General features: G+C 36.1%; 1 protein-coding gene across 1 annotated transcript; it reads right to left on the bottom strand.

Moving 5' to 3' along the window:
- Positions 1 to 450: 450 nt before the first annotated feature.
- LOC149805475 (26S proteasome non-ATPase regulatory subunit 8-like) lies at positions 451 to 59,157 on the bottom strand. Its single transcript, XM_089950065.1, has 8 exons — positions 59,005 to 59,157; positions 46,586 to 46,658; positions 31,049 to 31,151; positions 28,036 to 28,129; positions 21,595 to 21,693; positions 13,830 to 13,903; positions 6,265 to 6,376; positions 451 to 1,249 (listed from the first exon to the last, which is right to left on the bottom strand). The coding sequence occupies exons 1-8, from the start codon at positions 59,110 to 59,112 to the stop codon at positions 1,115 to 1,117; spliced, it is 798 nt and encodes a 265-aa protein (XP_089806191.1). The 5' UTR covers positions 59,113 to 59,157; the 3' UTR covers positions 451 to 1,114.
- Positions 59,158 to 60,948: the final 1,791 nt, after the last annotated feature.

The following is a 60,948-nucleotide window of genomic DNA, read 5'->3' as shown; positions in this document are numbered from 1 at the left end:
AGTTCAATGTATACTACTAAGTAGTTTCCTCAAAGTTCTCAAACTTCCTTCCTCTCAGCAACAACTACAAGTTACCAGCAGAGTTGCACAGCAACTCTATTATAAATTTCAAACTCAATCAACCTAAAATAAAGTTTTAGCAACTTTTCTTTCAACCAAAATAATTTAAGCCAACCTACAAGTTAAAAAAGGTGCAAGCATTACAGGTGGTTGTCAGTTTTTTCTCAATGGTATGTTTTAGTAATCCAGATTCTTAAACCGAATGGGAAATTAATGCCACATTACACACAATAGTGTTATGTACAATGAGCATCCACTTACATGCATGTCATTACCAGATTAAGAGCGCACGAAATCCCAAATTGCTGTGTGATGCAAATTTTTCTGGCTCTACTGAAAATGCTCAATTGATATTAGATATGCTGTTTCACATAGAATGGAAAAGAATGATACATTTTGAAATGGTTTATTAATAAGATTTGTCACAGTTAGCTGCTTCAATTAAAACATGTGAGTCCCAGTATATAAGATATTTGGGCCACAAACTGGATGACATGAAATTTTTACACAGTACATTTTACATGTCATTGTGATAAACCATAACAATGCACACACCTGCTTCAGGATTTATGAACAAAAAAAAATCAATGATATTTACCATGCTTCGTTTTCTCAATTAAAAAGCTTGTGAGGTATCTGTAATATTTAAATTATCCAGAATCCATATGATGAGAAGACTGACATTTTAAAATGTTACAACAAATTAGGATGGCTGTATAATTTCTATAACTGTCCTGGCATTTAGTACTTTACTCCCACTTAAATAGCCAAAGTGATATTAACTGTCATCAGCAACCCTGACAATTGCTTGTTTTCAAGACTCGATGCCAGTGCAACTTTAGAAGTACACTGAAGTTACTTTCTGAACGAGTGAAAGCTGTATGCAAAGGCATAGAATTGTACAAAAAACAAGTCCAACTGTCAGCATTAAGATTATTTTTTTTATTTTGAATAATATGAATTTTCACTCATGCATGGCTGCCTGTTAATAATTCCTTTACTGCTCTTGTGAATGAAATTGTGACTAAATGTACACTGAATGTTGAAGAGCTGCCTAAACAATCATTTCTAGTTCCCTTGCATATGTTATAGCATGTTCTGCTAGCATCTTGGCTGGTATCACCTCTTCTGTATTCTTCTCCTCCCGCTCAAAGTAAAAGAAGCTATCGGACCTAAGCTCCCAACCTTGCTGTGAAAGACAAATATGACACATTATGTGACCTGAATTTACACAACTCTTAATTCACTACCTCTGACTCCTACCTTCATCAGAACTTGTTAACTGCTGTCCTATTTTTAACGTAAAAAAAGCTTTCAACACTTTAAAAAGAAAACTGCATGCAGAGTAAGGGTGACAATTATGCATCTTGAACTGTATAATCAAGTAACTAAAAACACATAAAGTCAGCATTAATTCAAGATCCAGGGCTGCCAACCCTCCAGACTCACAATTAGTAAAAAATGGGATAAAAATTTGTGAAACTTGAAAGCAATTAGTGAAAAATTATATCATGACACTAACTCCATCCACTTCAATGGTCAGTACTGCATTATATGAAAATCCCAAAATAAAAATAAAACATATTATTTACACTGATTACATGTACTACTTCATTTGCAGCCATATTTACTGATATACACAAACTTCATGCTATTTGTCATTATATGATGCTGTGGCAGTCTTGATCTTCCTCAATCAGGCTATGGTAAATCTGTTTTCAAAACAGTTCAGGCTTCTTGCCTGCTGGTTAATCTTGGTGACTAAAATTGTTGCAAATTTTCAGCACCTAAGGAGGCACTACGTTTGGCTTATTTTTCCTCACAATAGGAAACAATCTTTCACTGTCACTGTTCTCTAACTGAGAAAGACAAGTTATGTTAAAAAAAGAAAGCTCACAAACAATGCTTCAGCATTGGTAGCATGCAGGAATTGAGTAGGTGGCTTCAAGTACTCCAAAACTGAAATGTGCTGGGAGTACTATAGCAGTGTGCTTTTTCACATCATTCTGCAACATGCCCACAGGGGCTAGTATCGTTGCCTACAATTTATCTGTTAAACATGTACTATATAATAATATTACTACATGTTACATGTATGACAGGTAAATTGTAAGAAACAATACCATCCCTTGTGCACATTCCCAATTGTAAAATTTGCAGCACACTACTGTGTGATGTTTGATGGCTGAATGCTAGGCCAAATTTTGGTGTACTCCAATCTATACTTCAATTTTTGTGGAATACAATTCTTTTTACTTGGAGGTGAAAACATTTTAACTACATTGTAGCTTAATTATGAAATGGTATTAATCCAGAAGAAACATCAAACATTGAATGATAAGTGTTGTCAGCGCATGCGAGGAAAACTGTGAACTCAAGCAAACTACAATATATGCTAATCTTTTAATCTAAACAATTCCAACACTCGAAAAGCTGTCTTCATGTAATTTCCCAACCTCTCTGTGCTTTTTACTACCAATGTGCTTCCTCACATCCTCCCTGCCACCATGACCACTGCTAAAATTTGTGACACACTGTGCAAAAAGTATGATGTATATCAGTATTTGATGGCTGAATGCATGGCCAATTTTTGGTATATTCCAAACTAAACTTCCCTTTCTTTGCAATACATTTCTTTTTCCTTGGTGGTAAAGATGTTTTCAAGATGTAATACCAAATGATAGTTCAAATCAGTGTTGGCGGTGCATAAGCGGAGAAAACTTCCAGTAAGGCCCTGGCTTCTTTCAAAAGCATTTGTAAAACTACTCTTACATATATAAATTTAAATACGCTAAAATGCTTGCTAACAGGCCAACCATACGAACTGGCTCTAGTTCTATTAATATAGCGACTAGGAGTACCAGACCGTTTTGGCAACTGCCGATATCACGACTAGCACTTAACTCATTAACCCTTGCGGCCACTATAACTTGCTGTACTTTACCTTCCTCATCCATTGAGTGCTGCAATAACATGGTGCAGTTTGCCTAGCTTGTTTCTCAAGCGCAGAGTCTGAGTGCAGTATTAGTCTAGGCCTATATCCTGCACGACAAGTTAAATCATCACACACCATTGGTTGATTTCAAGCCATTTCCTAATTATGCAGACATTTTAACCAATATAATTTTAGCTTACATAGAGTGAACATTGCTGAACAAAGGGGAATTGTTTTTACTTCAATAGCAGCAAAAATAGTGGAAATATTTAGATTAGAAAATGATGAAAATTACAAGACTCAGCGGCTGGGAGTAGACTTTTACTAAACAGACTCTGATGGAGTATTCACATGAGATTAAGTTTGCAAGAAAGATGACAAGTGGAATTTTTGTGTACATAAAATGGAATGAATTTCATGTGGTGATAGTGTTAATTATTCAGTGTGAATTCATCATGGATTTTATGGATTATTCATGGCAAGAGAAACAAAATGGAAAGAAAATCATCTGTTTCATCTTTATGCAGGAGTTTTATTTCAGCATGTAGCATGAAATTTATACCATTATGTAAGTAATTTTATTGAGAACTGCTGTGCCAAAATTTAGCTTAAATAAAGGAACATAAATAACAAAATAACATTTACTGCAAGTAGCTCTGTCTGAAAAAATATGCAAGCCAAGTACTCTCAGCACGTCTCAGGGATACAGGCACTGGTAAGGCTAACAATGCTCTAGGTGATCTCTGCATATATGTTACAGGGGAATACCTAGCGGTTTGGCTCAGGGATTAATGAGTTAAGGGGAAAATTTAAAATAATTGAGAATTGGCAAATTCATGATTTTTTTGCATGCAGCAGGAATCCATGAATCAATCACTGTAGAATGTTGTAAAATTCACACCAAAATCGTTCGGGTTGGCAGCTATGAAGGTCGTTAAACTGCATCAAAACAGTTACTGATTACAAATTACTTGAGTCCTTTTGCCATAATTATTTAAAAACTTCTTACACTGGATCACACTCAATTTTTTCCATCAAAACTGCCCTTTCCCAATCTTCAAGGATGCTGTTGTTGTACTATGTTTGCCTACTGACATCACATTACAGCCTCAATAATTAAAGCACTGACAGACACTATTACTTAGTTTAGATAGACTCCTTCCCAAACGTAACATTTATAAATGTCTCTATCTAAGCTTAAAACTCATTAGGGGAAGATAAACATTTGCTTCCACCACACAAGTTAGTAAACAAGAGGCCAATGCAGGCCTGATTTAACTGACCACAGTAGTTGTGTCAGGCTATGAATGCAAATTAACATGTGTATCAGGAATGTTATGGGGAAAGAAAAACTTGAGTGCATAGTTGCTCAGTCTATTAATGATGGTATGATTTAACTTCTTTTCTAGACTTTATGTGTACATAAGATCAATTTCTTTACATAAAAAGAACAAATAATTTATACAACCAGCAATGTCCCCTGGATCTCTCCAAGCTCCTGGGGACGTGGCCTTAGTTAAAAATTAGAAACTCTTTTTAACACCACCCTTAAAGTATACACAATTATTGACATTACAAGTGGAGTTATTCTTTGCAGTCAACATGGATTCCTGATCTGTCCATAAGCACTTGTGGGTCTTGACCTTGGGGTCACAACTTGGATACCACTGAGGTCTGCACCCAAGACAGCTGTAATGGCCAAGTGGTTAAGGCACTGGACCCATATATCCCATTTGTACAAACTTAAGTGCCTGCCAGATTGCTTGCTGTAAAATTTAGTTGAATTCTCTACAAACTCTTTTTGAACAATTGTTTAAAAGACTTTTAGTAACAGTGACCATATTCTGATGGCAAATTGGCATCATTTATACAAACCTGAAATCTCTTAATTTGGTCAATTTCTACAGAGTGCTGTTCCAGTAAAATATATTTGGGAGCCAGGAAAGGCATTTTAATGTGGAGTAGTCACCCACAGATGCAATTTAAAATTTTTTAAAATTATTTTTATATAAACTCTTTAATCTGAGTACCCTGGCATATATTTTTAAAAAAAAATACCTTCCCTGGGTACCATGATTGTTTAAATGGAAGAGCCCTGAGCAGTTTCTGAGAAGTTTAAAGAATTGTCTTTTTTTTTAAGTAATGGCATATTTGAAGGTTGATCAACTTCATTTGCACCAATCTGAAAGCCCTTTATGCTTTCTGTAAAATGTGGCCAACTTTTCTTAACATAGATTTTTCTATATTTAGCAATGGTGGCCAGATCTGATTACAGATCAGCATCATATAAATAAAACTGATATCCATCTGCACCAGGATGCTTTCTGTTGTGTAGGTTTTGAGAACTGTTTAAATGTTTTACTATTTTTGTAATGGTGGTCATATTTGGTGATAGATCAGTACCATTTGAAAAAAATTCTTCATGCCAAGATGCTTTCCATCAAATCTGCTCAAATTCTGTAAAGTGATGTTTTGAAGTTGTTTCAAGGTTTTTCTATTTTAGTAACGGTGGCAGATCATCATCACTGAAACAAATATGGATGAGCTTCATACTTGGATGCTTTTTTTGTCACTTTTGGTCAAATTCTGTCTAGCAGTTTTTGTGAAGAGGTCATTTGAATATTTTTCAATTTTTAGTAACTGTGGCCATATTTGACAGCAGACTGACATCGTTTGATCAAATACTGTTCAGCGGGGGGTTTAAAAGAAAAAATTGTAAACTGTAATTATGAATGGACTATACATAATGGACAATGGATGATACATGACAGACCATACCATAATCTCACTTGTCCTTATGGTCAGGTGGGCTAACAAAGTTTTTTAATTACTTGTGAAATGGTACTACTTTATCTTGAATGAATGCTACACTGCTGTACAGTGATTTTTTTTCTATTTTAAATGCAACCATTGTGCTATCCGAGGTCATTTGTCACAGAAATGCCTTTCTGACTGAGATTTACATGAATATTCAAGGTAGATCTGAATACTCAAATTTCATTCCCTTTTTTGCATCCAACATTTGGGTGTTGGCACATGTTACACTGTGGACCTACATTGACTTTCATGTTAGTTATTTTCCCTGACTTATTACCAACTCCATTTGCAGCATTAAATTATTAAAAGCCATGAAGGTCTTTAAACAAATTAAAAAAGTCATAAAATGTAATAGCTGCCAAATAGTTTACATCTTTTAAGCTGCAAAAAGAATAGCCACAAACAATTAATGACTGACAATAATATTGTATGAGAAAATACAAGATTACTACCTGCTGGGCATATTCCTTCATTGGTTTTACAGATTCATAAAACAACATTCTGGCTGCTTCACCAAGTGCAATTCTGTCATAAGCTTTTTTAATACACCCGGCTATCTCATTCCTATAAAAAGAGAGAACAATCTATTAAGCAACATAGTACACTGGGTTTTGTATACTATTCTAAGATTTTCCAACCTGATTTGCTAGAAATAAGGGCATTACTTAACATAATTTTCAGTCTCAAAATTCACAATTTTTAATGACAAGAAGTTATAGATTACAAAATTCTATAAAATGAAAGACTTTTATTTCTCTTCTTTATTATTGAGATCTTTATTTTTAAATTATATTGAAGATTTTTTTCTCAAAGGTAAACACGACTGGCTACATTCACTACAAAATTTAGACTTAGATATTTCAAAACCTGTTGATGGCACAAGCAAAACTCCACTAGTATAACAATTTAAATATTTTAAAAACAGTGGTCATTTTGCCAGGTTGGTCTTAGTAGCGAAGTGGCTGAATCCAACATACACTATAAGGGTCTCATATATATATATATATATATATATATATATATATATATATATATATATATATATATATATATATATATATATATATATATATATATAGATAGATAGATATGTTGACACACACACGTTTGTCTTGGTTCACAGTGGGATTTGAAACAGCCCTGGGCCCAAACTTGGAAAAGTTGTAGTTCCTGCTCTTAAAACAGGAATCCAACTCATACAAATAAGGAGCTCCAAGAATAAATATCCAAAGTTGTAGTACATTGTAGCTATGGTGTTATTTTCTTACATAAAAGCAAACAATACCTAATTTCAATTTATCCTTCTCATCATTAAAAGCAGCATACAGACACATGTGAAAAATAAAATTTTCTCAATTTATATTATGCACAATACTGTGATAACATCAGGCATGAAGAATAAAATGATGTAATAACATTACATATATTACATATCAGACTACAGTCTGACTCAAATTTTCCAAAAAGTGAATGAATTAATGGCAAATGTTACACTTGACAAGAATCTTATTTCATTTCAACATCAATTTAGTGCACTAATAATATTCTGGTTTGATTTGATGCTTTAAGGCACAGCAATACAAAATGGTTATTTAGTTCTGAGGCGATTGGAGTAAAGTGCCTTGTCCAAGGACACACCATGATAGCTGACTCAGGCTGATCTGATGGTAGGATTTGAACTCACACCTTTTGGGTCACGAGTCCAGAATGCTTACCACTGAGCCACTGTGGCTCCCAGAGGCATGAGGAATGAAATCATATGATAACAAAAGCACATGTACATTTAATGGCATTCAAATGCTACAAAAGTCACAGCTGTCGATCACATTAAACATTCTGAAGCTGGTTGGTTTTCAGCATTGCTTTATTTGGTTGTATCTCGCAGAAAAAGTGGGAGCTATGTGCCTTTGCAAAGGACACACTGAAGCAACTGATCAAGCCATGGAAATGTTGAACTCCACAAAGAATACCAACTGCTTCTAACTTTCTTGGTACAGTACTTTCTTTCCATCTTGCTTTTCTGTTGCCTTGTTTTTAACACCCAAAAATGAATGCAGTCAGAATGGTCATTTTAAGACGGAGATTTGAAGAACATTTAACTTTCATTTCACTGTATAGCTATGAATTATTTTGCTAAGTCAATTACCTGCAGCTTAAACTAGTTTAACCATTTGACTGTGCTGAGCAGTACAGTGCATGATTACCGGTAAATGGATTCACACTGATGAGCAGTCACTTTGTTTTGTATCAATTATTAATAACTTACCATTTATTTGACAACTGAATAGTATATTTATTAGTTAATTAGGGGAACTGCTTAGCAAATTTATGACAATAGACTAATAACTAAATAATTTAAAAACAGTCCCAGGAGATAAAAGAGCTTGTCACGCTTTAACAGCATAAAGCACCTGAATATGAGAAGGCAATTTATTTATCTCCATGTGTTGCTTATTCACTTGACAATGACTTTGATGTAGTTTAGAGGCATGGAGACTAATCCCATGCAAGCATATTAAATTACTGGACTGTAGACAATGGATGCCAATGTTTATTGATTTTTGTCAACCAACATGCCTCAATGAGTTTCATTCAATTGTGTGAAAATCCTCTCTGCTGGTGAGTTGACACAAATTTAAGTCTGGTACTGGACAAAAATCATATACCTATGCCAATCTCCCATAAAACAGTTTTAATGTTGTTCAAAGTGAAAAATTATAGGCATCCCTGAGAACCCTGGAATGTGTACTAATCTATCTGCCCATCTGGCTAATAATGAAATCTACATTTATAATGACAATTCTTCAGGTATTCTTTCAGTACATTTTCCATAGCAAAAGTGACTCATTTCTTACTTACAATCAGATGTATTATAATTATTTCCTGTACTTATTTAAACAGGCAGCACCCTCATTTACTGACATAAATTATAGAGTGCAACTCATTATTATACTTAATTACAAAAAAAAAAGAAACAAGAGACTAAGGGATTGAAGATGTACTGGCCAAAAAGAATTTCCAGGAATTCAAGATAAGACCATTTATTCCTTTTAACTACTGAGTCTTGAAATCATCGCTGATATTCTACAGCAATGATGAATGTTTTCAACTTTGCTGTGGAAGACATACCAGATTTTCATTCAGGATCAACAAGACATCATAAGAAGTCTTCTGACGAAAACATCTTGTTGATATGCAGCACTCTGAGAAAGCACTCATCTTGATGATGTAACAATTGGCTGTGCAAGAGTAGATGAAGATTCACATCTAGAGCATAAATCTGATGAACATTCTACCCTTAAGAAGGAGCCAAGTTCAACATTGCTTAACATTTAGCATCAGTCAAATATCTATTTCTTTTGCACATATTGCTTATTTGTTCCCAGTCCTGAAAATGCTGATAAAGATGCCCTCTTTGATTTGTACATAGGTACAAAATGCAAACTTGACATTATCATGAAGATATTATGTTCAGCATGTGCTGGCTCTTACAGACGTCAGAGGGCCAAACAGCAACATTTTCATTTACGACCAACTAAACATCATAAGAAGTCTTCTAGTGAAAACCTCATGTCAATCTCACTTGCCATTCAGGAGGATTAGGGACAACAAGATATTCAAGATGGCAGCTGTGGCCGTGATACTGGATGCATTTTCATCAAGGCTTAACTAAACCAAGGGATGAATGTACGGGTAAAATTGAGAGGAGTAACAATAACATCCTTGTGCTAATGGATGAACAGCTGATGGACAACATACCATCTCATGAGCTATCCTGGTCTATGAGCAGTAGAACTAAAATCTGCTATTTATAGACTATGTAATTATATTTTTGTATCAAATGTCATACATCTACAATGTCAAAGGATAATACTTTGAGCATGGAAAAACTGGCCTATGATTTCTATTGTGGTGCCTCTGTTCACTAAGCATATTCCAACTGCTGTATGGTTTCTATAGTCACTATTTTAGAAGCAAATGGAACAAAAATTCCTTAACAGGCAGTGCTTTCTAAAGGTTTTTCACACTGAGATGGAATTTCCACTCTGGCATTTTGTAACGGAGTATTTTCAGCTTTCGGTCTTGGGGTCGTGGTGGAATGGGGTGATGATAAAACCTACAATTAATTATAGTGATCATCAACACAGCAAGCAGTGATATGACAATGACGCCAAGCTTTAGGCATTAAAACTGCACAGACATTATTACCAAAAAGTACAGTTGGTAATAATGCTTTAAGAACTAGATAGTCAATGAAAGCATACAGTTGTACTATTTGCAAAATCTCACCCAGATCATCCAGGCTCTTGATTGATCCGACACAGCTATTGCACATTACTCATTAGGTTCATATCAAATCATTTTTTGCAATGTTTATTTTATGTGCTCAATAATTTTTCAGTGAGAAATGTTTCAAATGAGCACAGATTGTCAAAATTGCATGTTCTAGTGACAAGAGTCCATCTAAGGGACTGATTGTCAAAATTGTGTGTCCTACTGACAAGAGTCCATCAAAGGGACTGATTGTCAAAATTGTGTGTCCTACTGACAGGAGTCCATCACAGGGGCTTATTTGTCACATTTGTGTATTATAGTTACAGGAGTCCATCCAATGGACTGATGGTCAAAATTGTTTGTTCTAGTTACAGGAGTCCATCCAATGGACTGATGGTCAAAATTGTGTGTTCTAGTGACATGAGTCCCTCCCAGCAACTGCTTCTCTACTGACTGAAAAGAATTTCCAGGTATCCAAGATAAGATCATTTATTTTTCTTAATAGATGAATCCCGAAAACATCTCAGATATTCTTGAGTGATGACAAGATTTTCAAATTGGCCATATTGCATGTACGATCAGCACCATTTTCAATCAAAACTAATGTCATTATAAGTGTTTTGGTGAAAACATTCTTAATATGACCATCCATTCAGTAGTGACAACAAGATTTTACAGGCTGGCTGTTCCAGCAACCATAGTGAATATGTACACTGACACCGTTTTCATTTAGAAGTATGTGTAGTAAAGAATTTTACAATACCTCAATGCAGTAGTAATTATATGGTGCTAACAAAAGAGAAAGTTTGAAAAATGTATAATAAAACCAAATGAAAATTTAGGTAGCTAAAAGTCTTCCAAATAAATGTAAACATAAAGTAGAAAAAGATACAAATGTAAATGTAAAGATGTTAAAATTTTGTACACTGTATATAAAAGATGAAATAAACATGTAAAAATTCTTAAAATTCAGGATAAACTAAACGTCGTAAGAAGTCGTTTGGTGAAAAGCACATGTCAATGTGGCCATCCATTGAGGAGTAATGATAACAAGATATTCAAGATGGCCACCATGGTGGTCATACTGAACGTCAGATCGGCATTGTTTCTATTTAAGACCAGCCAGACAACATAACAAATGTTCCTGTGAAAACCCCATATGACCAACCATCTAAAAGAAGTAGTCAGAACATGATTTTCAAGATGGCCATACTGGAAGAAACATGTTTTTGTCTAGCATCTCACCTGAAAACAGCGGGATGAGACAATTTGCTGTCAGTACGTATCAGTCATATTACTAGAACAGTTGGCTATTTTCCAGGTTACCATTTCATGTTTTTAATGAAGTCATGCAGCAGTTTTTGATTCAAGACAAAATGTTTCTAATATTCTCATGAATAGTATTTTGTGCATTTTAATAGTAATGAATCTTCAAAGCTGGTAAAACAGCAGCTGTTGATATAAATTTTGCTGTTACAAAAGCTGACCACATATTCACTCCTCCATATTTTTCTATCACTCTGCCATGATTAGACAGGAGGGAGAAGTCACTTCACCCAGCATGACCCTTGTAAACCATTAGAAACTTTCAAGGAATTTTAACAGGAGATTTTTCTGTTGTTTTGGGTATTGATCTTTTGGCAATTTATATATATATATATATATATATATATATATATATATATATATATATATATATATATATATATATATATATTAGCAACCCCCGGTCTAACACAGACAAGATGACAGCTTACCTGGAAATATAATGAAACTGTTGACTAAGTGTAGAATTTTCATTGCAGCACATTTTATATATTGTAAAAGCTAAAAAATTAACTACAACGATCATGTTTTCTTTTTATATTTGATGCTATATTAACGGAATCATTGAAAATAAACGCTGATCATGCCGTGGTCCTGTGACACCTCTCTTCTTTGTTAAAAAATGCAGGTTATTAAAACTTCATGAATATTCATGAAATTTTCAATCCAGTTAGAGGAGATCAAAACTATTTGGTCAGCGGCTGTAGCACATTCCTATGATACTCTTACGCAAAGAAATAATCCCTCAAACTTTATGCAGATTTTACCAAAAGTTAGGCAATTTAAATAAATGCATCATATATCATCAAAATCAGCATATTCCAAACTTTATTTTGCAACAAAATTTATGTATCAAATAAATTTATAAACCAACCAAAACAAGCACTGAATTTGTAAAACATTTGAATCTCCCTGTGTCGACATTGTCCGCCAGATTTGAATTTTCTAACAGCTGATAACGATGTTAACTTTTCCACAACTGATGTTGCAAAACTAAATTTATTATTAATTTCATACAAATTGGTGTGCCAGAAGAACATGCTAAGATGATTTTTTAAAATAGTTTATTTATTGTATCAATGCTTGTTTACGGTTTAGACAGTATACAGTCACAAAACGAACACACATAGTATAGATTTTTGTCCACTATAAATAGGCTCAAATTGTTGATGCTGTAAATATTGGAACTGACAAATGGTCATCGGTTTTAAAATATGCTCAACCTTATATTCATTATGTTATTACATCTGTTTAAATTTTGTAATGGGACATTGTCTGATGAAATAATGACAAAAAACTGCATCACTATATGACAAATGCAAAGTTTTGGTATGAATTTTTTATTTTATTACTTTGATGAGTTTAGCAAAGTTACTATATACACACTTAAAATGGGTTCTTAAATTTCCAATGCACTGATAACATTTGATAGGATCAATAACGTTTTCAAAATACAAAACAGAAAAATACAAAGTCTGAAAGTGATAAATTATTTTGCCATTATGATAGTGAAACGTTAGTTCCAAGTGAAATATGGAAGCATTCTCTGGTTTATTCTGCAAGGAGTTAAATATAACATCACAGGATGTAGAAAATGAAACCAACTTGAATCCTATTCATGAAATTAGGTCTTGCAACATTGTTTCAATGACAATTATGAATAAACATTGCATTATTTTTGTTTCAGAAGTTGTTTTACATATATATGAACTATTGCTAATGTGATATATTAGTATTAAGTTAAATATCATAAAAGTCGTGAATGTTTATATGCTTTGCATTTATAAATGAAAATATTGAAGTCGGACAAGAGATTTAATGAGAGCAATTAATTCAGCAGGAAAAATTAAATAGAATATCAAATTTCATAATAATATCTTAACAAAAAAGAAAGTTATAACATTTTTATGGCAAGAACAATTTACTTCAGTTTCATGACTGCCACATAATCTGAATACATTTATATAAGACACAAATTCTAGAAATTTGTAAATATTTTGGAACTTAAAAGTTACATAACTTTGTTTCTAACAGAGATATTTTAAAAAATTAAAATGTTTTGGAATCTGTTAAACAGATCTATATGAAGAAGTCAAGTGTTTGCAGTTATTTCAATATCAGAAAAATGACTGGGGTTGCAGTATCTATATATACACAGTGAAACCTGACTTTGCAGAAACCTCTGTAAAAAGGACACCTACCCATGAAGGACAACATTAACAGGTTCCTTCTCTTATATTTAGGATCATTTTTAAACTCCATATTAAGTTATATCTGTCCATAAAATACAAATTTGTATGGCTTTTGAAGTGTCCTGTATGGACAAGTTTCACTCAATTTACGAAAGAAATAAATTTAAATTTTCTTCTACTTCTATTACAATAAAAATATTTAGGAGATGTAAAAATATGATTACCTTATTGTGTTCAGCAATATATCAATAAAGTAATTATAGTTGTCAGCAGGTACATTTCCTCGTGCTAGGAATACCTATAAAAAAAAATAAAAACATTACTATTAATTCACTAATTTTTACTGGCTACCACTTTCTGTGGCTTTCATAGTTGCTACAAACAATAAATGTAATGACCCCAGGAACAATAATTCTTCTGTGGAAGCAAAAGAGGTCTTTTAAAATAAATGGATTTAAGTACCAAATAAAATTTTCTTTTTGCAAAATTCATACATGTGAGAAAAATGCATTTACAGCACATATAGTTTTCACACCAGAAAAAATGCAGTGAGAACTACATGAAATTTCATGTTTCAAACAACAGACTAATGGTTTTCAATATCTTACTGCCAATATAGTCATATTATTTAGCTGTATAATTTCATTTTCATAAAATATAGTTAGGGGCCCCAAATGGCAGAGTGGTCTAAAGCACTCACCATTATGGATCACTGCCATCTCACCTTTGTATGTGTGAGCTTGAGTCTCTGACTCAGCCATTGTGGGTACACTATGTGAGAAAGCTTGCCAGTAGCTTCGCTTGGGTCAGTGGTTCTTTCCAGGGTTTTCCTGGTTTCTTCCTCTACCATTAATACTGGCTACCATATGTATAGCCTATCTTGTGCTGAAAAATGGCATTAAACCCTATAACAACAACAACAATAAAATATAGTCTTTAAAAAAGCCAATGTCTAAAATGTTTCCAAATTAGGAACAATTTTAAAAACTTGGCAAGTGATCTATATGTACATATTAGCATGCCAGGGGTAGAAAAATCTGAAAATCCATTGTTTTCCAGAGGCAACCAGCTTTGAAAAACTGTATGTTCAGCAAACTTTTCTGGTTAACCTGAAATTACTGCAATTTTGCCCCAGATCTGCACAGTAAATTACTACAAAATGTCCTAAATTGCTGTAATTATAATTATTCAGCTATTCAACAACTTTTGTCATTATACTATTATATATATATATATATATATATATATATATATATATATATATATATATACACACACACACACACACCTGTCTACAGTTCAACTCTCAAAATTGTTTCACAACAAATTCATGTACTATGCACAAACAGCATTAGCCATCAGCATTATCTGAGGTAGCAATATCACTAAAATTATTCTGCATGTATTATTATTAGCAATAGTAGTATGCTATCAAGATTCATGTATATGAAGTAGCTATTTAGCCACACAAAAAATGAGCGAAGTAATAAAACAAAAAGCTCCACACAGGATTACTGTATCATCACAATAATCCATGTACATTACACTATCACTGATTCTCCTATCATTGTCACATGTGTCAAAGTTTTGATAAATTTTTAGCAGTTCCTTTAATTTGAATCCAAACTTTAACTATGGGAGACACAGGACTGACATTTTGTTAGGCCAGCTGGGGTAATTAGGCATGAAAACAGGTGTTCACACTTCAAAGAATTCATGGAATAATCAGCTGCTCAAGCTCACCAAGATCAAATAACAGTTGGCTATTATGAGAGACCTTTAAAGATTAGGGAATGAAAAGAAGCTTCCTTTGGCTATCATTCATGTAAAATACATTTTTATATACCATGCCTTGCTCATGAAATAAAAAAAAGTTTAATTTCCATAACTGAAGCGGTCACTACTTATGCACTCCAGTGACCGCAGAAAGCAGGGGGAAACCATTGCTTGGTTAAGAAACACTTGGCCCTGGCTGCAGAAGGCAGGATAAAACCATTGCTTGGTTAAGAAACACTTGGCCTTGGCTGCAGAAGGCAGGATAAAAACCATTGCTTGGTTAAGAAACACTTGGCCCTGGCTGCAGAAGGCAGGATAAAACCATTGCTTGGTTAAGAAACACTTGGCCACTGGCTGCAGAAGGCAGAATAAAACCATTGCTTGGTTAAGAAACACTTGGCCACTGGCTGCAGAAGGCAGAATAAAACCATTGCTTGGTTAAGAAACACTTGGCCACTGGCTGCAGAAGGTAGGATAAAACCATTGCTTGGTTAAGAAACACTTGGCCACTGGCTGCAGAAGGCAGAATAATAACAATGTTTGGTTAAGAAACACTTGGCCACTGGCTGCAGAAGGCAGGATAAAACCACTGTTTGGTTAAGAAACACTTGGCCACTGGCTGCAGAAGGCAGGATAAAACCACTGTTTCGTTAAGAAACAACTTGGCCACTGGCTGCAGAAGGCAGGATAAAACCATTGCTTGGTTAAGAAATACTTGGCCACTGGCTGCAGAAGGCAGGATAAAACCATTGCTTGATTTAGAAACACTTGGCCACTGGCTGCAGAAGGCAGGATAAAACCATTGCTTGATTAAGAAACACTTGGCCACTGGCTGCAGAAGGCAGGATAAAACTACTGTTTGGTTAAGAAGCACAAGGCTGCTGACCATGGAATATAGATGACTGCTGATTTACATGACATTTATATAGGAAATTTGCTAGGGTGAAATTAGAATGGCTGCTGTGACCAGGTGACTGCTGAACTAAAATTACCATCTGACAGGTTTGTGTGTATGTGTGTATATGTAACAGAGAGAGAGAGAGAGAGAGAGAGAGAGACAGACAGACAGAGAGAGAGAGAGAGATCCTTCAATACATGTATTTTTTTCAAGGCATGTTTGTTTCATCAAAGATGCACATACTCTGAGGAAATGAACATCAGTTATAGGAGATCGGAAATATTTTTATATCAACTTGTCTTGACTTGTTTATCCATTATATTGTCAAAGGATGCCTTAGCAAAGTAAAATTCAGTGGTAACTAGGTCTAGTTAACAGCCTGTTTCTCTCTCAAACAATCAATAAAGATGTTGCAGACTAAGCTTAATTGGAACAAAACTTCATGGCTTTTTTGTTAGACAATCAATAGATGTATTGTGGACTAATGTTTTCAGTCATTTTGTTTTCACAATTGCTACACCATAAAACACATGGCAAACAAGGCTTGAAAGCTTATTTCATGGACTTAACAAAATCTCTGTAACTGAATGATTGCCTTTCAGGTCTGTACTACAGACAGACGTTATGCAAAAACCATTATAATTTAAGGACATATGCATCATACAGTAATCTGCCCACTACAATCGACTCCACTTAACTGCACATCGGTTAACTGCACATTCCGGATAACTGCACTTAGTCACACCAGTCCTGTTTTTTCCCAATGCTTTTCAATTGGAACAAACTTTGGATAACTGCACTTCGCTTAAATGCACACTCCGGATAATAGCACAATAAATTTTCTGCCTGTGGCACATTATTCAATACAATTTTACTCCGGTTAACTGCACAATGTATAGTCAGGATCAGTTATTGCCAGTCCACTGCTGTAGCGCTTCAAATAAGCTGACAATTAAGCCGGTAAATGCGACTTTGTAAATGATTGACATGTAAAGGATGCCATAGGTGGTAGATATGGTAGATACATGTATATTCCTGCCCACCAGGGAGCAATAGCATGGAAACAATCATAGTACAGCATGGGAAACATTGCTCTAAACCGTGATTTGAACTAGGGGTAATCATCGGAAGTTCAACCTTGAATTTATGAGCGTTTATTTTACAGTCTAAAATGACTAGTTGCAAGTGTAAATCCCTGACATTAGCTCAATGGTTTGAGGTCATAAAATGCGTTGAGAACAACAGAAGTCAGGCCTCTGTTGCACTCGAGTTCGGTGTTAGTCACAGTTTGATTTCGTGAATCCTCAAGAACAAGGAGAAGATCATTGAAGACTGGCAAAATAACAGCAATCCTTCTCAGAAGTGCAAACAAGGTGGCAAGTCCTAAGATGTTGAAGAAGCGCTGTTACAATGGTTCGCTCATGCTCGCAGTCGACAGATTCCGATAAGTGGACCACTGTTGCTTGAAAAAGCTAATCAACTGGCAAATGGTTTGGGTTTGCATGATTTCAAACCAACAAATGGATGGTTGGAAAGATGGAAAATGCGCAACAGAATTCAATTTAAATGACAACATGGCAAAAAACAGGATGCAGACGACTTTGGTGCTGAACAATGGCTAATTGATGTTCTACATGAAATACTTAAAGACTACCAACCAAAAGACATCTTCAATGCCGATGAAACTGGGTTGTACTGGCGGGCGTTACCTGATGGGACTTTGCCCTTCAAAGGAGCAGAAGCACTGGGATGTAAGATTGCCAAAGATCGTTTGACAATTTTGCTTGCATGCAATATGGATGGTAGCGAAAAATTGGATGCCTTGGTGATTGGCAAAAGCAAATCCCCTCGATGTTTTAAGAATTTTAAAAAGCTGCCAGTACAGTATGAGGTAAACAAAAACGCCTGGATGACGACAGAAATTTGGAACAGATGGTTGAAGCGTGTTGACAATCAAATGCGTTTGCAAAAGAGAAGCATCATTATGCTGTGTGACAATTGTGCAGCTCATGGCAATGGCAACAAACTGTCAAATGTTAAGATTGTTTTCCTTCCTCCGAACACAACTTCACTCATTCAACCAATGGATCAAGGAATTATAGCGAATTTCAAGAAGTTCTATAGATCACTTGTTATTCGAAAATTGCTGTCAGACATTGATGGATCATCTCCCAAAGAAAAAGCGTCCAACCAGACAAGGAAGTTGACAGTTTTAGATGTACTTCATATGATTAGAAATGCATATCAGCACAACCCCATTCGAAACGCCACACGGCATGAATGTAGAAGAATTCGAACAGTATGTTGCAATAGATGACGGTCTTCAGACGGAAGGTGAAATCAACAACTCAACCATCGTTGCAGCTCTTACAGAGACAAAACAAGAAGAAAATGATGAAAGAAGTGATGACGACAACACAGTAGATGACCAGGTTTCATCTAAAGTCGCTACACAGTCACTCCAGAATTTACGCAGATTCATGGAACAGAGAGAATGTGAGCTGTTGGAACCGTTTTACAAAACAGAGTCGGCAATTCACCAACTTTTTAGTAAAACTTGTGTGCAGACATCAACTGACGATTTCTTTAGGAAATCATAAATTTCACTGTGTTTGATTCAACAATATGACGTTAGTGCTGTTCATTGCAGACTCTTGTTTCATTTAAGTAAACGATGAAAGAGTGGATTCTAATCATCTTTTTACGTTATTCTTCACCTATATTCGTGCCGTGCTGATTTAAAGGTGTACTGTACCGTACTTCGGTTAACTGTACACTCCGTTTAACTGCACAGTCTTGTGACGGGCCCAAGGCTGTGCAGTTAACTGGAGTCGACTGTAATGGAAAGTGTCACATATGTTGACACTTATTTAAACAATCTGAGATCAGCAAATAAAAGATAATACATTTTTATGGTATTTTTTAATCCAATTAATCATCACCTAAAATGATAATGGTATCGATTAGTAATCAGACAGTGCTTTAAAATGATAATGGTATTAACTTGTAACCAGGCTTAGAGAATTCTAGTAGTTGGCAACTCCTGACCTGAAACCTATGGATATTTTGTGTTTGTCTGAGTTTACATCAGCACAGTTGATGTTATTGTTAATCTGATATTATTCCAATGTATAAACTGTCAGGTAAATGTAAACTTTTCATGTGAGATTATTGTTTAGTCATTACACAATAAGCCAATATAGTATGTAACAACAATTGTAATTGGTTTGATTCTTTATTCATGCTGTATTTCTTTAACTAATGTTAGCCAACAGATGCTACTGTCCCATTTGTTCCAGTGACTAATGGGGAAAACATGTTCCAAAAGCACAGGCAATCAGTGTGTCTAAAATGTAACATAATACTAACATATACTGGTGTGTTGACAAAAGACAAACAATTGCTGGTCTTGTTTGTTTAATGGTTCACCATAAAGGGGCATGTAGTATGGACTCTTGACTACTTAATCACATAATGAGTAGCTGATACATGTTGATTAGTGTAGCTTCTTACTGACTAAATCATCTAACACTCAACTGCAGAATTGTATAGAGATAATTTGGGCACCTACTACAGACAATTTCATAATCAAATGTTTGCTGATTGAAAAAAATATAAATATTTAAATATATCTCTAAATATGGCAATGTTACTATTATCTGGGCTGTCCAGCCAGGCTTTCACAATGAGAAAAATGGTTGCCCGGTGTTAATAATAGGCTGTATCAGGCTTCAGGGTAATGGAATATTTCACTCCTGCATGACAGTTTATTTATTAACCTCAAATTTTGTGCTTTATTTTGCTAATATAGTTTTTGTCAAAACATGAAAAAGTGCCAAGAGTTCAAAAATGTGCAAAAAATTTAAAAACTGCTGAAATTGAATTGTAATCTGTATATGAATTTAAAAATATGTACTAATTTAAATCAAACTTAAGTGGACTTTGCTTAATCATGCTAACAAGGCTTGGTCAACTTCAAAAATTTAAAATGGCAACAAAAAAAATTGAAAAATTGTAGGAACAGTCTTAATATCTCATCAGTTCATCTATGTAAACACAACTAAATGTAAAAAATTATATTTATCCAAGTTTTTTTTTATACATCATTTGTATCAAAATGTCTGCCAAACATAATGTGTCCACCTTCAGCAGTTTTTGCCTAATACTGCAAACAAGATTTTTGTCAAAAAATCCAAATCTAAAAAATTAAATAAAATGTGTAAAGAAATTCAGAAGTTGGTGTAATGGCATGAAAATATAATTGGAACATTTGTATGTAAATACAAATAAGTGTAAAAATCATCTGTCTACCATATCTGGCTATTGGCTTCATTGTCTTAACAAGGATTTTGTCAACAAAAAGCTAAGAAAACAAGTTTAAAAAATGTGTTAAAAATTAAAAACTGATGTAAAAACCATAAAATCTAATCAAGTTACCTGCATATGCATACAATAATGCAAGCCAATTTTCATCTATGTTAAAAAGTCTTTGTGCAATCTTGTTATTGAGCTTTCCGTGATGCATTAGTGATGGACAGAAGTCTGCACAGAACCAAATCAAGAAGCACCTGCTACAAGCAGTGGGAGGGATAAAATTTGTATCATCGATATATAGACTTAGAGTTAATTCAATTACTTCCATTGCAATCATGATACGTTTTAAACATGTCCTACCTTGAAAACCACTTCCCCCCCTTCTAGGTGGTGACCCAAAGGTCATGCACTCTCCAGATACAAAGTATGTAGCAGTTCAGTTAATAAATTGCAATTGTTTTACAACTGGCTTTTTATTCTCTCCTACAGACCCATTGGCAAAAGCCCCCCAAGATCGTACCTCTCATAGGTAATTACCATATGGGCAAGCCCATTCCACAAGTTTGGTAAATTTCCACACAGCAGTTCAAATGTACTGTTACAGATGGAATGCCATGCTTTGACACAATTTCTCGCATGTAATCTGAGGTAGTATGATATTTTCAAAATAACATGGCTATACATTTCACAAACAGACCAACCCCTTTAATTAAAAATATAGGAAATATACATTAAGGATGAAATTTCAATAAAAAGTTTTTAGAATCACCCAAAACTGTTAGAAACCCCCCCATAAGATTAGTCCAGATTAAAAATATCAGCCTGATTAGTCTTGGGTCTTCCAATTAACTATGTTAAAGCCATTGAGGTTCATCAGTGCCAACTTAAGTACATTATACTCTGACAATAAAGCATGATATTTTGTATGCAATTGTAGCCACGATTTTGTAAATTGATGACTCTCCCTCAAAATACTATACTGCCTAAAATTAGCTTCTTACCTTGTTATAGCAACCTTCCATTAAGTATTGCTCCATTGACACAGGATGTTTGATGTAGATATTATTCTGTAACTCCTTCACTGGTAATAGTTCAAGTTCCTGCAACATAAACATAAAGAAATCTTAATCTTAAACATTACCAAATCTATTTTAAAGTTCTGGCAGAATTTGGGCTCCTTAAAGTTCTTTCAAAATAAGCAATCTCTTGCCTCAGCAGGGTTCATGCGAGTTTATGTGGAAAATATTCAACGGCAATTCAAGAAAAGAACTAAGATTCTTGAGTATTACAGGATCAAGATACAAGCTAAAATACCTCTAAAATTACTAAACAAATTAAACAAAAATTACTGCACTTGAAAAGTAAACTGTCATTAATTCAGTGGAACTATAGGACATAATAAATTTACAAACATGACCTACCAGAATTAAAGTATATGTCAATGTGGTAAAGTTGGCACATTTCCTCATCTTAAATTAATTCAAATATTAATTTTTGTTCTAAAATTTGATAATGATTGTTGAGTACTTCAAATGTCACCAAAACACTTCCAGAAGAATTTTTTTGCTTGCTGTTGACTTTTAACATGGTTGCCAGGTACAAAACTGGAGCAAAAAAAGAGGACAGTAGGTTTAATCATAACAATAACAGGGTAGAACTAATTGTTTTCATGTGTAGATTTCATTGTAACCTAACAGTGATCAGCATTCCATCCGGTTTGTACTGGATCACACCTGTAGGTTTGACATCATCCAAAAATGTCCATGTATTTTAACAGTGAATTTGCCATATGTATTTCTCAGTGTGTATATAATGGCCTTCGAAGAAATATGAATATATGAGGAATGAAATATACTGAATAACTGCCCTTTAAAGGTATATGTGTAATTAAGTTCTAAAAATTGATACCCATTATTTAAATAATCGGTACTTAACACCTACATGATCTGAATGACTTGTACTATAAGAACAACGACAATGTGATGGGACTGCTAATGTTGTTGTAGCAAGTGGTGTGGCCAGATATATATGCAGAACCTTACAGGATTATCTTGTCAATGTAGCATCATTAAAAACATTAAACATAAAAATACCCGCAGCACACCTGACCACATGGTACATATAGTTTCTCCAAAATTACAGTGTGACCCAGCTATAACATGGTAGTTGGGACCCATAGAACCCACCCACGTTATACACCATACCATGTTATAAACAACCAGGTCAGGTAGCTGAAGAAAATGATGCATGTACCCAAAGAAATTTGCAAGGAGGGGGGGCACAGTTACCATCTTAAATCGATGCATATTAAATGAGAAATACATCTGTAGTGAAAACAAAGAAGGCATATATATTTTACTTTATTAAGAGAACCACGCAGCCAATAAGAATTATTTTTATAGCAATTTGCATCATTGGTGGAGCCCTACACGATCCCTGAATCATTTATGTGACAACAGATAAATTTCATTGCATTTTATATCAAGTTTGCGGCTTCTTTTCATGGGGTCTTTGAATTTCTCCACTCAAACCAATGGTTGTATATACAAGTTTAAACAGCCAACAATGTCAACAATAAAACAAAAATTCGCCAGATGGTATATTTTGCCGCCAATAAGAATATATTTTTTATAGCAATCTGCATCATTGGTGGAGCCCTACACGATCCCTGAATAAACTTTTTACACATTATTTTTTTTTAATTTTAAGAAGAAAAAAATATTTTTCGTCTACGAGAAAAATACATATAAAATTTCTGGAGCCAAACCACAATCATCTTGTATTATTCATATGTGACCTCATCCCCCAAATCACAATAAACTTTATTACTCTTTCTTGGTACTTTTAAGACAGATTTTTGTTTTCATGCACAAGAAAAATACATGTATATGAAATTTCGGGAGCCACACCACGACTGTGTTATATCCAAATTCGTGTTATAATGGAGCATGCTCTAGCAGGGTCATACTGTAACTCCAGCTGTGTAAAAAGACTTTTATTGGAACTTAAGGTGAAACTTGACTTAACTAATGCCAAATGTTTGTTTCCATTTGCATGGCTGGAAATTTCAGACTACCGTATTGCTGAAATATCATTGTGCTTTTTTTTTAAAACATGGAAAGCAGTACAGTGTGACCACACTAAAACATGGTAGTTGGGCGCCACAGAACCCAACTGTGTTATAAGCAACCAGGTCAGTTAGCTGAATAAAATGATGCATGTACCCCAATAAATTTACAGGGAGTGGGGTAGGTAATAAATGCAGGCAGTAAAATATGTGCTTCATTGTCAGTTACCATCTTAAATGAGAAATATACTTGTAGTGAAAACAGATAAGGCATATATAATATTTTACTTAATTTTGAGAACTACGCATTGGTACATATACGTGCATACTGTTTATATATATGCCTAATGTATAGCATGAATAGTATCAACACTATGTACTCACCTGTGAATCTCATCACATACATTGAATCCACAACACATCTAATTCCATCGAAAATATGCACACACACATTTAAAATAATCAATGATTTTGTCACAGGTCATATAGGTCTGAATTCAGAGGAAAAACATAGCACAATCACGTAATGAATGATGAAGCACATTTACTTTTCATTAAGTCCCAAGTTGGTAAAAGTTAGTTTGCATTTTAAGCTGCCATTGGTAGCATTCTGAAGCATAAACCTTTTCCCTGTAAAAAGGAAACTTTCATGGCACAGAAAACATGTTCCAGTCATGTTGGAAAATGAAAAAAATCCATCAGATTCCATTGCTTTTATTTAAGTTTGGTACTGACTGCCATTGAAGAAAGGTTCTTTGTTTTTATCGAAGATTGTAGTCAGCCTTCTTTGATGAAGGGTGCATGTGTTAATTAATTGAATAAGACCAACATTTTATATTGAGTTTTGCAGCTTTCTTTCATGGGGGTCTCCACTGCAAACCAATGTTTGTATATACAAGTTCAAACAGCCAACAATGTTGTCAATAATCAAAAAATTGCCAGATAGTATATTTTGCCACCAATAAGGAAAACAAATCGTAGTTTTCAACGTTGGCAAAGCTCTTACACAATCCCAGAATAAACTTTTTACATGTTATTTTTGTACTTTTAAGAAACAAATATTTTTTCATGCATGAGAAAAATACATATAATATTTCAGGAGCCACGCCACAATTGTCTTGTATTATTTATTTGCAATCTCTTCCCCAAAACAATAATAAACCTTTTATGTTTTTTTTCGTACTTTGAAAAAAGAATTTTGTTTTGGTGTACAAGAAAAATACATATACAATTTTGGGAGCCACACCATGACTGTATTATATCCGAATCTGTGTTATAACAGAGCATGCTATAGCCGAGTCACACTATATGTTTTTGTTTGCACATTTGTCACTTTTCTGAGCCAACTCTGTATTCAATTTTCAAGGCAGGTTTCATGAAAACAACAAGAACCCGCTGATAGTGATGGCTCATGGCTGATCAGTTGGTTTGTTCACGTTTTACTTGTAGACCCTTTGAAAACAAAAGTACACTTTTTATGAACTAAATAAAAAATGTACTCTCTGAATGCGTATGTTCAAGGGAGTTGTGTAAGGGAGACCAGTCACATTCTATAGCAGGTGGCATGCTCACTCTGTTTCCAACAAAATCTTTGAACACTGACTGGTTATTTTTCACCCTCTCTACTGCACCCTTCTGCAAAAGTACGGGCACTCCCCGACAGAGGAGGGTACTCTCAAAAAAGACCCATGTATGTACCACGATGCCTGCCCTAACCTCTGAAAAGAAGGAGAGTCAAGCACTCTCAGGATCATTTCTTATCTTTCCTCACTCATCTGAGGGAAGAACACCCTCCCCCCTTTAATTTGACTGTAACAAGAGAGACAATGTGGGGTCATGATCTGCAACATCAACAGTGCTTCTCTGAAAAAGATGTCCCCGCATCCAATAGGGGTTAAGAGGAACACCAGGGAAATGGAGAATGCCGATCTGATCACCTTTCCTTCTCAGATGCATATACACCAATTCCATGTCCCCAAAAGGATTGATTGGCAGCACTGACACTGGGAAGGCGGCTATGGGATCAACTCAATCCCTGTCCATATACAGATGATGGGGTTCTAATGACTGGTGACTGATACACAAAGACCATGGACCAGTCAGCTGACTGATTTGACAAAGGAATGTCCTCAGAACTTGCAGAGTGTGATGCTGCTGCTCTCTAACAGGGTGGCATGATCCCCTTAATGTCTGCACTGTGCTAAGAGCCTCAAGATGGTGCTGCACATGCACAATCCATATTGTGCATGAACTCTTCTAATGTTTTTCCTCCCTTGAGAGGGATCCTGAATCTAACCATAACTGGCAATGAATGCATCAGATTGACCATCAGGGATCCTAAAGCACTGTACTTGTTCTATGAGAACAAAGAGCCTATACCTTCCTGGGATTGAGAAGTACTCTTCTCCTGAACCCCGAAGGACCCAGAGAACAATCCCATACCCTCCTGGGATTGAAGAGATGAGAAGAAAGAAGGCCCTTTCTTTCTCTTCTGTGCACTGACCTGTGGCAAGGTCCCAAACCTTGCTGATCCATAGGAAAAAAAACCCAGACATCCATCTGTGTGCACAATTCATAGATGAAACAGGAGGGGTGCATGTCCTTTGGGACCTCCCACATTTCCTGCCCCACCTGATGCCATTTTAATATTCCTGCAAAGAAAATATTCCTGCAACAGAAGGTAATACAGTGTTTATGAAGATAGCAATGGTATGAAGTCTCCACAAAGTACTGATGTAATGCTGTGTTAAACCTTCAAAGGTCAGCTTATGTAATAGAAACCAAACTATCAAATTTGTAAAATCAACAAATAAGTGTATTTCCAAAAGTTACAAAGTGAACATCTAAGAGGAACTTAACATTATTATGAAATAAATGCCAAATAACCCTAATTGCTCTGTCACAAGTCCAAAAGTAAAGAATGATCCAAATGAATTCCAATAACCTTGAACATGCTGATGTACCAAGTTTTGATGTACCACAATGATATAATCCAGAATATCTCTGAATGAATTCGCAATAGTCCCAAGTAGTACTTAAGTCCAAAATGTCCATGAGCACTTTGTAATTCCAATGAATAATTTAAATGAATGATTCTTCTCAAATTATATCTGAACACAAGAATAAACAATTCCATAGCTCAACTTAACAGCGGAATAAATAATTTTGTTTACCTCATTCTTATATACTGTTGCTTAACCTGAGACAATAAAATTCCCAGAATGTGGGTAACAAGCTACCTTCCTATTTTAGGTTTCTAAAGAAAGATAGACCTTAACTCAAATATCAGTAAATAACTCATTTATAACTTACAAATATGACAAAAATCAGGTACACACAAAACCCTATCCTCAGTTATGAACAAAGGTCAAGAACACTCTACATTGTATGTATGTATGTATGTATGTATGTATGTATGTATGTATGTATGTATGTATGTATACACAGACTGATAGAAAGAAAGAGATGTTTATAGGAGGTCACAAAAATTCTAGGTGTGAACGGGAAGACATTACATACCATCCAAATTCCGGAAATGTGCATTTAATAAGTTATATTGACAATACAGTGGCAATATAATTGGATGCCAATAGAAACATTAACTACCCTATCACAAATGGAACAATGTACCCTAATGGATAGAAACAGCACAAAAAATACCTAAAATCTATGTTTGATCATTCAAAGAATACAGAAAAACCAATTAGAATGTCAGAAACATCTTAGGGCATGAGAAAAAAGCCATCTGGCTGCAAGGGACTTGAACAGAATCAAGGTGAACAATGGCACTTACTTGCATGGGTCTATGATGTGGAAGGGTGTGTGTGTGTGTGCAGACTTGGTCTATGTTCTTTTTGCTCTGGAACTTTCCATCTGATGTGAGGATGGAATTTTCTAGTATTTGTACAAATTTCAGAGAAATATTTTAAACAGTTATCAAGATTTTACCTGGAAACAAAGGTATGGACACTGAATAAACTGATGGACAGAAAAACAGAGAATAGCATAACAAATACTGAAACTGAAAATTTTAGATGCATATAGACCACTAATCTAAGATGTGTACCATATTTCACAGATATCATAAATGGTTTTGGAGTTATACTATGGAAAAAAGTCTTCTAAATGGATGAACAGAAACTATTTCTCAGCAACAAAGGCCCCATGTATTTCTCATATAGAAACACTGTAAATAGAGTTTAAATGCAGCTGAAGCTACTGGCATGAAGAATGGCACCAGCATAATAAACAGAAATCTGTTTCAAGTGTGAAGATAATTATACTGTATTATTTCAGATAGGAAACCATTATCTTGACATCACTGACACAACCCTTGCACTTTAGATAAAGCTTACATGAATGGTTAAGAACTTACAGTATGGAATTCTGCTACTCTGTTCTGGGCCAACAAACACAAGAGATTCAACCCAAGCAATTGGTATTTGTATGCTGACTCCGGCAAATTATCTCTGCAAAATAATAGTATAGATATACAAATAACAGTATAGACATACAAATGAAAGTATAGACATACAAATGAAAGTATAGACATACAAATGAAAGCATAGACATACAAATAACAGTATAGACATACAAATAACAGTGTAGGCATACAAATGACAGTATAGACATAAAAATGACAGTATAGACATACAAATGACAATGTAGGCATACAAATGACTGTAAGACACATATATTAAGTGAAAAATTTAGACATCAGTTCGTCCAACAGCAGTACACATATGCAAAAAAAATCCACTACATGTAACAGCTTAGAATATAAAAAAATTCTAATCATATGACAATATTACTTATGTTATAATACTTCTTCCATGTCTATGTAACATAACTGTATGTGTGATTTGGACTTTTAATGTAGCTTTAACAATTTTTCAGTCATATCTCTATGATGTCTGCAGCGTGGCAGTTTAAAGTGATGTCTTGTAATGGACATTATGTTGCATGATGTGCCACCCAGTCACATTATCCTGACACCAGGCTGACCAGTCCTAACATTAACCTCTTGATGCTGAGCACCTCGTGAGGCAGCTGTCAGTACCATTTTTATAAGTCTTTGGTATGAGTCGCTTGGGGTTTGAACCTGTGACCTCTGGTATCCAAGGTGGATGCTCTAACCACTTAGGCCACCGGAGTGGTCAACATAACTTTATTTAAATACTTATATGTGTCAACAGATTACTGCTTTGCTTTATCAGTCCTTATTCAACATAATCAAGCCAAGGTACTTAATAAGTTAATTCAGTTACACTCGCAGACTGCTAAAACACTTGATGTCAAGGTGTTCTTTTGTTGTGTCAGTTTGGAGTTGTTTATTCGAATTATTTGGATTCCAAAGGATTAATTCTTTTTTTTTCTGGAAATATATGTGTGCTCAAGCAGAATTCTTGAACAAAAACATTTCTTCAAAATTTTATTTGGATTTTCAACACAGGAGTTTATTTCTTGTGTTTCTACAAAGACAACAAAACTGTACTGGACACAGCATACATCATAGCCTTCCATCTTGGATTCTTCATTGGGACTCAAACTTGAGTTCATCAGAACATTTCATTATTAGGACTTCTAAAATTTTATTCATGGATTATTCTGGATTTGATTCTTAAAACCATATGTTCTTATTTTTCATTTTTACAGTATTTTTCCAGGGAAATAAATTATTTGTTAAATTTTTCAAAGCTTGTTGTTTTCATCCTTTCTTGTGTTACTGTTTATTCAAGCCTAAACACTAACATAAGACTACTCCATTCCTGTACATGTTGTACAGTTTGACTGGGAGTGGACATGGAATATCCTTGATGGAACCATCATTCTGCTTCAGGCTAAAAGATGTGGCCTCAGTCACAGTAATAGATATTCTTCTTGTCACACAAAACTGTAACTCTCATGTCTCCGTTCTATTTAATTATGCTTTGGCCCTGCTCCTTCAGCTTTACTTTGTGTAGTCCAGATGGAAGACCCTTTCGATTGGATCGAACTGTTCTGCAGCAATACATACCTTTTTGTTGAAGCTGAAGAAATAGGTCTGGAGATGTAAAAAACCTGTCGGTGTAGACATGGTGTCCAAGATGAAACAAAGGTTTCATCAAATCAATAACAATCATTTGTCCAAGATTCGACTCTGGATTATTGTCAGTCCTTCCAGTATAAACCTGAAAGTCCCCAACATATCCATTATGAGGATCTGCTTGAACCCATACTTTGATGCCTCTCCTGGTTGGTTTTAAAGGCACATACTGCTTCAAGTCCAGTCGTCCTGAAAATCCAATCATTGTTTTGTCAATGGACACCTTACGATGTGGGTTGTATTCTCTAGTGCAATTGTGGTTGCGAATACACTCCAATATTGGTCAAATGTGGGCCAGTTTGTCATGACCAGGTGTTCTTCAAGGTGGGTTGTTACTGGTGTCAGTCACATGAAAATATTTCTGTAGATTTTCAAATCTTGCACGACTAAATTTCAGTTCAATGCAGGAAGGATGGAAAAGTTTGTCCTTATACCAATACATATCTCAGGCTGTGCTGGAAGGACTCCCATAACAACATGAGCCCAGTCAGAGCTTTTATCTCATCCGGTGTTGTTGGATACATTTTGTTTGGTGATACCAGGATGCATTTTGGGGCATATGCATTGGTTTCATTTGCAATGTCCGAGTACAGTTCCTCTGGAAATAACAAATGAAAAAAATCAATTTCTCTTTTCACCTTTTCCATGTTTGTTGTAGGTCTGGGATTTGATCCAGTAAAATCATCGATTTGGACAGGCCAAAGATGATCGCTCCAATCTGCTAGATCTGCAAGAACTCTATCATCATCGCGATCAGCATCCTCTTCTTCTGACGATTCAATCTCAGAAACTTCCATGTCCAAATCTAAATCTCGCAAAATATCCATCTGCTGAACATATCTTTCCTCTGCTTGCTCAATATTTTCGAGATCAAACCCAGAGAATCTCATTTTCGTTCTCATCATCATCAAAAATCACTTTTATGTCTGCCATCATTTACAATTTTCATGAACAGAACATGTGTAGTGAAACTGCTCTCAATTAGTAACCCTTGGCTTCTGAACAATTCGAATTTGCACAAAGGAAAGTAAGATCATTTCTGATTGGTTTAATATTGGTCTGATTCTTGGAGAAAAAAAAAACATTTGTAACCAATCAGAAATGTTGCATGTAACACACATTCACCACGACTGGAGATGGGATCGGTCACTGTATGCCGTAAACAAACCACGACTACAGCATGATGCCCCAGTGCTTAACATCACTACAAAACTGTCACACTGCAGATATTGTTGTGATATGACTGAAAATTGTTAAAGCTGCATTAAAAATCTAAATCACACACACACAGAGTTACACTCACTTGTAGTCCATGTAATAACATTTCAGTTGTGCCATGTAGCGCTCAAAGGCAGGAATGTCTTGCTTTGCTATAGCCCACTGTGCTCCAATTTCCAAAATATCTCCTGGAAAGACACAGACAAGACAACAATGAAATATAATATTTATCGTGTATAAGAAAAATGCAAATCATACAGTCTGATGTGCTACATGTACTGAAAGTTTAACATAACGTTTACATACTTAAATAGTACTAACAACTTCCATGTCTATGGTAACAAAATGTAAATATCCTATATAAAGTCGGTTTCTATAATGTGTCTATATGAACAGCATTTTGCACTTCACATCTGGGATTACAAATGTGTTTTAATGTTGTAGTGGGTATAACACCATTTTTCAGCACATCAAGGACCATTATGCCAATACATCTGATGGAGGAAGAACCAGGAAGAATCACAGACCCAAGGAAGCTACTGCCAAACTACACCTGTATCTCACATACCTAAGCAGACCAAGCCCATGACTCAAACCTATATGGACTGAGGTGAGATGTCAGTGATCTGTAAAAGTATGTACCTTAGACCGCCTGGCCACCCAGGGCCCTGATTACACATTTGTATGCATAAACAATAACTGGTTGTACATTTTATATTGCACAACCGGGATTACACATTTGTCTACATAAACAATCTTAGGCAGTTCTGCTTGCACTGCACAACTTAGATTACACATTTCTACCCCCAGTCAGATGTAGCACCATTTACACTGTACAACTGGAATTACATGTCTGTCTAATAAACAACTGTAGGCAGTACTGTTTACACTGCACAACTTGGATTACATATCTGTATGCGTAAACATTTACACGTAGCACTTTTACACACTGCACAACTTGGATTACATATCTGTATGCATAAACAATTAGATGTAGCACCTTTTACACGGCACCACTTGGATTACACATTTGTATACATAATTAATAGGTAACACGTTTTACTCTGAAATGAATTTACAGATCCTTTATGCGAGTCAACAATTTTTTCAGGTGAACAGCCACAAAGTTGATAAAAGTAAAGAAAAAATAAGAAATAACTATGACAAAGATGTTTTCATTTTAAAACTAACATTATAAAAGACTGGTAAATGTGCATAAGAGATATAGTTAAATGATACAGGCTATTGCTTCTGCAGAAAATGTATAAATGTATTATGATTATTACTATTATCATTACAATAATCTGAATAAAGACTGGCTGTATAAAGCAATATAGCAAATGGTCATATGCAGCTCTGACTTAATGTATACTTGCACACAAGTCAGGTCCAACTGTGAACAACACTGATCCTGATCTGCCAGTTCTAGACACACCTGCAGATCAGTGTCTACATTGTTTATTCTAATTACTCCTAACCACATAGATTCAGATCTACTGACTCATTGTGCAATGGCAGATTGGGGTCTATGCAGTAAAAACCCCATGTCAATGGAACTTTCAATCAGGACAAGTAGTGATAAATGTTCTTCCAGATTGCTGCTTTGGCAGCCATTGTGGATAACAGATAGGCATTTCATTTGAGAGCAGGTAGATATAAGAATTTATCTGGTGAAAATCTCATGCTGCCCATTCGTTTAGGGAGAGTAACAAATACAAAATTTGCAAGATGGCAGCTGTGTGGTAACTTTATTGGATGTAAATTCAGCTTCATGTTCATTTAAGGCCAGCTGGAAATCATAAAAAGTCTTTAGTATAAAACCACACCTCAATACAATTTTCTGTTCAAGATGAGTTGTGACAAGATTTTCAAGATTACCAATGTGTTGGCAACATTGGACTTCAGGCTGGCACCATTTTCATTTCGGGCCATCATAAGTGTTGTATTAAAAAACCCATGATGATATGACCATCCAGGTACGAGTAGTAACAAGATTTTCAAGATTGCCACTGTGGTGACTACAGTGGACATCAGATAGCACAATTTTCATTTAGTGCCAACTGTACATCATAAACAGACCTTTTTGTGAAAGCCCTGTATTAATACGAACATCAATACAGGAGAAGGAGCCATAATAAATTTTTGTATATTGGATGTCCATGTGGAGCCATTTTCATCAATGAACAACTACACATCATAAACAGTTTTGTATTAAAAACCCCATGATGATATGACTTTCCATTCAAGAGAAGAAGTGATAAGATCATATTAACTTAGGACCAACTAGAAATAAAGACTCCAGTGAAAAAGCCATGCTTATATGACCATACATTCAGTAGAAGTAGCAATGACAAGCTTTTCAAGCCAGCAGCTGTGACAGCTATACTGAATGTCAGAACACCAGCATTTTCATTTAGGGTCAACTAGATCCTGGAATGGAGGTGTCAGTAGTTTCATGACAACCCTCCAAGTAGTTTAGAAAGAGTAGCAATAACAAATTTGTGCTAATAGACAGAACACCATCGGAAAACAGGCCATCCTAAAAGCTCTTCTGGTCAAGAGCTAAAAACTATTATACCTTGTATTCAGCTATTTTCCTGAACAAATTATTGCAACACGAGATAAAGAAATAAATTTTCTCAATTCACAACTTAGGACCCAATTTTCTACTGTTATCAGTACGGGCAAGAAGAAAGAATGAATGATGAATGTGACTGCTTGTTGTTGTCATTACAATATCAACTGCTATTCATTAACAGTATGGTAAACGCCTTCACAGCTCCTCCTCTTTATAACATATGATTAATGAGTGCCATTTATTTGATTTGAAATCATTACAACACCAGCTTGCAAGGTGTATCTTAGCTGAAAGGGAGTCCTACCTACCATATGTTGCATGAGACAGCACATGTAATGAGAGAGAAAGAGCGAATATACAAATGCTGATTACTTTGGTACTACTCGGACTAAAACAGTCTGCATTTATGGGACATATATACATATTTCTATTTTACATGCATATCCATTGTTTTTTTTACAAAATAGTCATTGACTATTAAATGCATTTATTTATAATCATTACAAATACTCAAATCACAATTTTCAATCAACGACTGTTTTTCTTTTCACTGTCCTATTGAAAGCCTCACTACTTTGACCCCATCTGTCAGCCTCTTATGCTCAGCTCCTTCAAATTTAATTAAGTGACAAACCAATGATATCAAATTTCAGTCATATCTAAAGGCAAATTCAATTAGCTTGTAATAAATCAGCATACTGATGTGGTTTTTGGCCAGACATGACAATTTCTTATGTTACATGTTTAGGCTTGCATAAACAGTAACACAAAGAAAGAGTGAAAACAACAAGCTCTGAAAAAATTAACAAAGTCATTATTTCCCTGGAAAAATACTCTAAAAATGAAAAATAAGAACTTACAGTTTTAAGAATCAAATCCAAAAATAATACAAGAATAGCATTTTAGAAGTCCTAATAATGAAATGTTCAAATGAATTCATGCTCGAGTCCCAACGAAGAATCCAAGATGGAAGGTGATGATGTATGCTGTATCCTGCATAGTGATGTCATCTACATTTCCTTGTAGAAACACAAGAAATAATCCGGTGTTTGAATTAATGAAATTTCTTTGTCCAACAATTCTGTATGAGCACACATATATTTCAAGGAAAAAAAGAATTAATCCTTTTAATCCAAATAATTTGAATAAACATTAAAATAACTCCAAATTGACACAACAAAAGAACACTTTGACATCAAGTGTTATAAGCCCAGACTGAGATTATTTCTCTAAAACAATGGTTATACAGTAATTTTCAGGCATAGAATGAGTGCCCAGAACAAGGGTCACATGATCGTGTTTACATTATGTACTCTCAGCATGACCCTTACAACAAAAAATCATTTTACTCAATGAATAAAATACAAAGAAAAGTTGTTTACTTCACAACAACTATTTACAAGCCTAGGGTCACGTATTCAATACAGCCTTGATCTCACCCACATTATTCCCACAATAAAAATAAAATAAAAAAAGGTCTTGTTCACATGACTGTTACTAATTATGAATTAAGGTTGGGAACTAGGTCAGCTTTATGTGTTTACAAATGAATCAGTCAAGGTCAAACTATTTTCTGAGAAAATTTCCAAATCACATAACAAGATTATATTATAATAGCATGTAGAATAAAAATAAATTTTTAAAGCTAACAGTCAATAAAATTAAAATAAATATGAATTAAATTAGATATACATAACAATTTATTCAACAGTATAAACTGTCATTGGAATATAACCTGTCACCAAAATGGTAGTGCCATTGTACATAATGAGGATCACAAAAGCCATGAAACCTTACAAGAACGATTAAGCAGACAAGTTTTACAATCATCAAAAGTCAAACATAATGGGATTTATTGTATTATCTTGTTGACTGAAAGTAAGGCTTAGAATGCATGCCTTGTGTATGCATGGTGTAATACCAAACTCAACAAACCAAAACACTTGGCAATATTAAAAACTACATTCCTTTTCCAATAGTAATACTAATAAAGATAATGCAAAAACATGAAACAAAGTCAGAAAAACATGACTAAGTTGTAATACCTTAATGGTATTGTGAATGGAGTTTTGCATGCACAAACATTGTCCAATTAAAGTGTGAAGATTATTTGATGTTAAATGTTGACATGTGAGATGATGTTTGACCTATGAGACTTTGGCATATTTGATCATGTCATTTTTATCTGTCACTGAAAACATCTACCACGTGTGAATTACTTCTTCCGGTCCTGAACATATGCCACCCACCCACCATTATTTAGATTGCCATCAGCATCTTGTACTTTGTGTTTTATACTAAATGTGAGTATAAAGCCTTACTCTGGTCCTCGTAATGTCACAACGCTGTCATGAGTATTAATGACTTCGTCAAGGAATTCGTCTAAAGACATCAACAGTTCTACAAGCCCTGGGACATCAACAGTAAGTGGAAATAAGTTTGCATGTTAGCAGTTATTGTGCCATATTCATTTCCATCTTGAACCATGCGTGTGTTGTGCTGGAATTTCACATGAATAGTTTAGGAAATGAATTATCTTGCCTTCCATGATTTTGGAATATCAAAGTCAGAAATATGATGTTAGTCCAGAAATTAGTGTCTTCAACCATCCGGTGGAGTTTATTACCGAAACAGCGGAGATGCAGGATAGTGATGGAATCAATGTGCCCGGCCGAAGAATCACATTTCCCTTGTCCGACTTTTGTTGAACAATAAGTTAGAAATAATGTTACTGTTCATTATTGTAAGTTCTTGTTTATGTAGAACTTGTTATTTTACTTTGATGTGCGAAACAGTATGCATTTGATAAGGACTATTTCTAACTACATGTATATTATGACTAATTGCATCAGCAGTACGATGTACTCTCACTCAATTCGCATCAAAATTCACTTGTCCGTTTCTTTCAGTTCTACGTAATCATAGGTATGAATATACAGATAAGATTAAAAATAAAAACGCACACCATAGACATTGAGAGGACAACTTAATTCTGTCTAAATTTTCTGTTCAGAGGGATTTTTTAAATGCATTTTGAACAGCTGACTTGGTTACCGCCATGGCTAACCCTGAGAAGGACAAACATTGATTGGCTAACTAAGTTTGTGTGACATGAATAGGAGTCTATAAATATGAGTGCAGACATTGCATTGGCATATAGCTGTCAGAGCGGCAAAGTATGAATATTTAAGTAGAAAAGAATTTCAGCATTGTATTCAAAAACCATCAATTATATATTTTTACATAACGAATACTAACTTTGGCACTTTAAAATCCCAAAACTGAATCAAAATTGTTATGAGAAATTTTAAATAGATTTATTAAATTGCTATTGAATTTAAATGCTTTATAATTATTACGTAATTCTTTATAAAACCGCTGCTTTATCCCACCACACTGCTCAAGTACACTAGTACTAATAATTTTTTTATTGAGATCGTACTACTATGCTGGAATGTGTTACAGTCAATCTAATAAATTTAGCTATTAATATATGCATGAATTTAATAATATACTTAATTTCACCATAATATGGTGTATTATAACGTTGTCTTTTGACATTTAGACACACAAGACTGCTCTATATTATCAGAAGTTGATAATGTTGTGACAAACACTGTTAATGTAAAGTCACTATGCGATATTGAAAGGCACATTCTATCTCACCTTTATTATTTATAGAAAGCATTTTTAAGTCTTGAACTCTGGTCTTTTCAGTATATAAAACACGGGTGTTACAGTACTAATGAGAATGATGGACTATTCAAATTGAGCTGCCTACTTAACGATAGTATAGGGCCTTCCATTAAAATTGGAGGCTGAGTTGGCAAAGTAGATGGAGGGTTTGGGGGACCTTCCCAACAGGAAGGGGATAAGTGATTTTTAAAGTAGCTGGGCATAAAGTAGAAGTGGCTAGGTAAAGCCCTGCATTAACTGTTCTATTGACAGAAAGCCTTTTAAAGCAATAATTTTTTAAAAATAATAATAAAAAATGTCAGAGGATAAACACATTCTAATAGCTAGATCTTATACTCCTGATCCCACCCAAAGGCCAACAGCTTGTGACATGAGTCATCAAAACAAACATGCATAACATCTGGATTTTACCAAATGAAACTACCTGTAATAAACTTTAACTGTTGTCAATTACATGAGAACCATCCTAAATTGTTTTCTCACTGTAATTTTCATAAGCTATTAATGCATGTGTTTAGGACATGGGACCATGGTTTTAAAGAAATACACAGTGTTTACTGCAACAAAATGAGTTTCTATCAATATTTAAATGATGAACACACATCAACTAGTGCAGAAAAAGGGTAAAAGAGAAGAAAACATTGCATGATTAGAAAAGTGACTCCCACAAGATCAATATTTTGTACTAACCTGGGTGAGGACACACCCTCCACCTTGACTGGCTTTCATGTGAGGTAAATTTAACACATGCATATTAATACATACAATACAATATTTGATGTACATACTAACTGCACATCATTAATTTAAATGAAAGTTAATTAAGGAACAATAATTTAATAATTCTTCTATGCAATATAATGACCATGGAGAGAGGATCACCGGTATATGCATTAATAGAACAAGTTCCTTGAAATATATTTATTAATAATAAAAGAAACAAGGAAAAAAAATATATAACCAAATTAGGTAAATTAATGAATAATTAAAGATTATTACACTTAAATATGAGAGCAACATGTAATGGTTTACTGTATGCTTTTGTTTTATTTTTACATCACACTACTGTCAGACAGTGGCTTTACACTCTTACCCACATTCTCAACACACTCCTAGCAAGGTAGAAAAGGCAGAAGATGCTGGGGATGGAGATTGTTGTTGTTATGGGGTTTAATGCCTTTTTCAGCAAGGATACGCTATACATGATGGCCAGTATAACTGGCGGATGAAGAACCCCGGAAAACCCAGGTAAGAACCACCAGCTCATGAGAGGCTACTGGCAAGCTTTCTCAAGTATACACACTAGCCGAGCCCGAGACTAGACCCCAAGCAGAAAGAGGTGAGATAACATCCTGTTATAGGCCCATGAGTAAATATGCATCTTCAAGGGCTTTGACTAATGAAGAACATCAGAGCAAAGTGAGAGGACATCTAATAGTGACAGGAAAGTAGCACATGTACATAATTAAAATTAGGTTTATCCCACCCCCAAAACTACATTTTGGTATTGGCAATATAACCTGTCACTGTTGTTACACTGAATTTGTCAGTAAAGAGGGTCACTGATGGAGTGTAAAGGAGTAAAAGGGGTCAATATTACTCACTTTGCAACAAGTCACACAACTGATGTTATGTATTGTTACAGCAGTCTGTGTCACTGTTTGCATAGTAACTATGGACCCAGAGTATCAATATTGTTGTTCTGGTTTGCTAAGGACTAAAAGTAAAACCAAAAGAGGGTTGTATGTGATTGCCAAAACACATCCTTTGTAATATCTTCCAAAGATGACTGAAATATGCTCAGGAAGTAGCAATGGCCCTTACTTTACGGGCTTTTATCCTCGTGATTAAGAGGCCTCTTCCAGCGAGAACCCAATAAGCTATCTTGATGGTGTGCAAAATCCATCCAGGGTGTCACGTTTGCTAATCCCAGGTATTAAAACATGTATAATTGCCACAGCCATGTGTTTCGTGTCTAAACATTACAGCAGGCTAGAGTTAATTTCTTACGCAAGGTTACCGTGACCTGCCAGAGAGCAGAATCTTGAATCAACACAGGCGATAGATCGTGCCAACTGGACAAAGGCTTGCTGTATCACATCTACATGTTAAAGGTTTGTTCAGGAATCAGAGGAAACCCACAGGGTGAACAGGGTATGTTCTCATCCATCCCGACGTGGACAGACAGCAAGAAGAACATTGTCTGCTATGTTTGATTGGCTCGGTTCACATCAATATCCAATTGGAATTGAGATAGAGGGTGTGATTACAATTTAGATCCAAATTATAACTTCATAACTCACAAGCAAAAGATCAGTAGTTCTCTTGGGAAGACTGCTGTGCAAATAGGATTACTCTGAGAAAGCCACTTGTAATTTGGCAGTAAAACTTAGAAACAAATTGTAAGGAAAGACAAAGCTTTAAAATGGAAGCTTTTTAGGGGACAGAATTTCCAGTTCAGTTGAGTCCCAAGCCTCCAAGCAGTGGAGATGGAAGTGAGACTAGCAATGCAGTCAGAGTCAATCAAAGTCTAGTTGATGGAGAGAAGGTGCATAGAAGGTGGAGGAGGAGAAAAAGAAACCAAGGAGGAGTAAAATGAGGGAGTATAGAGACGTCAAGGAGAAGGAATTTGGAGAAAGTCGAGAGGAAGAGAAAGAATTGAGGGGGGAATAGGAGAGAAGAATATACAGATGAGCAGAATACAAGGACAGGTGGAAATCTATTTCACACTACTAATCAAGTGATGTAATAGGTTATTACAAGGTCGAGCAGAAGGAGAGTACCTGGGAAATTTGAATCACACGAATACTGAATTGTTATTAAATTGTTATTTGTTGAATTTTACTTTTACCTGGCTATTTAAAAAAAAACAACAACAAAACCTTTATCCTTGTTGGAGGAGATCCCCACCCTACCACATTTGGCAACTCACCCTCCAACTTTAAATCTAATGGAAGGCCCTGTGTAAAGCAGAATACCTCTGTGCTTCACGAGTAGTTTCTGTAAATATAAACACTCAAAGAGGAAACACAGAAGGAATCATGTTGATGGTCCATTATAAATCTCACATACTTGTACAAGTAATGCCTGCATCAACAAGAATTAGAGATGACAGGTGGCTCATTGTGCATAACAGATTAACTAAATTATCAATGGCCTATCAAAATGAAGTTTTTGACAAATAAGGAGTTGGGGATAATGTTCAGCTAGTAATGAAATATGAATATCAGATCCTAATACAGTATAACCAGCACTGTAGTTATTGTTCTTTAATGGAGCATTTTTACCACCTCTGATAAGATGTCATTTGAAAAAGAATGCAGAAGCTCTACTGCACATGTGCCAGTGATGAGAGGTCAAACTGGGTCAATACATGTGTTCTAAGAATTTCCAGAACAAGAGGATACTGCATCAAGGAGGACAAGAGTTTTTACATTGTGGAAAGACTAAGCTAAACAACAGTGCCTGATAATGTATCACTAATATTAAGAGTCTATTGCCACGTAACCTCTCTTCATCCACAAAATACTTATGTTAACCTAACACACCACAATGATCTCATGTACTGACACAAGATTATTGTTTCATCCACTCTCACTTTCTGACAGACACACACATAACAACAAAAGTCTGTGTGTTGTTCTTTTATCTTTAATATTGTGATTAGATTCAAGATGTTATTGTTGCTGATGGAATATGGATTGTTGCATCGTATTAACCACCTGCTGTTGAATGTGATGAATGAAGGAAGCATCTGACTGCAATCCACAAGGGCTTCTTATTTATTATTAATCAGTAACAATTTATTATTTGTCACTCGCAAACAAGTGTTTTTTATAGGAACAGAGACATGTATGAGGCAATAAACTGAAGCATGTTTTTTTATATTTTGTTATATGACTGTGGTTAGGTTGGCAGACACAAAGGGACTGATGCTCCACTGGCAGAAAGTAATTTCTAGGAATGCAAAAGACTTCTATCCATTTATTCTTTGTAACTAAGTAATGAGACCATCTCAGACATTGCCAAGCAAGCCTAATATACCAAAACTGGTAACCCTTAAAAACCTTTGACTTGAACGTGAAGTCATATACAGAATATTAAACATGCCCGTGATTCAAAGTGTATCCAAATGCTACATTTGATTAAGTCTATAAATAACTTTTCGTGCTGCCTAAAAAATATGTGATCAAATGAAAATTATCTTTTTTTCTCCAGAATATCTTGTCCAGAATAATAATTATGTGTACTATAATTTTAATGGGTGCCAGTTGTGGGCTAGGTTTTTGGGACGCAATATATCCTTGCTAGCAAATAAAGAATACTTGCATGATAATGGTTTGGTTTTGTCTTTACAAAATAAGTAATACTGGTTGTAGTTGAAAAGTTCTGGTAATTTTTTTCTTCTTTTGTTTCTCCAGACATACTGGCACTCTTGATGGATGTAAAGAAAGGTCTAGCCATGTTAGAGGTGAGTTTCCAACTGAGTTATTTTTTAGTAAGAGTGACACCCACCATTTAAAAGCACCTACACCTGGTCAAAACCATGGTGATGGTAAACGTAACTGATTGGCATCAGTCCTGAAAATATAATAGCCATAACAAAGGAAAGGAAGAATTATTATATAAATTGAAAGTATAATTATTTTGACAATTTCCAGATACTAGCTCAAGACTAGAAACTGTTTAGATAAGGAATTAAGTGGCAAGACTTTGGTGATTCCTCAAAGAAATACAAATCTTCAGATTTAGTTACCTGTTGGTCTCAGGCTCTCAAGGTAGAAAGGTAAAACAGAAGGCCAGAGCAATGATTTTGAGCACAATATCAGAACATTACTGATTAACATTACTTTGACCAAGCTCAAGAAGGTGTACAAAGTATACACAAAGTCTATCTAGAGGTCTACAGAATATAAGCAAATAAAAGACACACCCCACACTCCTTAATCATATTTTTGTGACTGTACCCTTGACCCCATGATCAGGGGTGTGTGAACACAAGCCACGAAATTAATTGTCTTAACTTCATAATGATTCATCACAAGTATGAAAAAAAAAATCAATTACGGGGTTTAGGAAAACCTTAACACAACATCAATTCAAGGGTTTAGGAAAACGTAAACACAAATTTTCTCTGACTGACAATGATACCAACAAGTCAACTGGGCAAGCATGCATTTCACTGAATAATTTGTCTTAACTTCACAAAGAGTAATCAAAAGTATGAAGGAAGCTCATCAAGGGCTTTAAGAAATATAAACCAAGTGAAAAAGCTTCAGTTAAAACCAAGAAGAAAAATAAAACAATCTATGATAGCGACGTTGACACCAAAGTCATATCGGCAAGCAAGGATGTTGATTAATAAATTGTCTAAACTTTACAATAATTAATGCCATGTATGATCAGAATCTATCAAAGGGTTTAGGAAATATTAGCAAGTGAGAAACTATAATCAAAGCAGTAACATAAATTTTCTATAAACTGACCATGAACACAAGGTAAAATGGGTGAACAAGCATAAAAAAAGATTTATTCCAAGGATGATGAGAACTAAAAACTTAAGAAACTGTTCGCACTACAGCTGCTGCCGGCAGAAAAGTTGCCGACATTAACTTGACAAAAAGCTTCAAATGTCTGCGGAATTCTGGCAACAATCAGTATAATCAAAGCAGTTTCACAGTTGGATGATCTATTCAATCACTTGTTTCTGAGTATGGATAAAGCTTGTAGGCTTAAAAAATGAATTTGGATGACCAGACATTTGATACACAATTGAAATTATTACAAATTAATGTAGAATCCAACAAATTAAAAGGGACCAAATGTTTAGATTAATGGTTGTGTTCTTAAGATGTTTTAACAAACTGGACTGAAAAAAAAATCCAGTTATAAAAATGTTTATTTTTGTGATGCACACAAAATAGTACTGTAAAAATGGTCAAGGTTTTGAACTTTAAAATAATTTTTTAAGCTCAAACTATCAACTAGTTTATTCAAAAAGCAACTAAACACAGTCTGGTAAAATTCACTTGCATGTGTCACCATGCTCATCAACTCAATAAAGTAAAGAAATGCAAGTAATGACCTTAAACTTCACCCCCCAGTTTATTATATCTGGTTTATGAACTCCTTTACTAGATGGACATTCTTGTGGTCAGAGATCTGCACCATTTTCATTCAGGATCAACAAACAAACTTCTCATCCTCCCAACAAAAGTATCATGGAATATCTCATTATCTTGCTGATCAAATATGAGGCTTCAGGTGTACTGCTTTATGTATATGTACTAACGACAATGGTGAACTACTAAAACTAAACAGCAAACTGGGCAATTTTACTGAATATTAACTCATTCAGCCCCAATCCCACACATACTCATGATATGTTTTCAGCATTCAATGGTTTATCCTGCCTAGTCATGGCGAATGGGTGTTAGAAAAATGTCTCTGATTGGTTACAGACTGTTATTCAAAGAATCCGATGATTTTAAACCAATCAGAAATGAGTTTACTTTTCTGTGTAAATATAAACTATTCATAAGCTAAGGTTACAATCGAGAGGTCTTTTACATGTTTTTCACTGAAGAAAAATAGTAAACAATGGCAGAGTTCAGGGTGATATTTGAAGATTCTGAGAGAGAAAATAAAGAGTTTTTCTGGTTTTGATCTCGGAAATATTGAGCATGCAGAGGAAAGATATGACCAACAGTTGAATATTTTACAAGATTTAGATCTGGACAATAAAGTTTTTGAGACTGAACAATCAATCTAAATATGATGCATATATTTTTGTAAATAGTGTACATACAACTTGTGAAAGACGTGGACAAATAACAAACAATACGTGACTGCAGACAAATTTATTTGGAACCATTGGTGAAAATTTCATGGATTTTTGGGGGGATATAAGAAGAGAAATTACGGTAAGCATGAATGTATGTGCATAGTGTTCACAAAATTTTCTAAGTAGTTAAATATTCTGGTGTACAAGCAGCCATATGCAGCTTGGCAATGCAGGGGTATAGTAGCAGTGACGCTAATGAGTCCCCAGGATGAAAGAAAGCTTGCTTGTAATAAAATTGTTTGAAACAAAAACTGATTGTAACAACACGAGGAATTATAAATGATCAGTCTTTGTCAATGGAAATATTCTATATGGACCTGGGTATGGATCCACCTTACCCCTCGCCTTGATTGACTACCATACAAAGTAAAATATGCATCTTAATAACAAACTAAAATATATAGGTATAAACTAGGTGTATATCACAAATTCAAATCAAATCTCTCTTGGATAAATAAATAAACAAATAATCCTGTACGATCTCATGGTAAATAATTGTCTACAAATGCATTTGTTAAAAATTATGGGGAAAAAAATAGCAAAACAAAAATAAAAATCTAACCTAATGAACAAAGTGGATGATTATTTAAAGTTTAATACATTCAAACACATGAGAACGATCTAGAATGATTCACCATGTTTTTTATTTTCCATTGCAATGATGTCAGGCTGTGTCTTTACACTTTTAACCTTGTTTTTTTTTATATTACTGAAATGCTCCAAGCATGGGAGGCAAATCAAACACTACACTATGAAATGGTAATATTACATACTGTAAAAATCCCATGTAATGGTACCAATTCATTCAAGGGCAGTGATGAAAATTATTTTTTCACCAAGGCCACTATTGTCCATTCTGGAGAAGTGGCAAATACAGGGTTAGTAGCATATTTCTTTCAAAATTTTCAAGGTTTAAAATCATGTTTTTCAAGATGCAATATTACATTAATTTTAAAGGATACATAAATGAAACTGTAAACACAAGTGAATACTTATTATTACTTCATACGAGGAACATTTCTTGCCATTTTAAAAAAACAACAACATGAAGTCAAGAGTATGATCATTGAGTGGTTTGGGAGAATCATGCAGCCAGTAGAGCACTCTCTCTCTCACTGCACACAAATCAATATCTTACTGGCATAATTTGCATTTCATAAAGCTCTTTGAGAAAGATCTCATAATCCTAACTTTATATTTTTCTTCATCTAGCCACTGAAGTTGGAATCTCCAGCCAGCTTTTAGAAGATTACAAATTATTAAAATTTAAACCGTGGCTACATCCAGGCTTCATACAACTAGACGTTCAAAATGTACAACTGCGCAGTGGCCAGTTATGGAAATATTTCTGTTCTGCACACACTTAATGAGAAATCTTCTGCATTAAGTACTGTACACATACAGGAAAAATCCATGAATTTGAGTCAAGATCACATTTTAGAAAATTAATGTATCAGTCACATCCTGTTAAGAACACAAATAACACATTAAAAAATGGTAGTCCTTGTTTGATCTTTACTCCTTTGTCAACAAACATGTGCCACTAGACAATTCACTATGACATTCATTGTCATCAGCAGCATATAGCTGCTCAATTGTTTATAGGCTACTTGTACAAGTACTTAAATTGGCCTATATTTTGGTCTGCTCAAGACAACTATCATCTTGCTGAGGCTACCAAGTGGATGAGGCTATTCATAGAGAAATGAAAACATGTAAACAAACAAAAAACTTTCCACAAACATCCATACGAGATGTCCCACCTTCAACTGACCTGATGGCAGATATCTATAGTTTCAAAGACCTGAAATTAGTCTGCATTTTACATTGCATAAAGTTACTTTTTTTCCTGCAAAAAGGAAACTTTCATGACACAAAATACAACAATGGATAAGATTCCATTGCTTTTTATTCAAGTTTGGTCCTGATTTCATTGATTACAGGCGTATTGTTTTTATTGAAGACTGCAGCCTGCTTGCTTTGTTATGCACATGTTAATGAAGTCACCATGAATAGCCAACTTTGGAGGAAAAAACAAATGATGCTTGTTAATGTGCTGGCAACATCAACTTACAAAGTATGGGTTGGAACTGGCAGACTGCTGACATATACATTTAAATATGGTAGTAACAATAGACCATGGGCTTGGGACTTTGCATTTCTGTCAACATGGCAGCTTGTAGACATAAGTAATGTCAATAAGTGGGTAGCACTATATATACAACTTTATAAAATGTCTCACCTTTTAATAAACTCTTTGCCCAAGTTTTACGTCCAATTTTTGACTAAATTAACAAAGGAAAATTGCATTAAATTTGTGTTATGAAACAAGTTTGTCAACTTGGGTTCTACACTGAGATAGTGACCATTAATTTTGACCTTTTACAACTTTAAAGGGGCCAAACTTTCACATTTAGTATGTTCTCAAGCTCAGAATGTTTTATGAAAACTGGGTTAAGTTACTATTAAATTATCTGTTCACCAACTGTAGTGATCTCACTTACTTGCAACTAGAAGCTCCTGCTTACTTGGTGATGATTCATCTGTTGGTAGGAAAGAGACTTGTGTAAGAGCAATCTGCAATCAAGAGAATAAAAAAAAGGATAAGAAAAGGGGAAACAGTGAAGGTCTATTCTCAAATGAGTCCTTGCAATTTTTTTTTTTTATTTCTGGAAATGTGGAAATTCTCCACAAAAGGTATGATGTATACAACCATTTGAATTTTAAAGTAAACATATCTCGACCTGTAATGTCAGAAAAAAAGAGAACTCATTTGCCTATACTGAATGCCTACATGATTAATCCTACAATGTAGATTCGAATTCTGACAAGCAAATGAACACATTTTCAAGTTCCGTTGATATACATTTCAAGAATGCTGAAATCGGTTAAAGGATTGATTCACTTTTGTCAACATTAGTATGTTTGTATTGGTCTTGTTAAAGAACATACTTCAACTTAAACTGACTGAACAGCATGCTATATAATGCCGTTTATGCTGTCAGTAAAACATCCACCCAACCAACATAAATGAAATGGGGTAATTAGCAGACCCAGCTGATTTTTCATTGTCATTTAATTGCTTTTAAAACATTGATAAATGTTAGCTCTCATCTCAAGGAGCATAGAACAGTTTAAATTTTGAGAATATCTCTACTAGAAGTAAACTTATGACATTTTAAAGTTGCAAATTTTCTATCAATTTGCCCACCTTTTTGCTTATAATAATATCTGTCACATGCGATAAATCCATGCACCAGAGAAAAAGGAAACTGGACATAAATTGATGACATTTTGTTATTTTTATTGATAAATTCATAAAACTTCCCAGCTTTATGTAAAACAGCATGCTGGACTCATATTTGCAATTGTTAAAGATGTACTTTTACAAGCTAGGAAAATTATTTCAAGAAAAATCTCACCAATATTTAAATTTTGTTTTTAATATTTTCTGTGCTAACACAAACAGGCAACATGTCAATATATGGTGTTAAATGAAACATGTTTTTTTTTCCAAAGCAAAACCATTCAAATAAAAACTGTAATAATGTTATGCCAGTAACTATGTATCAAATCCAAGGCTTTACTAATCATAAAGATTATGCATCAAATTTCTAGTTTAATTGCCATGGTAATTGGAAAATCTCACATTTTACTTCCTACTTTAAAATTAATGTCACCATTCCGTTAAAATAATTGAGTTGTAAATTGTTTTCATTGTTGATGAAACACATCTTAGTCTGTAAAGTAGTTCTTCACACATCATTTAAAAGAATTTTTGTTGGTATTGTCTAAATAAAGTCAATTTTTGCATGTTCTTTAAAATATCATTGTCTACAGGAATTTACACACTCGGGTAAGAAACCACGCTTTAACACAAAGTCTCTTGTTTATAGACTGAATGTCTTCTCGTGCAGGCCAAATAAAGTATCCTGGTCGCCTACAGGAAGCCATAAATTTTACCATGGCTTCAGGTCCAGAAAATTATGTTACACATCCAGGATACCACTGGTCTTGTTATGCCACAGCAATGTATTTGTTACCACTGAATTCATATATGACTGGCAGCATGTTTGAAATGAAGTCATAGTCTTCCTCGGGTTCATTGCTAATTTTATTGATTCCATTGGTCTTTCTGCGTTTTTGAGGATTTTCCTTTTCTTCGGTCATGTTTAGATTAATTTCCATCTCAACTTCTTTTTCAGCATTCATAGTTTGTTCATGCAGCACACTGCCACCTTTCCTTGTCTTTTTCATGTTCTCTTCTTTCTTATTTGATGGCATATCTGTTCATTAATGGTTTTCTGTTTCTTTTCAAAAGTTGAACAGTTGTGTGATAGCATACAGATGCATTGGGTCTTTGTTTTTGTGAACTGTCTGAGTCACCAAAATGATGTTCACAGCCTAGGTTGGTGGAATGTGAAAAGCTTGTCCTTTGTTTGGTGGCTTGCTATACTTGCCTCCTGGTAGGAAGTCCACCAACTGCTTTTCCACAGTCCTCAACAAAGCAGATGTCACTGCTTTGGTGGTTTGGTGCAATATTTCTATTCTGCCTTGCTCTACAACAAAAAAATTTGTGCTAGTCTTTTTTGGTGAGGAACTGCACACGCATTTTAAGCATCGTCAGATTTCCAGTGTCCTTCCAGATTCAGCACAGCTTCTGGTGTTGACGAATATTTCTTTAAAAAGCTGACCAGGTCCTGAACAAGTTTATACAATAAAAGGTATGGAACTTCACCCATTGTGTCCAGGTTCCAATAGGGACCTGTTACCTTGATGTACAAAAGCCCAAAGCACTGCAACATGACTTTTATGACATCACACTTGAGATCTGCTTGAATTGAAATAAGTTTCTGGTTTGGCTTAGCAAGGGTGTCTATCACATCCATAAAATCTTCATCATGAAGAAGAACTTCAACAGCTGTCTGAAACAATGGGTTGAATCAATTGTCTCTGTAACTTCCAATTCACGTAATCCATAATGGTCCTCGACAGGTCCAAAAGTATCAGAAATGGTCCTTGCAACGCATTCAACATAAGTTTCCTTTATAGTCCAAAATTTTAACTGGGGCAGTGCATCTTGACCATGGCATCTAACTTCTTTGAATATTGTGTTTTGAAGGCTCTTCAAGTCACCACAGGCTTATTTAGCCCAGAAGAACATGTGCCATACAATGAAAGTGCAATACCGATTGTGTTTGATCATCATCACACTGGATAAGAACTTCATCGTGCCATTGGTCCAAGAGTTTATCTGATAACTTCTCATTGCTAGCTCTGTCACTCATAGTAAATGCAAGTTTACTTAACAAGTCAGTAATAAAGTCATTGGTCATAGATGCATTTATAGTACAGGATGATGTTTCTAGCTGACACTTGTTATTTCTAATATGGGTATGTTGTGGAACTGGCACAGATTCAGATGCAGTCCTTTTCATTTGTTCTGCAGACAAGCTTGGTTCACTTTTCAATTGAGCCAGTTGTTTTGTTTCTTGGTCACATCATGGATGGTCTTTGCAATTTCAATGGCAAAACATGTAAACCCCCAACTTATTACATCACCACTGTCTAGTGTAATACATATGTCCACTATTACCTTTTTCTTTCTGTTCATGTCATCTCTGTTAAGGCCCTAAGACCTCACTGTGTCTATTTTTGCAGCTACATAAGCCTTTGCAAGGTAGTGCCCTTCACTGACAATTGTTTGCACTGATATACTGTTGGGCAGATCGCTTTTCTCAATTTCGCATGTAACAGTTTTTCAGTCGCAACCTCAAGTACAGCAAGTTCAATCGCACACAGCCTCACATTGTCGGTCTATGAGCCATCTGAATTTCTAGTACAGTGTTTTTCATTTAACTCTTCTGTCAGCATTTCAACTTGCAGATTCTGTAGCACTTGGGGGGGTTTTCTGCTAAAATATGCTTAAGTTTATCACTGTTAGGACTTTCCCCACTTTTTATTTGCTGCTGTAGTTTCTTTGCCTTCGTTTTATAGTAGCTTGCAGACTTTTGGGCACTAAGTGTTTTGTTCTCTCCACTGTCAATTATCAGTTTTTTTCCATTTAGCACATCTAGTTTTTCTTTCAAAATTTCATTCTCAAATGCAAGCTGCTCATTTTTTTCTTCTTCACATTTTGGAGATTCTCAATGATTTTTCTAAGTCCTCGCACATGAATTTTAGATTCTCATGATGCCTGTCATGCAATGCTAGCCTTTTCATCATGCTTGTTTACATTTCTCACAGCAATGTGCCCAACCTTTTTTCCATGGCTTTCAGTTCATTTTTGTAATTTTCACTCTCATTCATCAATTTGTTTAAAGTTTCTTCTTCTTATTCAGTTCATATTCATAACATTCAGTGTCTTTTTATGGGTTTTATCAAAATTATCAATGTTGGCATAACAAGAAGTTCCATCATAATTTACAGAACAGTTGTCTGCCTGAACAGAGTAGTGTCCAATTCTGCATTCTGTTGATTTCAGTTTTTCAGGCTGTTCACTTATTTCATTTCCCATCTCTAGTTCCCATGGACATGGCTTTGAATGTATGCTTTCCTCGGTGAATGAACAATATTTGAGGAATTATTGATTGCTACTGGGGGGTGCGTGGCCTGGGCCTGACGTCCTGCTTGTCAAAGGAAAATGAAGCGTCTCTCATAGCCTCTCCTTCCCAGGTGTAGTGATCGCCGCAGGACCACTGTCTCACTCTGCGGGGCAGGAGGTTACTTGCATATGGCCTCTCCTACACTATTGTGTCCACAGCAGCACCTTCACGCGGTGCCCCGTTTTAATAGAGCCTGCTGTGTGGCGCGACTGAGTACCCGGTGGTATAACTGGGTGGGCAGACTGGGCTCATTAGCCTTGGCAGGCAACCAGTCTAAGAGAAGGGAAACTCTGACCCCAAACCCGGGCAGATGAAGCTCGTTAGCCTTGTCGGGCAGTTCATCTAGGAGAAGGAAACTCTGATTCAAAACCAACCAAGTCCCATCCATTGGATTATGGCTCCACTGCCTTGTGGATATCTTCGGGAGAAGGAAAGGCTACGGGAGTAAACCCAGACAGAAAATCAGGAGTGGAGCCCCTAAGGCGGCTGGGGGTCGACTATGGCCTCCTTCCGGCAGCTCCTGCATCCAAACTGGTGCCAAATGTCATGCTCAGCATTCCTTTGGACCCCACCAGCAAGGACGAGAGGAGGATCCTGATGTCTGGGCAGCCCAGGATCTCCATACTTCACGCCCAGGCTTGCGCCCTGGAGAGGACACTCCAGTCTCGCTACTGAGTGAGGAAACAACACGGAAGCTGACAGTTTACGGGTTATAAGTCCCACCCGATTGGCGTAGGGAAGGGGCACCACGGGTCAGCTTTGACAGTGGGAGGGATCATCGTGTCCCACTGGCCAACTATCACCCGCCTCAAGCCGGGCAGCCCCCGGTCAATAATGTGTTGACCCGCCATCGTCTGCCTGCTCCAGTGGGTGTCTGGAGCTCAGTGTGTTGTTCAGCATGACAAGCAGATGGTAATTCCACACCAGACAAAAGAAACAAGAAACCAATAAAGAAGACTCCAGCTCTTCGATTTGCAAGCTGGAATGTGTGCACCATGCGTACAGGCTTCTCCGACGACCTCAGAGAAGTAGACGACACCAGAAAGATGGCCATCATCGATAGAGAACTCACCAGACTAAATATCAGCATAGCTGCCCTCCAGGAAACGAGGCTCGCTTCTAGTGGCTCCCTCAGAGAGGAAAACTACACCTTCTTCTGGAAGGGTCGAGAACCTGAGGAGCCCCGTCAGCACGGAGTGGGCTTTGCCATCAAAAACAATCTCCTGGCCTCGGTTGAACCTCCCACAGGGGGCACTGAGCGTCTCTTGTCCATCCGCCTCACCACTGCTTCAGGTCCTGTCAACATCATCAGTGTCTACGCCCCAACCCTCACGTCATCAGAAGATGTGAAGGATCAGTTCTATGGGCAGCTGGACGAACAGATCAAAGGATGCCCCAAAAATGAACCACTATTCCTCCTCGGCGACTTTAATGCCAGAGTAGGTGCGGACCACGAGTCATGGCCTACCTGCCTCGGATATCATGGCACTGGAAAGACCAACGAAAATGGCCAGAGACTGCTGGAGCTATGCACCTACCATGGCCTGTGCATCACAAACACCTTCTTCAAGTGTAAGCCACAACACAAAGTGTCATGGAAACACCCCCGATCTCATCACTGGCACCAACTCGACTTGGTCATCACCAGGCGCTCTGCCCTTAACAGCGTCCTCTCCACCAGAACCTACCACAGTGTGACTCCGACCATGCCCTTGTGAGCAGCAGAGTGCGACTACAGCCACACACGCTACACTGCTCAAAACCAAAAGGACGTCCTCGCATAAACACTGCGCAGATGTCAGTCCCTGCCAAGGTGGAGGAGTATGTGTCTGCCCTGAACAAGGCTCTCCAGGACCTGCCTGAGTATGACGCTACAGCCAAGTGGAACGCCATGAAGGGTGCCATCTACAGTACAGCTATGTCAACGTTTGGCAAGAAGGAACGACCCAGCCAGGACTGGTTCAATGCACACCTATCAAGGATGGAACCACAAATCGAGGAGAAACGAAAAGCCTTCATAGCTTACAAAAAATGCCCTAATGAACGGACGCTTGCTGCTCTCAGAAGTGCCCGAAGTAACACCCAATGCATTGCTAGACAGTGTGCGAACAAGTACTGGCAACAACTGTGTGAAGGGATCCAGCGCAGTGCCGAGTCCAGACACATCCAAGGTATGTACAGTGGCATCAAGAAGGCTCTAGGCCCTACAGTGAAAGGGGTCGCTCCCCTGAAATCCCTGACGGGAGAGAAGATCACAGACCGTGGGCAACAGATGGCCAGATGGGTGGAGCACTACTCAGAACTATACTCTCGAGAAACGTCAGTCACTGATGCAGCCCTCAGCAGCATAAAGAATCTGCCCACCATGGAAGAGCTCAACAAAGTGCCAACCTAAGAGGAGCTCAGCAAAGCAATCGACTGCCTTCCAAACGACAAAGCACCAGGTAGTGACAGCATCCCGCCCGAAGCTATCAAATGTGGAAAACCAGCATTGATTAAACCACTGCATGAGCTACTTTGCCGCTGCTGGGAGGAAGGAGTAGTCCCCCAAGACATGCGTGATGCCACAATTGTGACCCTTTACAAAAACAAGGGCAACCGCAGTGACTGTAATAATTACAGAGGGATCTCACTCTTGAGTAAGTGTATGCCCACATCATACTCAACAGGCTGCAGATGCTGGCAGACCGTGTGTACCCGGAATCACAGTGTGGCTTCAGAGCAGGCAGGTCGACGACAGACATGATCTTCTCCCTACGACAACTCCAAGAGAAGAGCAGAGAGCAAGGTCAACCACTCTACATGATGTTCATCGACCTCACCAAGGCCTTTGACATGGTCAGCAGGAAGGGCCTTTTTGAACTTCTGAGTAAGATCGGTTGCCCCCCAAAACTCCTCAGCATGATAATCTCTTTCCATGCAGATATGAAGGGAACAGTCCTGTATGATGGATCCTCCTCAACCTCCTTCCCAATTAACAGTGGTGCGAAGCAGGGCTGCGTGCTGGCACCAACACTTTTTGGGATCTTCTTCTCCCTGTTCCTGTCCTACGCCTTCGACACGTCCACGGATGGCATATATCTACACACCAGGTCCGACGGGAGGCTGTTCAACCTGGCACGACTGCGCTCAAAGACAAAAGTGAGAGCTGTGCTCATCAGGGAGATGCTTTTTGCAGATGACGCAGCTTGTGGCCCACACCGAGGAAGCCCTCCAGAGACTGGGAGACCGTTTTGCTGTTGCCTGCATGCAGTTTGGTCTCACCATCAGCCTGGAAAAAACAAATGTCAGCGTGCAAGATACCACCATTGCCCCTTCAATCAAAATCAACGGTGTCACCCTGGAAGCAGTCAACAACTTTACCTACCTAGGGTCAACCATCAGCAACACTCTCTCGATTGATATGGAGCTGGACAGAAGGCTTGGAAAGGCAAATACCATCATGGCTCGATTAACGAAGAGGGTGTGGGAAAACAACGCGTTGACAGAGCACACCAAGGTCCGAGTCTACCAGGCCTGCATTCTCAGCACCCTTCTATATGGAAGTGAGACCTGGAGTACCTACATGAGGCAAGAACGCCGGCTCAACTCCTTCCATATACGGTGCCTAAAACGCATCCTGAAAATCAGCTGGCAAGACCGTATTCCACACAGCGAGATCCTGCAGCGTGCAAGTACCCCCAGCATGTACTCCCTGCTAATTAAATGTCGCCTTCGATGGCTGGGTCACCTCTGACACATGGAGGATGGAAGGCTGCCAAAGGACATCTTATATGGACAGCTGGCCACTGGCATGAGAAGAGTCGGACGCCCCTCACTCCATTTCAAAGATGTGTGCAAGAGGGACATGAAGGCATGCAACATTTCACCCGATGGCTGGGAAGAGCTGGCCGAGGACCGAGGCACCTGGAGACTGATGGTAAACAATGGCATATCAGTCGCTGATGCGAGGAGAGGCCAGTTGGCGGCAGAGAAATGTAAGAGAAAGAAGAACGCAGCAGCAACCACAGTAACGCAGACTTCCCAGTATGTCTGCACCAACTGCAGTAGGGACTGTCATTCACATATAGGCCTGCACAGCCACAGCAGACGATGCCAACAGAGACAGACAACACCCCAAGGGCGCTATTCGCATGGTCTTTCGAGACCGAGTCGCCAATGATGACGATGATGATTGATTGCTACTTGAGCTTGATTTGTCAATGCTGCTGTTGGATCAAACAACAATTCTTAGAGGTCGGATACACTTTTGAAGCCTGCAACTCTTTTCTTGTGACCTAACTTTATTCTCTGGAGATTTTTGTTGCCAAAGATTTTTGATTCACTTTACTAAAGCTTGGGTCCAACATTAAAATGACATTTTGTAAGTTCAATGGCAGCTCTGTGTTTCAGGGAAAGCTTTAATTTCTAGTACTACTCCACTTGAAGACATGAGATAGGTTTTTGTTCATGGATGTGGTTTAATATTTTTTCTTTAGTCAGGTCATATTTCTGGCAGAAGGAGCCAGGATAATCCATTCTGCAGAGCAAATGGACAAGGCAAGAACAGTTTATAATATCTACATTACCAGAAATGATTCCATCAATTTACAAAAACAGGGCCAATTGTTTCGGACTATAATATATATATATATATATATATATATATATATATATATATATATATATATATACACACACACACACACATATATATATATATATATAGTATTCAGAGATCTCGGAAACGCTTAATTATGCGTATTTGGAGGCCAATTTTTGATCTGGGAAAAAGAAAATTACTGAGGCGGGAGTCCTCTGTACACATGTAATAGGTGTGCGGCAAAATTCAAAGACTTGCCAGTCTTGCTTCAGCCACCTGCTTTGTGGGAAAATGTGTTGATCAATTAGCTGTGCTGATATTTACAATGACAGAATTCAGTGACTGAAAGATCCCTTGATGTACATACATGTTGCCATAATAAGAGTACATCAAAAAGAACATGATGCAATAGCTGGGCGGCAAGTTCAAAGGCTTTGACTGGCGGCCGGGTGGGAAGATGTACTTATATTTACAGTGATTGAATTCAGAGTCAGAAAGACCCAGTGATGTACAATCAGTCATTTATAAAAGTACATCAAATAAACAACTTTAGCTTTCGTTATTGTGTTCATTTCCGAATGTATCGGAATAAGTAGTGCATGTGACCTCAGAATCAAGACATGTTGAGACTTAAGACAAAATGCCATTCGTAAATTTGGATAAGTATTTTGGGGTTAAATGGCAAACTTACGAAGATTATAACGAGATTCAGAAGAGTGCTAAAGTTGCTAAAATTGATAGTTCAGATAGGACAGTAGCTAAGTGTAAGAAAGTGTGTGATGCCTAGCTTAGTGTTTGGAATAAGTCCTTACTTGGACTGACAAAATTCAGTATCACTCTGATGGACAAACAAGAGCTATTTATGAGGCACATTGACTGACCATACTTTTTTTTAAATGCCCCTCACCTTAGCCTGGTCAGTTCTAGAGTTGTAGCGAAATGTATTCATCAAGGCATCAGTAGCTAGGCCTAGTTTTTATATCAACTACGTTGACAAACAAACTCTTGCCCATTCACAAGCAATATGTTTTGATAGCTGATTGACCATTAACACTTTTCCGAGTAAGGTAGCAACTATCAATTTCCTGTATGATATCCTTTGATGATAAAACATACAAACATGTGTTTTAAGATCAGAATCGGTGATCTGGAGATATCTTAACTGCCTCTTGTACACTATTTCGTCATAAAATTAGTCTGAAACTAAGTGAACCAGTAGGCCTAACAGGAAATAATGGTAGACTTTACTAAGTCTGGGATGTACCAGTTTATTAGATTGTCTGTTTTCATAAATCATTGGGCAAATATTTTCAGAAAAATATACAAATCACTGAAAGCAAAGCCAAGGTATTATTTTATTAAAGATTTAACTTTAAAATCCAAATTATGTAGGTCATAAATGTATGGGACAATGCTATGTTGTGGAATTAGCGGGATGCGCTTTAAGGTCTAAGCTGTTTTCCAACCTGACACATATATGCGATAAAATGGGGGAAAACAGCAAATCAGATACTATTTAACAATTGCCTAAAATTACTACAAGGATGTAGACAAATAAATAAACCATAAATTTGCAATCCTGTTTATGGACTGTTGTAATGAAGCTGTATTAAAGTGAGCTATTACATTATGAAAACATCTCCATCTAAAAATAGATGCACTCACGTCTGTGTTGATTCTGTAGGAAAGAAGGGACTGCAACTTTTGATGGTGGGAATATTTTTACCAAAATGGGAGTCCTGGACTCCTAGTTTTAAAATCCTAGCAAGACCTCTGGTATTTATTAATATGTTTAATGTATAAAAACAAATAATAAAACTAGCAATTTCTCTCTCTCTCTGTGCGACTGATCTAAATGAGAAAACTAAATTTGATGTTAACAGTGATTTTGAATGGTTATGAAGAACACTCGTCTCAACAAATTCTCTAAAGATCTTTTTTAAAATATAAGAATAAATGGTAAAACTCGATTTAGAACCTTGTATTTGTTAGCTAAGTCATAGACACTATATTTTGCACATTTACTAAAAGATATAACATTAAACAACTGGTTACAAACGTTTGTTTACGGTACTAACATCGTAAAATATTTAAAATGACATCCATAGTACATGCTCAGCAAACTACAAAAACTCAAAAGTTTCTTATTTTTAAAACAAAATCCAGCACACTAAATCTCCTTTGCGACAGACACTTTATAAATGAAATTAAAGATGAGAATATGTACAATCTAATGATGTGTGAAGAATGTTAATAAACCTTGAGGATCACAAACAAACGACACTTGAATTTGCAGCAATATACCTTCCACATGGCTTGTGATATTTTAATTCTTCAAATTCCACACTAAGCATCAATTCAATTTTTTCTGATTGGCTGGAAATTTTCATGTATATTCATAGTCCTTAACCCAGTCGCATAATTTTCCAAATGAACCACATGTTACACACACATCCCTTTAGTATTAATTTTGTGCAGGAAGCGTACATTATCTGTTATTTACTTTTCAACTTGTGATAAAGTGTAAATCAAAATAAATAACACTAACAAGTAACGCATATTTAGAAAGATAATTTTAATGGCTTTTATTTCATATATAGTTTATAACAATCTTTAACAAAGAAAGTTACTAACATATGGAAAAAGTACATTGACCATGTAAAACTGACAATTCTAGGGGATATATGCCCTGCACTGGGGTTGCTAGGGTAATGTATAAAGTGTAGTACGACATGACTATTCCTACAATATAAGATGTGTCACATGTTTTTTTATGTTTTAGTATTACATCTTACTGCTCAAAATAATGGCCTTGTATAGCGTGTTTCGATGTCAGTTGACAATGGAATGAGTAGTCAAAGTTTCAGGAATATCTCACACACTTGGCAGACTATATCAAATCTCTTCCACAAATTGATGTGTAATTGATATACTTACAATGCTGTTGTTATCCTGGTGGAAACAAAAATCGGACACAAGCATTTTCATGTTCTGTTCACATAAAATTGATTTTGTTGAAATGCGACAATAGTCAAGGTATGCCAAAGTATGTTCAAGTAGATTTATGTGGAGGGATAGGTTTCTTGAATGAAACTAAATGTTGCTTACAGTTACAATAGGCATAATACAGTTTAATATGTTTCGTTAAAGAATAATACTTCAACTTAACCTGATTTCGGCATTCATGGCTTTCCAACCAACTGAAATGTAGGCCAACAAAACTTGAAAACAGGTCCATTTGCTTGTGTGAGAATTTCAATTTCTTAAGAAAAAGACCTGAGAGTAAGAAAAGTCTAATACATTATAACTTTAATTTGTAGAAAAGCGTCGATATGGGATGCCAATTGTGTGAAATATTCCTGAAAATTTTAAATTCGTTACGATGTTAGTCGACATCAAAACAAGCTACACAGCGCCGTTAGTTAGGCAGTAAGACCCAGACGCCCAAAACATAAATATCAGCGTCGAGGTCTTACATGTAGGGCTGTTACGACACAACACGAAAACTTGTAATCCTCCTCACCCAACCACTCACATGTTTTTGCAACATCTCACTGCGTGGATATATGATACAAATATGATTTGGTATTATTAATTTTACTCTTGTACTCAAACAACACAGGCGGTGACTATGCAAAATTGAAACAGGATACCACGATAGCGAATATACATTGCCCCTTCAAAAAGAAGTGGTAACATATTTTAAAAATATGCTGATAGTAGAAGTATCAGTTACTTTTAGCTTTGTCAAAATCTCGCCACAACGATCTAGATTTGGAGGTTTCTTGTCCCATTCTCTCTTCAAGCTCTGGTACATAATTACGATCTCTTTCAAAGACGCCATGTTTTAGCTGGTCTGTCAAGAGGCTCAGTCTTTTACCTAATAAACTATGTCTTTGTACAAATGTTCGGTAGCCAGTCCAGCACTGTGCTAGGTTCTAATATAGAACACACATCTATACGCCGATATTTCAGGAAATAAGCTGCAAATTACGAAGAGCTGTGTTAATAATAATAATAATAATAAAATATCATTATTATTATTGTTATTATTATTGTTATTATTATTATTATTATTATTGGCTGATTGATTTGTTTAGGTTCCAATCCGCGCATTTTTCATAGTTGAAATTCTAAATAAAAATTCACCCCGACACTTGAATAACAGGATCATGTGCTGATGTAGTCAACCACGAATAAGCAGAGACAACATGCGAATTATCTGATTCAGGTGTGCAAAGTCTTCCTATTCAGCTGATATGTGCTTCAAGTATATACCAAAAAAAGACAAGCACAGAAATGTGTGGCACGTGTCAGTTGTGTGAGTTTTATCAAGGAGAAAAAGAAATAGTATTACAAATGTTGCTTCCCTTGAAAAACCTTTTTGCGACACTGCCAACAAAATTAACAACATCTTAAATTAGCAGTATGTCTCAGAGTTCACCAAAGCAGACATACCACATCTACCAGACCCTAGAAATAATAGCCATACATCCTCCATGCTTTATGCTGCTGTCACCTCAAGAAGAGATCGTTACGCGGTTTCGAAACATCATAAAACGCAAAGCAACAGAGGTGAAATGGTCTTTGACGTTCACTTTTAGAGACCACCGATATGTCACTTCTGTTTGCGTCAGATCGCTTCTCGGTTTCGACCAATGTGGGTTTGGGAGTGTCACATTATGTGAGAATTTTTTTAACAATTCCTGCTCGTGTTTATAAATGTCTTCTGATATAATTCGTAATTCAGCGTACTTTGGGAAATGTCAGTCCGTGTTATATAATATCAAGACTTTAGACCGATTCTGAAACCAAGAAAATACCTATCCGTGAATTAGTCATTGCGTTATGGTCAAATTCACGGTTACTTCCTTTGCAGAACCTTGCAGCTGCGTAAGAAACTGTTTGTTTGCAATTAGCAATTATGTCACCCGTCGGCTTCGGCGTGGAGGCCGAAAGCCTGACATTATGGCACCTCAGCGATATCACACCAGACCGTTTTCAAAGAGACCACAGGTATCCAATCAGAATTAAGATAATCGAATTTTGGACGGGTTTCTCACGCAGCCAGACATTATTCTGTTTTATCCATTGTGAACGGATCAGTTATTTGTCTGGACATCGGCGAGAACAAGTCATAGGGAAATTGGAGACACTAGATTGCGCTCCGATTGCCGAAGTTGCGCGCTCGTTAAAAGGGCGGCAAAGCTAGTTCTATGAACTTCGGACGAGATTGGAATAAAGGCTTCTGGGGTAAAATATCTTCGCTCGAATCTCTCTCACTTTCTAACTATGCGTCGTGAGATTTGTATGTTATTATGTGCATTTAATTTAGTAGATTAGTAGAAAGTTAATCTTCCATGTATAGTTGAATTATCAACATGTCGTAATGTAGTGTATAGCGAATTAGTAATATTGAAGATTAATGTACGTAGTTGTTTAGATAAAATCCAAGTGGATGGTGTAATATGCTACGTTGATGCATCGTGGTGAAGAACTGAATTTAATAGGAAGTAATGAGACCTTGTACTTGTTTGTATTTTAATATATAGTTACGGATTTTGTAGAGTAAGGCGTTGTTGGCTTTCTGCACGCATAATTAGGCTTTTATAATTTGTAAGGTAGGAAATGCCTTGGAATATTGTTGATGTTGATAGTTTACTATATAGAGAATTAGGAA

This window comes from Sinohyriopsis cumingii, chromosome 2, assembly GCF_028554795.1.
Source record: "Sinohyriopsis cumingii isolate HCF-2022 chromosome 2, ASM2855479v2, whole genome shotgun sequence".
NCBI lineage: Eukaryota > Metazoa > Mollusca > Bivalvia > Unionida > Unionidae > Sinohyriopsis > Sinohyriopsis cumingii.
Note: the sequence above shows the minus strand (reverse complement) of the source record. Positions and strands in the feature narration are given on the sequence as shown.

Coding starts and splice junctions, on each gene's coding strand:
- LOC149805475 (XM_089950065.1), bottom strand. CDS start 59,112: ATGGCGTCTTTGAAAGAGATCGTAATTATGTACCAGAGCTTGAAGAGA. Junction 28,130..31,048: donor TGTTATTACATGGACTACAA/GTGAGTGTAACT, acceptor ATTATTTTGCAG/AGATAATTTGCCGGAGTCAG. Junction 6,377..13,829: donor ATATTGCTGAACACAATAAG/GTAATCATATTT, acceptor CTCTTTTTATAG/GAATGAGATAGCCGGGTGTA.